Here is a 72,089-nt window from a genome sequence, read left to right as displayed (position 1 = left end):
CAAGGCAATTATATTTTTTCCATTTTAAAGATTTTATTTATTTTGAGTTTTACAATTTTCCCCTTATTCATACTTCCCTCCCTCCACAGAAGACAATTTGCCAGTCTTTACATTGTTTTCATGGTATACATTGATCCAAATTGAATGTGATAAAGAGAGAAATCTTTAAGGAAGAAACATAAAGTATAAGAGATAGCAAGATCAGACAATAAGATATCAGGTTTTTTCCCCTAAATTAAGGGTAATAGTCCTTAGTCTTTGTTTAAACTCCATAATTCTTTCTCTGGATACAGATGGTATTCTCCATCGCAGATAGCCCCAAATTGTTCCTGATTCTTGCACTGATGGAATGAGCAAGTCCATCAAGGTTGATCATCACCCCTAAGTTGCTGTTAGGGTGTACAGTGTTTTTCTGGTTCTTCTCATCTTGCTCAGCATCAATTCATGCAAATCCTTCCAGGCTTCCCTGAATTCCCATCCCTCCTGGTTTCTAAAAGAATAATAGTGTTTCATGACATACATATACCACAGTTTGTTAAGACATTCCCCAATTGAAGGACATTTACTTGATTTCCAATTCTTTGCCAGACAAACAGGGCTGCTATGAATATTTTTATACACATGTTGTTTTTACCTTTTTTCATCATATCTTCAGGGTATAGACCCAGTAGTAGTATTGCTGGATCAAAGGATATGCACATTTTTGTTGCCCTTTGGGTGTAGTTCCAAATTGCTCTCCAGAAAGGTTGGATAAGGTCACAGCTCCACCATGAATGTATTAGTGTCCTAGATTTCCCACATCCCTTCCAACATTGATCATTGTCCTTTCTGGTCATATTGGCCAGTATGAGAGGTGTGAGGTGATATCTCAGAGATGCTTAATTTGCATTTCTCTAATAAGTAATGATTTAGAGCAATTTTTCATATGATTATAGATTGCTTTGATTTCCTCATCTGTAAATTGTCTTTGCATATCTTTTGACCATTTGTCAATTGGGGAATGGCTTGGTTTTTTTTTTAAATTTGACTCAGTTTTCTGTATATTTTAGAAATGAGTCCTTTGTCAGAAATACTAATTGTAAAAATTGTTTCCCAGTTTCCTACATTTCTTTTGATCTTGGTTACAGTGGTTTTGCCTGTGTAAACAGTTAGGCAGTCGTTAAGTGTCTTAAGTCACAGTTGAATTCAGGTCCTCCTGACTCCAGGGCCAGTGCTCTATCCATTGTGCCACCTAGCTGCCCTGTTTATACATTTGGAACTTTATATTAAAACTTGGTCTCTGTTCAACTAGGGGTGAGCTGTCAATCAACAAGTGTCATTTTTTTTTAGAGCCTCAAGTATGTGGATCACATAATAGCTCAGTAAGGAAGTGAATAATGATCCTAAGATTCTAAGATATGATCCTAAAAGACAAGAAATATCCTTCACATTGCAAGGTCCAAAGTCAGGTGAGATATTTTTCAAGCTTCAAGAAACCTAAGGAGTCAGAAGGAGAGCTCTATAACACCAGAGTGGAAGCTTGTCCAGAATACAACACATACCATGCTAAAGCAGGCCTTGGAGACTACAAATGCTACAACAGCAGCAGCTTTTGGATCTCTCAGCCCAGAGACTATAATGGGATCAGACTGGTTAGACACAGATGTAAAGGATCTTTTTCTGGCACTGACTAGCAACTCTATTATTAGTTCTGGGTCACTGTTCCAAGGTGGAGAGGGCATTTGTGGTTTGTCATAAAGAATCAGGGACCCTAGTCTCAGTTCCAAGGCAAAGATGAATGCAATAGGAAAGTAGGGAATCTGCTTATAGCTCCAGAATCAATAGTGCTTGTGACTGTAAGAGAGAAGGCAGGGACCTTTCCTGGGTAAAGATCAGATGGCAGACCCAGAGACAGTTATCACACAACTCCTAGGATAATACTGTCTTGGAAGCTCAAAAAGTTGCAGTTCTGTAGAAGTAGCTCTGAAAACAGCAATATGAAAAAAAAAATCTAAAGCTTGGGGCTGAGATTCCCTACTCACAGTTGAGCAGAGTCCAATTTTAACATAAAACTAAGGAAGTCAAAGTCAAGAAATAAATTGGAAAAATGAGAAAACAACAAAAAAAGAACTTGACCTTAAGAATCTCATATCATAGACACAAGTATGAAGAAGACAACAATGTGAAAACTATACAAGTAATGCCTCAAAAAAAAATGCCTTTTCTTATCACAGAAAGTAAGAGTAAGTAAAGGTCACATTTGCTGATACTATAGAAAAACCACCTCTGAACTTTATAAACAAGAATTTGTCTTTACATAGGATTAGACTGACTGAGACTTGTTTACTCCATCTTGGTCTTGTTGATTACTTTGTAATTATATATGAAAAGTCCACAAGGCAGTTAACATATAACCTATATTCCTGTAATAACTGTATGTCATATCTTGTAAACTACCCTTCCCCTGCTTTTAGTTTGTCATGTATTTATGCCATTACCCATTTATCATCCATGCAGAAGTGTCAAGCATATATTCACCACAGTACACCTCTCTAGAGTATGATATGAACAAGATTAAAATGTAATTGGGAAATAATTAGCAAAATTAGTAAAAAAAAGTATAATAGAACATTTGAAAAACAAAATGATAAAACAAAGTCAAAAGAATGAAAAAAATAGAAAAAAATGTGAAATGTCATCAGAAAATGTGTTGACTTGGTAAATAGATTGAGGTGAGATAATATAAAAAATATTGAACTAGCTAAAAATAATGATAAAAAAATCTAGATACCATATTTCAAGAAATTATACTGAAAAACTACCCTGATATCTCAGATCTAGAGGCTAATATTGAAATGGAAAGATCCCAAAATGAAAATATTTTAGCCAATTTCCAGAACTCTCTTGTCAAGGAGAAAATAATAAAGGCAGTCAGAAAGAATCAATTCAAATATTGTAGAGCCAAGATCACACAAGATTTAGTAGGTTCCACTAAATTGAGCAGAAGGCTTGAAATATGTTTTAGAAGGTACAAAATATTTAATGAAAAATAGTCCTTTTAAGCATTCCTGATGAAAAGACCAGAGTTTTACTGGAAAATTTGACATCCAGCCACAAGATACAAGACAAACATAAAAAGGTAAGCATGAAAAAGTAATCATAAGGGACTTAATAAAGTCAGAATTGGCAATCAAAAGGATGTTTATCAATTGGTGAATATTTGAACAAGTTGTGGCATATAATTGTGATAAAGTACTATTGTGCTAGAAGAAATGATGAGGGGAGTGGTTTTGGGAAAAGACCTATTTACACTTTCATATGGGAAGATGATACATAAAACTCCTAAAAAGTTCATCAATCTTAGAGCTGTTAGGAGTTTATCTAGACAGAAGGTAAGGATGTGAGATAGTTATGATGGGATGATGTAAAAAATATGAAGGATGAGAAGAAAGGGTAAGAAAGAGGAAGAGAGAGGTAGAATGAGGAAAATTTTCTCATGTAAAAGAGGTTCAGGAGCGGCTAGGTGGCACAGTGGATAGGGCACCAGCCCTGGAGTCAGGAGTACCTGAGTTCAAATCTGGCCTCAGACACTTAATAATTACCTAGCTGTGTGGCCTCGGGCAAGCCACTAAACCCCATTGCCTTCAAAAAAAAAACCTTAAAAAAAAGAGAACTTAAAAGAGGTTCACAAGGAAAAACTTTTAAAGTATAAGGGAAATGGAGGTGAATAGGCAATGCTTGAATTGCATCCTTGTAATTGGCTCATGCGCACACGCGTGCACACACACACACACACACACACACACAGACACAGACATATAGACAAACTCAGTTGAGTATAGATATCTCTTTAACCCAATAGAGAAATAGGAGAATGATAAAAGAGAAATTGATCAGAATCAAAACGGACTTTTGAGGAAGGATGGAATAAAAAGCAAGAGTGTAGAATAAACAGAAGAAAATGAGATGAAAGAAAATATAGTTATCATAACTGTGGATGTGAATAGAATGAGCTTACCCATAAAATATAAGCAGCTTGAAGGATGAATTAGAAACCAGAATTCAGTAATATATTGTTTAGAGACACAGAAGAGTTAAAATAAAGGGCTATAGCAGAATGTATTTGCTTCACATGGAGCAAAAACATGCATAAATAGTAATTATGATCTCAGACAAAACAAAGGCAAAATCTGACTTAATTGAAAGAGATAATCAGAGAAACTACATTTTGCTAGTAAGTGCCATTAACAATGAATAAATACTAAAAAAAATTACAAGTTTCTCTAATAAAGGTCACATTTCCCAAATATAAAGAGAATTGAATCAGATTTTTTAAAACTGAAAACCATTCTTGCCCTGGGCAAGCCACTTAACCCTATTGTCTTGCAAAAACCTAAAAAAAAAGGTTATATATAGGCAATTTTGAGAAGAATTAATCAAAGCTATCTAAAGTCATTTGGAAAATGCTCTAAATCACTATTGATTAAAGACAACTTAAAACATCAGAAATGACAAAAGCTGGAAAGGATGAGGGAAAATAGCTACATTAATAATCTGTTAGTGGAATAGTTAACTAGTCCAACTATTCTGGAGAACAGTTTGGAACCTAGCCCTAAAGGGTTATAAAACTGACCATATCCTTTGAAATAATACCCCTATTAGTTCTGTACCCCAGGAGATCAAAGAAAAAAGAAAGAACTATATGAACAAAAATATTATAGCAACTCTTTTTTTTTTTTGGTGGCAAAGAATTAGAAATCAAGTGGATGCTCATTAACTGGGGAATGGTTGAACAAGATGTGACTTGTGGTTGTGATGGAGTACTATTTGTGCTATAAGAAATGATGAGGGGACTGACTTTAAGGAAAAAATCAAGACCTAAATGAACTGAGATAAAGTGAAGCTTTGTGCATTGTTAACAGTAGTGTTGTGATGAAGACCATCTGTGAAAGATTTGGCTACTCTAATCAATACAATGATTCAAGGACTCTTGATGAAAAACTACTATCTACCTCCAGAAATAGAAATGAGGAACTTGAGTGCAAATTGTAGCATAATTTTCTTGTTTTCTTTTTCTTTTACAGTAAGGTTAATATGGAAATATATCTTTGCATGATTTCACATGTATTATTGAAATCATAAAGCTTGCCTTCTCATTGGGTAGGAGAGAATTGGGAAGGAGGAAGAGAATTTGGAACTCAAAATATAAAAAAAGGAAAGAATGTCTAAAATGAATAAATATTGATTTTTTAAAAATGTGGTTAAAGATATTCCTGGGGCTTAGTGACTACTATCTCAAACTGATAAGAATTATGTCATTAACATAAAGGACCTTAAGTATTTGACCTTTAGGGCACATGGAAGAGAAGAACGGAAAGCAGAAAGGAAAACAAGGAGCAATTTGACCTGACCCGTCTGATATTGTTGAAGATTGTTGAAATGAGAAATGTCAGTAAGCCCTTAAGGATCTAGTTAGTCTCCTCATACAACAGTGTCAATCTTTACAGGTCAAAGTACCATCTTTATGTAACTCATAAACACCAGGGTTTAGGAAACAGTTTCATACTGGAAGCACAAAGACTACTAAAAATCCCTTTCATTTTCAGGTAAAGGATTCACCGATAGTGAGAAAGTCTATCCTATTAAGTTATATGGATATCCTAATTGGAGTTCTTGACTATCTTTGTCTATGGTTCTTTGGACTATCAATAGAGGTAAAAAGAAAAAGTACAAACCATCCACCAGTTGTGATGAAAAGGCTAGACTTATGGTCCAAGGAGCTACTAAATTCTTTCCCAATTAAAAAAAATGTTTCAGTTCCTACAAAGCGAAGGTTTGTTTGTCTAATATATATATATATATATATATATATATATATATATATATATTATATATATATATATATATATATACCTACTACTTACATACTATTGCTAATTTATATATATATATATATATAATTTATCAATCAATAAATATTAAGTTCTGTTCACTTCACTCTATGTATTTTTTCTTTTTGATTGCTGTTAAGAAATCAAAGATGGCCTACATAACTGGTTGGTTGTCCTTTGTTCCCAATGAGGATCAAAATGACCTCACTATGTTGGAGTCAAGGTACAGTATGTCTGATTATGGCTGATCAGACTAATACAAGGTCTGAATGCTCTACCACAGGTTAGGCATAAATAGTCAATGTGAACATTTGGAGTAGAGATGTCTCTAAACTTATGCAGCCCATATTTCTTTTGAGCTATGCAAACTATTTCACTCATAGAGCACAATGCCTTCTTTAATTTAGGTTCAATATGCTGGGTGATCTTTTGTCAATGTCTTCCATGTCATGCTATAAAATCCAAAGTTCTTCAGAGAGACCTTGAGAGTGTCCTTTTATTGCTTCTTCTGATCAACATGTGAACACCTTCCTTGTTTGAGTTCTCTGTAAAATAGTCTTTTGGATAAATATATGCTTGACATTCAAATAAAATGACCTTTCCATGTGAATTGCATTCTCTGCTATAGTTGACTGTTTAGCTTAAGAACCTCAGTATCTGGAACCTTTTCTTGTTGGGTGACCTTCAGAACCTTTTTAAGATAATTCAAAAGTAATTAATCCAATTTCCTGGCTTGGAGCTGATACACTCTCTAGTTGTCATAGGTAAATAGCATTGAAGTCAGCACCCTGAGTGAAACAAGGCTGGCAAATGAAGGTCAGCTTAGTGAAGTTGGAATTGGATACACATTTTTCTGGAATGGCTCCATCAAGAGGAGCACTGTAAAATCAAAACTAATCTTGTCAACCAGCTTGTATATATGACAAAAACAATGAATGACAGGTTCATGACAATGTTATTACCACTCTCAGCAAAGTGCCATCACCATCATTAGCAAATACTTCCACTATGATGACCCCTGATGAGGTCAAAGAAAAATTTTATGAAGACCTGAAGGTCCATGTGCCAAAGGAGGACAAGCTTAAAATTCTGGGTGATATTAATGCTAGAGTACACACAGATTACCAGACATGGCAGAGAGTCCTTAGGAGAAATGGAGTCAGAAACAGCAACAGCAAATGTCACCTACTATTGAAGACTTGAGCATCTCATCACCAGCTTTGTCTTTTATTTAATGCAGTAAATGCAATAAAATTTCATGGATACCCTCTTATTGCAAACATTGGCATTTAAAGGATTATGTCATTTCAAGGAGAAGAGACAAATAGGATGTGAGAGTGACAAAGGTAATGGTGGCACAGAGTACTGAACTGATAAACTGGTTGAGGGACAAATATTGTAACCCAATCCAGAACTTGCATGGAAATGGCATGAATTGAAGACATATGAAAAGAGACAAAGTTGAAGTATAGACAATAGGAGGTTAATGTCTTTCATGAAATCTTCAGCTTTGGGGCTATCCAGGAGTACCCTCTGGCTCCAAAGACTGAATCCAGAATTCTACCAAGGAGTCATGAGTTTGGAAGAGTCCTTCATTTTGGAAGAATCTCTCAAAATTTTTATGACCAACTTCATATATTTGCTTTTTCTCCATTAGAATAAGAGGGAAAGGACTATCTCACTCTTGTATTTGTATCCTCAGTGCCTGTTAACATGCAGTGAGGATCTGGAGCATATGTTGAATATCTGGATTAATGTTGCTCTGTGTGGAGAACCTGGGTAGGATGCTTTCAGGAAAATTGTGATGATGGAACAGGGAGGAAAGATTGTAGAGTATGTCTAGATAGTCTCCTAAGAAGGCATTCAAAAACTACAGTCTTCATTCTCTTTCTGGTTCATTTGGTGATTCCTTGACTCATAGCATCTGATAAGAGACCATACCAACCTTGAAAGTTTTGAAAGGTTAGGAAAGCAATCCAAGGTAATCTGGGAATTGGATTCCAGTCAGAGTGAACATAAGAACTCCCGTAATGCTGTAACTTAGAAGTTCATCCAGCTTTGATGCTGCATCTGGATATGAATTTGGTAAGACCAAAGTTGTATAAAAACTGAGCCAAATTTTGAACTTGTTTCCCACCCTCTCCCCCTTTAGAGACACCAGTGGTATAGTGGAGAGTATGTATTGGAGATATTGGGGAAAATGTTTGTACAATTTGTTCTTATTTACAATGTTCTTGTACAATGTCTCTTTAAAATAAATTTTTTTACTACATGTTAAGTGGTTAAATGGGTGCTAAATGGTTAATTTTTTTCATTCATTAATTTATTGTCAGTCTCTACACATTTTAACCAAGAAAGATGACACAAAGAGGGAGAAAGTCTTCTGAATAGCACTGCTATGATTGTTTCCAAGGTTTAAGAGACTTTCTCCTTTCCGAATGGCACCTACATTATGGTTTAGCACAGCCAGATAAACCAAGTCCAGGCACAAAACAGCTACTTGAGGGGAAGGAATCCAAATCTTGGCTTTACCACTATCACAACATCCCCCATGTGATGCAAAAAGTTGTTTTTGTCCTTCATTCTAGAGGAAGATCATAATTTCAAGAGGTGATGCTATGACATGCATGTGAATTGTATTTGAGTGAGGGGATAATGTTGAGAATCACCAGCCTCATTTTCTCCACTAGAGCCATCTGGATCCAGTAACAAGATATGAATCAGGATGACTGGAGATGGCCCTGAATGTGAGGCAATTGGAGTTAATTGACTTACCCAAGGTCACACAGCTAGTAACTGTCAAGTGTCAGGCCAGATTTGACTCCAGGACTGGTGGTGTATTCGCTGTAGCACCTACCTTTATTCATATATAAATAATTTATTTACATATATATATATATATACACATATACATATAAATACAAAAAGTAGAACTTACTAGTTACTTATCTCATAGTGCTATGCCAATGGGAGAGGAAGAAATAATAGTAGCTCACATTTTTTGAGAACTTTACAATTTAAAAAACCCAAAGTTTGCCACCCAAGGAATGCAAACTTTATTGTCCTTGTTTTTCTGTGGAGGAAATTGAAGTCTAAAAGAGACTTGGAAAGGGCTGGAACTCAGATCCAGATCTTTTGATAGTCTAGGGTTGGGTTGGTTTTTTTTTGGTTTTGGTGTTTTTGTTTCAATCTAACAAGTAGCAAGATATCCAATAATAATGGATCTCTATCCACTGGGCCTCAGGAAGAACCACCTTCAAGGATGGTCTTAGATATTTATTAACTATGTAACCCGGGGCAAGTGTTTTAACCACTGTATGTCTCAGTTTCCTCATTTGTAAAATAGGAATCAATGTAGAATCTTACTGCCTTGTTGTAGGGATAACATGAAATAATATTTGTGAAGTTCTCTGCTATGTAAATTATAGTTATGATGATAATGACGAAAAATACCCTAGAAGTAAAGAGAAAATAAAAAGTTATGTCTGACTTCAAATAATTTGTGCTATACTGTGATGGTATTAAACTACACCCAGTGATCCAAATATCCCCTTCAAGTATAATAGAGAATACACAAGAGTTTACTCACATTAAGTTTTGGGGTTCCCTGGGCCGGTGAAATGAATCTGAATTTTTGATGGACAAATTACTTGGGTTTAGCTTAGCTCCACAGTCAAGGTCATCAGAGTTGGAGCCTCTACAAAGCAGCTTCTTAGAAGACATGATGGCTGTGGAAATAGGATTATAATAAACATTTCTGTAGTGACTTTTGGGATACAAAGTGCTTTCCTTACAATAAACTTTGGAAGTGTTGTTCAGTCATTTCAGTCATGTTTGACTCATTGTGACCCCATTTGGGGTTTTCTTGGCAAAGATGCTGAAGAGATTTGCCATTTCCTTCTCTAGCTCATTTTGCAGATGAGGGAAATCAGATTAAGTGACCTGCCCAGAGTCACCCAGCTAGTAATTGTCTGAGGCAGGATTAGAATTCAGTTCTTCCAGATTCTAGGTCAATCACTTTATCTACTATACTACCTAGTTTTTCAACTTTAGAGGTAGACAGTATAAATATTATCTCCATTATACAGATAAAAAAAAGTGGGCCACAGAAAGGAAATGATTTGCCAAAGTCATCCATAGGTGGCAGAGCTGAAATTTAGACAAAGGATTCTGAGTCTAATATACAGTTCTCTTGCTCCTATACTCCAGGGAAAGGGCAACTAGGCAGTACAGTGGATAGAGTACTGACTTTGGAGTCAGGAGGACCTGAGTTCAAATCCAGTCTTATATACTTGACACTCACTAGCTGTGTAACCTTAGACAAGTCACTTAACCCTGATTGCCTCACATCCAGGGCCATCTCCAGTCATCCTTATTCATATCTGGCCATTGGACTCTGATGGCTCTGGAGGAGAAAGTGAGACTGGTAACATAGCACAGCCCCCCCCACACACACACACAAATCCAGTTCATGTGCTTTCCATGGCATATCTTCCTGATGTTGTGGTCTTCTTCAAAAATGAAGGACAAAGATCATAATCATTCTATACTCTATTGGCTGTACCCCAAGATTAATCATTACAGGAAATATCAAGGGTCTATAGGTTCTTCAATGTCTAATGGACTTGGTCAGGAGTACAGCTGTCATGGAATTTGGACCATAGATCTTCATCACCTAAATCCTTTATTATTTACTTGAATTCAAATTGTCAGGTAACTGGTAACATAATTTAGTGCACAAGTCTTTACAATGGCACACATGGTAAAAGGGAACATATAGCTATAAAGGAAAAGGAAGTCGGGAACTTTGGGCTCCAAAAGTCATTCTGATCTGCTGTGACAGAGTTTCATAGGATTCCTGAATCTTCTTTCTCTTTCTTTTTTCCTATGTATCAGGCCACTGATTTATTTTGGGGGGGGGGGCACTTGGGGTTAAATGACTTGTCCAGGGTCACACAGTAAGTGTCAAATGTCTGAGGCCAAATTTGAACTCAGGTCTTCCTAACTTCAGGGCCAGTGCTTTATCTACTATGTCATCTAACTGTCCCTCAAGCATCAATTCTATAGCTGTAGGTTGAGTCCCTAATAAATGGGCTCAGTCCCTAATAAATGCAACCCGGATGCTCTGGATCTCTACACTCTTATCTACTTGCTATAGGCAATCTTAGTGAAGGAAAGAATTTTTTGCCCTCCTCAAGGCAATTTGCAAGTGGGAGCTATCTTTCTTGCCCACAGCTTACCTGCCCTACTTATCTGTGATAATGAATTATTTTTTGTAACATCCAGGGAAGCTATGGCTACAGTCTCTGGATATAATTATTAAAAGGGGGAAGAAGTGGAAATGAGTGACTTACCTTGTAGAGAGTATCATGAAGCCTTGGGGGAAAGACTGAACCTACTGGGATTGACTCTTCAAAGGTTTAATAAGATTCAACTTACGTCTTATAGGCTCATTCCCTCTCTCAGACTCCTGGCTACTCCTAATACTTTCCCAGGATCTTAGCCCTGATTGGACTTGGGAGTCCTGATGCCTGGACTCTTGCCCAGACTCAGTGATCTGGAGTGAATCCCTTTTATCTGCCTCACTAGTGACAGAACTCAGAGCAACCTCACAATGGCCACTGCTAGAACCAATGGAGCTAGGACAGCCTGGGATGAAAGAGACAAACCCTAATAGGGAAAGAGGAATTTACTGTAAAATGACCAAAGCCTTTAACTTTCATTATTTGCCATTCTCCCTCCTTCAGCTTTATAGCAACATGGACTCATTGACATTAAAGGTGAAAGGGATCATTAATTCAGTTGTTTTTCACTGATGTCTGACTCTCTATAACCCCATTTGGTATTTTCTTGGCAGAGATACTGGAGTGGTTTGTTCTTTCTTTATCGAGTTCATTTTACAGAAATGAAACTGAGGCAAACATGCTAAATGACTTGCCTAGGGTCACTTAAGTAAGTATCCAAGATGAGTCTTCCTAACTCTAGGCCCAACATTCTGTGCACTATGGTGTCACCTAGCTGGTCAAAGGAACTGAGCTAGACCCTGAAATCTTATACAAGTCCTTAAACTCATAGATACGAAGACAGATATAATAGAGTCCCTGATGCCAAGATGTTAAAGTCAATGAAAGACACAGATACAATGATGCTGTAAAAGAGAGTAAATCCACAAAAGACATCCAATTTAATACAATAAACATTTTGAGAACTTAAGGAGAAATTCTAAAGAATGATCACTTTTACCTCAGTGGTCAAGGAAGGTTTCAGGCACCTGAGCTGGGCTTTGAAGGGAAAGCATGTCAATAGGTAGAGATGGGGACAAGAGTATATTTCAAATTATAGAGGAAAGTATGAGTAAAAGCCAGAAGATGGGAGAGGGCAGGACAAGAAGAGGGAACATTCCCTGTCACAACCAGGATCAAATACAAAAGTCCTCTGTATGGCATTCAGATCCCTTCCTAATCTATCCATTCCACTTTTCAATCTTTCCAGGATTCTTATACACTACTCCCCGGGAAGTTAGATGTCACAGTAGATAGAGCACTGGCCTTGGAGTCAGGAAGATAGGAGTTCAAATCCAGCCTCAGACACTTGGCACTTATTTGGGCAAATCACTTAACTTTGCCTCATCTCCAGGATCATCTCCAGTCCTCCCCATGCATATCTGGTCCTTAGACCCAGATGGCTCTGGAGGAGAAAGTGAGGCTGGTGACTTAGCACAGCATCCCTTCACTCAAATCCAATTCAAGTGCTTGTCATAGCATCACCTCCCTGATACCTGGTGTTCTTTGAGAATGAAAGACAATCATCGTCATACCTTACTCCCCAACACATCCTCTTTGATCCAATGATACTGGCCTCCTGGCTATTCCACAGACATCGGCCTTGAATCTGACTCTGGATCAAAGATTTTCTCTAGTCCATCCCATATCGAGTGTTCTCCCTCATCTTTGTCTTCTGGCTTCCTTTAAAATCCAACTAAAATTTTGTCTTTTACAGGAAGTTATTTCCTTTCATTTTTTTTCCTCCCAAGGCAATAGGGTTCAGTGACTTGCCCAAAGTCACACAGCTAGTAAGTAACAAGTGTCTGAGACTGGATTTGAACTCAGGTCCTCCTATCTCAAGGGCCAATGCTCTATCCACTGTACCACCTAAATGCCCCTTCAGGAAGCTTTCCTAACTTTTCTTAATTCTAATACCTTCTTTCTTTGAGTTTCTCATGTATAGCTTGTTGATAGATACTTGTTTGCTTGTCTCTTTAAATTGTGAGCTCCTTAAGGTCAGAGACTATCTTTTGTCTCTTCTTTTTCTCTTTTTGTATCACCAAATATTAATACTCCAAAGGATTTTAGATTTTTTAGCACAGTATCTGGTACCTAATAGGCCCTTAATAAATTTTAATCCACTTAACTGACAACTTGATTAAAATTTAAAGTGTACAAAAGGGAATATTGTGAAAGAAGTCTGGAAAGATAGGTAGGAGCCAGATTTAGAGAGCTTTGAATGTCTGGGTCAGTTGTTAGGAATGCACTTTGTCAGGGCAGCTAGGAGCATAATGGCTAGAGCATCAATGGAGGAGTCAGGAGGACTTGAGTGCAAATGCAACCTCAGGCATTTAATAATTACCTAGCTGTGTGACCTCAGGCAAGTCACTTAATCCCATTGCTTTAAATAAATTTTAAAAAAGAGATTGCACTTTGTAAGAGACAAACCACCATAAAAAGTAACATATTGGGTTTTTTTTAAGGATCTCTATGTTTAACAAATTGCAGATATTGATTCCCTCATTAGATCTGAGTTGGGGATTTCAGTCCTTCAGGAAGCAAGACCTCTTCCTTTCTTGGTTCTTTAATGCTTAATAACTTTAAAACAGCAATAAAATTACAATACTATTTCTTGGAACAGGTTTAGTATCAGACTCACCAGTCTATAAGCATGGAATCCCATGTCTTCTTTTTTTTCAAAATCAGAACACATATCTTTTTTCCCCCCAATTCTTCTTCAGCATACCAGATGGAGAGATGCTGTGGACTGTGAAAGACAGGAGATAAAATCTGTAACTTCTGTCTCACCTCAATAGGGGTTCAAGTGGTATTCCTAATAATGTGACTGCTAAAATTCCTTCAGGTTTCCTATCATAATAGTACTAAGAAATTATAGGTACAATGGTGGGATGGTAGTGTTTAACGATCAGATTAGTTTTAATTTGCATCATTAACATTTTCTCTATCATTGTCTGAACCTAAATAATCAACAAAATAATCAAGTGAATTCTGATTTGCCAATTCTGAGGTAAATGGTCACACTAAAAGTTTACAAATGATTCTTAGGGTAGATTGAGTTTACCATTGTCAGAGTTAATAAACATTTATTACGTGTCTACTATTTACCAGATTGCAATTATGTAGAGTATATGAGAGTTGAAATCTCTGATCTCCTAAGAGTTCTGGAGAAAATGAATGAATCAATGAATGAAACATTTCTTAAGAACTTAGTATGTGCCAGACACTGAACTAAATAGGAAGAGACAACACAAGTTTGGGAAGGGTGATCAGAGAAGGAAATTTCTAATCAGGAGAATGGTAGGTTGATTCAAAGGGCAGTCGATTGACATACCCTTCCTACAGAAATAAAGACACTATAGATAGTATTGATTTGATGAATAAGCACAAAACAAGATGAAATCTTTTTTTTTAAGATGAAATCTTAGGGAGTGGGGGAGGTGACTGGCTAAGGGGGAAAAGTGGGGTAAAATAAGAGGGGGAAGGGAAGGCAGAAAAAAGAGAAGAGCAGAGAGCAAAACAGAGTAAGACAGATGAAATGGACTGTTGGATGGGATACAAGACAGTCCTTCAGGGGAAAAGAGCACTGGATTTGAACCCCAAAGGTCTAAGTTTGGATCTTGATCCCAACTCCTATTAATTATGTGATCTTGGACAAGTTACCATCTGAGTTTCAGTTTCCTTGGCTATAAAATGGGCCACAAGTAAAGCAATTTAGACCTAGAAGAGATTCAGAGGTCATCTAAGGAGTTCTCTTCATTTTACAGATATAATTATTCCTCTCTTACAGATCAGAAAACTGAGGTTCAAAGTGATCATGCAATCCATTCAAAAGTATATCAAGAAGATGGCGACAAGAGTGGATAGTGTCCTAGGCGCTCTCTCATAAATCTTTGAAACTAAGGATTCTAACTAAATTTTCAAGAGACACAACCCACAGAGGGCCCCAATGAGGCAGTTCTCCTACTCAAGGTAACCTGGAAAAGAGCAGAAAGGCTCTGCTCCCCCGGATCAGGAGGGGTGGCCTGCCAGAGGGGTGGCCTGCCAGAGCGAAAGAACTTCAGCCTCCTGGAAGCAACCCCAGGGCGCTGGGAGCCATTGCTCCCAGCAGCGGGGGCAATTTCCTGACCTACACCCCAGGGAGCACTGGGCACAAATTGGAGGAAGTGGGGGGACCTCTGCCAGAGTGAGCACGTGAAGCCCAGCCCTCAGGGCACACAGTGAGCTGCTTGGCCACTGCATTCTAGATCCAGGAAACAGAAGCAGGCAGAGCCAGTAAGCAGGAGCTCCCAGGGCATGAACCCATTGAACCTAGGGAGGGGAGTGAAGAGCGACTGCCCAGCTCTATCCTCTGCCCCTGGAACAGGACTCTGGGGCTCTGACCACATTCGGATCCTGATCGCAGTCCAGGCCCCCCCCATAGAACAGCAGGGCCACCCCCCAATCTCAGCCCCATGGCAGAGGGGGGTGCAAATGGTCATTCATAGACCAGGAGGGAGGACAGAGCCTCACACACTGAGACCCTTGTGGGAGTGTCCCAAAAGCTCAGGAAGCACCCCCAAAACAGGTTTAGACTGGGAAAATGAGCAAGCAGAGAAACAAGAGAAACACCATTGAGAAATACATTATCTATGAACCCAAGAAGGATCAATACACTCAGTCTGAAGATGAGGAAGCACAAGCTCCTGCACCTAAGACTCCAAGAAAAACAGAAATTAGGCTCAGGCTATGACAGAGCTCAAAAAAGACTTTGAAAATCAAATGAGGAAGTTAGAAGAAAAACTGGGAAAAGAAAGGAGAGAGATACAGGAAAAACATGAAAATGAAGTCAGCAGCCTAGTCAAGGAAATCCAGAAAAAAATGCTGAAGAAAATAGCATGCTAAAAACCAGCTTAGGTCAAATGGATAAAACAGTTCAAAAAGTTATTGAGGAGAAGAATGCTTTAAAAAGCAAAATTGGCCAAATGGAAAAAGAGATAAGAAAACCCTCTGAGGAGAACAAATCCTTCAGACAAAGAATAGAATTCAGGGAGATTGATGAATTTACCAGAAATCAGGAATCAATACTTCAAAACCAAAAAAAAAAAAGAAAAATTAGAAGAAAATGTGAAATATCTCATTGAAAAAACAACTGATATGGAAAACAGACTTAGGAAAGATAATTTAAAAAATTATTGGAATACCTGAAAGTCATGATCAGGAAAAGAGCCTTGACATCATTTTCAAAGAATTACTACAAGAAAATTGCCCTGATATACTAGAAGCAGAGGGAAAAATAGAAATGGAGAAAATCAACCAACCCCCCCCCAAGAAAGAGATCCCAAAAAACCAACCCCCAGGAATATTATAGCCAAGTTCCAGAACTCCCAAGTCAAAGAGAAAATATTACAAGCAGCCAGAAGGACACAGTTCAAATATCGTGGAGCTGCAGTCAGGATCACACAGGACTTAGCAGCAGCTACGTTGGAAGCTTGTAGGGCTTGGAATATAATATACCAGAAGGCAAAAGAGCTTAGAATGCAACCAAGAATCAACTACCCAGCAAGGCTGAATGTCCTCTTCCAGGGAAAAAGATGGACTTTCAATTAAATGGGAATTTCAAATGTTCCTGTTGTAATGGCCAGAGCTGAAAAGAAGGTTTGATATTCAGATACAGGACTCAGGTGAAGCATAGAGATTGAAGGAGAAGGGGAAAATATGAGGGACTTAATGATGATGAACTGCATGTATTCCTGCATAGAAAAATGACACTGATAATACTCACATGAACCTTCTCAATTAATAGAGCAGGTAGAAGGAGATTTATAGATGAGGCACAGGAGAAAGCTGAATTTGAAGATAAAATATGGAGTAAAAATGGAGTCAATAGAAAAAAGGGAAATGTAATGGGAGAAAGAAAAAGGAGAGGGGGAATAGGCCAAGATATTTCATATAATAAGATTTTTCTTTATTACAATGAGCTATTGCAATGATATGGAAGGGGGGAAAGGCAAGGGGGAATGAGGGAATCTTCGCTCTCATCAGAGGTGGCTAGGAGAGGAAACAGCATATATACTCAATGGGGTATAGGCATCTGGAGTAAGAAGGGGGGGACAGGGGGAAGGAGGGGATGTGAGTGATGGAGGGGAGAATGGACCATGGGGGGAGAGTGGCCAGATATAACAAATTTTCTTTTTTACTTCTTGCAAGGGCCTGGGATTGGATGGCTTGTCTGGGACCAAAGGGCCAGGTGGATGCTGGGCCTAAGGGGTAGTATGGGGGCTCAGGGCCTCTTGGCCCCAGGGCCAAGAATCTGTCTACTGCACCACTCAGCTATGCTACAGCAGAGTCATAGTGAAAGGAGAGAGAAAAATATAGTACATGGTAGTGGAGTAAGATGAAAGGAGGGAGTTGCGATCAGCAATGGCAACAGTGGAAAAATATGGAAGTAACTTTTGCCATGGACTTATCATAAAGAATGTGACCCACTCATGACAGAGTTGTTGGTGTTGGAAAAACAACTCAAGCATATTATTATTATTATTGTTATTATTATTATTATTATTATTATTATTATTATTATTATTATTATTTTGGGGGGGATGCAGGGCAAATGGGGCTGGGTGGCCCACCTGGGGCCACATAGCAGGGTGATTGTTGGTTGTTTGAGGCTGGATTTGGACCCAGTTGCTCCTGGCTCAAGGGCCAATGCTCGGCCTACCACCTAGCCATCCCTACTATTATTAGTATTTTATTTTATTTTGGGTTTTTTCTTTTTTGCTTTTTTTGCTTTTTGCAGGGCAGTGGGGTTCAGGTGGCTTGCATGTCACACGGCTGGGTGATTGTTGGGTGTATGGGGCCGGATGTGGGCTTGGGTGCTCATGACGCCAGGGCTGGTGCTCCGTCCACTGCGCCACCTGGCCATACCTACAATTATTACTATTATTTTTTTATTTTAATTTTTTTTCTCCCCCCTTTACTTTATTGCTCAAGTGAGTCTGAATTTTTTGGGGGGGTATTTTGTTTACTCTTAAACAAGAATATTTTATTAATGTATAAAAAACATTTGTACAAAATGAGAATAAATAAATATCAAATATTAAAAAAGAAAGCTTAGGAAAGAGAAATAAAGCTTGAGTGAAAATATAGAAGGCAGAAATGATTTAGTAGGTGTTTAGTAGGTGGAGAGTTATCATGGGTGGTCTTGAGCTAGCTTCAGATGGTTTAAGTATCTTGAGAGGGGGTGAGAAAGTTTGACCTTATTTAAAGTAGAAATATTGAGAATGAGAATTTTGTAGTTTGATTTCAGCTGAAATATGTGAATCCCAAAGGAATCAATCTATAATCAGCTTTAATCTAGGAGAAAAGTTGGTCATCTTGTTAATTATGCTCCCCCAAACTTTCAGAAATAAATCTGTAAGGAAACCCTTTCAGTATTATATGTAATTTAAAATTTTTTAGACTGTTTATAAAACTATATGCATTTCAAGAATTGGAAATTAAGTGAATGCCCTTCAATTAGGGAATTGCTTAACAAACTGTGGCATATGTATGTGATGGAACACTATTGTTCTATTAGAAATCAGGAGGGATGGGAACTCAGGGAAGCCTGGAAGGTTTTGCATGATCTGATGCTGAGCAAGATGAGCAGAACCAGAAAAACATTGTACACCCTAACAGCAACATGGGCGTGATGATCAACCTTAATGGACTTACTCATTCCATCAGTACAACAATCAAGCACAATTTTGGGCTATCTGCAATAGAGAATACCATCTGTATCCAGAGAAAGAATTGTGAAGTTCAAACAAAGACCAAAGACTATTACCTTCAATTTAGGAAAAAACCCATTTTCTTATTATGTAATTTTGCTTTCTCTTACACTTTATTTTTCTTCCTTAAGAATGTGATTTCTCTCTCATCACTTTCAACTTAGATCAATGTATACCATGCATACAATGTAAAGACTAACAGACTGCCTTCTGTGGGCGGTGGGGGGAGGGAAGCAAGATTAGGAGGAAAATTGTAAAATTAAAAATAAATAAAATCTTTTAAAAATGAACTCAAAAAAATAAAGAGCACAATGATGAAAATAACCTATATCAACAGAAAGGTTCTGGGTCTGAACAAAACACTTCAGTTTTATTAGCAAATTCCTCTCTAAGTATGGAAGAAATAATTTTCAGTTTGGGTTGAGGAAACAAGATCTATTTAGTCTGGAGAAAAGGACCTGATTGCATTCTTCAATTGAGCATGGAAGCAGTAAGGTACAGTGAAAGGATCACTGGCCATTTGTTCTTAGAGGTGCAAAGTTTACATCTCTTCTCTTATGCTATCTATGCAATCTATACCTCAGACAAACCACTTTTCCTACTTGGGACTCAGTTTCCTTTCCTGTAAGATGAAGAGTTTGAGCCTGGAATGGTGGTGCACAGCAGTGATACCTGCTACTGAGGAGGTTAAGGCGGGTGGATTGATTAAGCTTAGGAGTTCTGGGCTGTAGTGGGCCCAAAAGATGAAGCCAGGTTGTGGGGAGGAGGAATCCGGTTGTCTAATGAAGAGTAAAAAAGAATTGTCAGGTCAGTTTAAAATCCCTATGATGATCAGTGATAGATCTGGGACCATGAATGATCACTGACTCCCGGTCTAGATAAGATAGGGTCTTCAAAACAACAACAACAACAACAAAAAAAAACAATAAACAAAGAAACAGTCAAATGAATGAATGAAATGAAGGAGATGGTTTAGATCAGTGTCAAATATGAGGCCAATGGGCAGTATGCACCCTACAACACTTCTAATGTGGCTTAAATCAGATTAAAAAAGTAATTGGGAAATATTTAGCAAAATATATGAAAACTACAATAGAAATAGATAACTTGGATTTTATAAGATCCTATGCTTCATGGATCCTTGAGTGTGGTAGAGTAACTTCCTTTCCATTTGGGTTTGACACACTGGTCTAGATGGCTTCTGAGTTCTCTTCCAGCTCTAAGTCTATCGGCCTAAATATCTGAGGGGGTTCTTCAGTTAGAATGCATAGCTTTGTCCTGCTTGGCTCCAAAGAGCAGCACTAGGAAGTTGTAAAGGGGCAAATTTAGGATTGATAGAAGAAAAAGTTTCTAGAGCTTTCCATGAGTTCCAGAGCTTTCTGAAAGTGGGATAACTTGACTCAAGATGTAAGCTATTCATTATTGGAAGGGTTGTGGGAAATCTGGGACACGAATACAATCTTGTGGAGCTGTGAACTTATCCAACCTTTCTGGAGAGCAGTTTGGAACTATGCCCAAAGGGCAACAAAAATGTGCATACCCTTTGATCCAGCAATACCGCTACTGAGTCTATACCCTGAAGAGATGATGAAAAAAGGTAAAAACAACATTTGTACGAAAATATTCATAGCAGCCCTGTTTGTCTGGCAAAGAATTGGAAATCAAGTGAATGTCCTTCAATTGGGGAATTTCTTAAACTGTGGTATATGTAAGTCATGGAACACTATTGTTCTTTTTGAAACTAGGAAGGATGGGAATTCCAGAAACCCTAGAGGGATTTGCATGAACTGATGCTGAGGGAGATGAGCAGAACCAGAAAAACACTGTACACCCCAACATTAACATGGGGGTGATGATCAACCTTGATGGACTTGCTCATTCCATCAGTGCAACAATCAGGGACAATTTGGGGCTATGTACTATAGAGAATACCATCTGTATCCAGAGAAAGAATTATGGCGTTTAAACGAAGACGAAGGACTATTACCTTTAATTTAGAAAAAAAAATGATATCTTATTGTCTGATCTTGCTATCACTTATACTTTGTTTCTTCCTTAAAGATTTCTCTCTCATCACATTCAATTTGGATCAATGTATACCATGGAAACAATGTAAAGATGGACAAATTGTCTTCTGTGGGGGGTGAGGGGAGGGAAGTAAGATTAGGGGAAAAATTGTAAAACTCAAAAAAACCAAAATCTTTATAATTAAAAAAAATGTAAGATAGTCTCACTCACTAGAGCAAGTTGTTGACTTGTTGAATATCATTCAGTTTTCTGTCTTCCTCCATATATTGCACTAGATAAACTTAGATGTTCCTTCCAACTTTGAAATTCTGTGACTTGGAACCAGGTCTCCTGACCTCTTTGACTGTTCTGTCTACTACACTATGTGGCCTCCTTACTCTGAATGAACTCGAGTGGCAGAGACCATGTTTTACTCTTCATTGACTTTGCATATATATTTAATAAATATCTTTTGAATTAATAATTCTATAACTAGTCTCCACAGATATCCTCTTTCCTTCCATTGTGGATTCCTCAGTCACATCCCATCCCCTTGATTCTTCATCCCCACTACTGATATCTGTCCATTTCTCCCCTCTCCTTTTTCCCTCCATCCTAATCCTGGTGCTTATCACCACAAGCCTGGATTCCTGCAACAGCTGACTAAATAGTCTCCTAACTCCTAGACAATCTCTCCTAGTCACCACACACCCTCATTTTATCATATCACTTTCCTGTTCAAATCTGTGCAAATAATGCTTCATTGCTTGTCAGATAAAGTTCAAGCTTTTCAGACTGGTACTCATAACCCCTAAGGAAACTATCTACCTTCTATCCAACTTTTCCATTCATTCATTCATTCATTCTAGTGTTTACTGAGCACTTTACAGAATCATAGAGATGGAAAATACTTTAGAAATGATGAATGAATAATGGGAGACCAGGTTCTGAATTTATTAAGCACCGAACTATATTCCAGACACTGTGATAAGAACTGAGTATCCCAAGATAAAAAACAGTCATGGTTCTCAAAGAGCTTTTTTTTTGTTTTAAAAAGGGAGATAACAAATAGGGAATTATTGGACAGTGAAAACTAAATGAGGTATAGAGCATCTTTATTTTTTTTTAGAGGAGGAAAGAGAGAAGTGACTTGCCTAGGGTTATTCCGTCAAGAGTTAATAACAGAGGGGTGGCTAGGTGGTGCAGTGGATAGAGCACTGACCCTGGAATCAGGAGTACCTGAGTTCAAATCCAGTCTCAGACACTTAATAATTACCTAGCTGTGTGGCCTTGGGCAAGTCACTTAACTCCACTTGCCTTGCAAAAACCTAAAAAAAAAGAGTTAATAACAGAGTTGGACCTAAAATTCAGGTCTCCTGATTTTAAAATCAAGTCCATCATGCTGCCTCTTACCCACCATTCCCTAACATGAGCTCTCATTTGCAGCTAGGCTGACCTTACTAAGCTTGAACATAGCATAGTGAACCTCTTAGTACTAGTCTTTGCTTCTGTTGTTTCTTTGTCTGAAATGATCTTTACCTAAACTTTGTGTCAATTTAAATACTGCTCATCCTCTGGGACTCAGCTTCAGTCTCCCTTCTTCAAGGAAACATTCTTTGACCACTCCCATTCTTTTTTTTTTAATTCTCATTTTGTACAAATAATGTTTTTTTATACATTAATAAAATATTCTTGTTTAAGAGTAAACAAAATATCCCCTCCCCCCAAAAATATAGACTCGCTTGAGCGATAAAGTAAAGGGGAGAGAAAAAAAATTAAAATTAAAAAAATAGTAATAATTGTAGGTATGGCCAGGTGGCACAATGGACAGAGCACTAGCCCTGGAGCCAGGAGCACCTGAGCCCATATCTGGCCCATACACCCAACAATCACCCAGCCGTGTGACATGAAAGCCACCCGATCCCCACTGCCCTGCAAAAACCAAAAAAAGGGAACAAATGCCAAAATAAAATAAAATAGCAATAATAGTAGGGGTGGCTGGGTGGCTGACAGACAGAGCATTGGCCCTTGAGCCAGGCGCACCAGGGTCCCAATCCGGCCTCAGAAACCCAACAATCACCCTGCTATGCAGCTCCAGGCAGGCCTCCCAGCCCCATTTGCCCTGCACCTCCCCCAAATAATAATAATAAAAAATGTGCTTCAGTCTGTGTTCCAACAACAACAACTCTGTTGCGGGTGGATCATATTCTTTATTTTTTTTTAATTTATTTTTTATTCTCATTTTGTACAAATGTTTTTCTTTACATTAATAACATATACTTGTTTACAAGTAAACAAAATACCCCTCCCCCCATGAATATAGATACACTTGCTTGGGCAAAAAAGTAAAGGGGGGAGAAAAAAATTAAAATTAAAAAATAATAGTAATAATTGTAGCTATGGCCAGGTGGCTCAATGGACGAAGCACCAGCCCTGGAGCCACGAGCACCCGAGTCCATATCCAGCCTCGTAAACCCAATAATCACCCAGCCATGTGACATGCAAGCCACCTGATCCCCACTGCCCTGCAAAAGCCAAAAAGAAGGGAAAAAAAGACCCAAAATAAAATAAAATAGTAATAATAGTAGGGGTGGCTGGGTGAAAGACAGAGCATTGGCCCTTGAGCCAGGAGCACCTGGGTCCGAATCCGGCCCCAGACACCCAATGATCACCCTGCTATGTGGCCCCAGGCAGGCCACCCAGCCCCACTTGCCCTGCACCCTCCCCCAAATAATAATAACAAAAAATGTGTTCCAGTCTTTGTTCCAACACCATCAACTCTGTCGTGAGTGGATCACATTCTTTATGGTAAGTCCATCACAAAAGTTACTTCCATATTTTTCCAAAGTTGCCATTGCTGATCGCAACTCTCTCCTTTCGTATTTTTCCACTACCATGTACTATATTTTCTTTCTCCTTTCACTCTGACTCTGCTGTAGGGTTGCTGAGTGGCACAGCAGACAGATCCCTGGTCCTGGGGCCAAGAAGCCCTGAGCCCCCATACCACCCCTTAGGCCCAGAATCCACCTGGCCCTATGGTCCTGGGCAAACCATCCAATCCCAGCCCCTTGCAAGAAGTAAAAAAAGAAAATGTGTTATATCTGACCACTGTCCCCCCCATGGTCCATCCTCTCCTCCTTTATTCACATCCCCACCCCTTCCCCCTGCTCCCCCCTCCTGCTCCCACCTCCTTCTTACTCCAGTTGTCTATACCCCATTGAGTATATTTGCTGTTTCCTCTCCTAGCCATCTCTGATGAGGGCAAAGGTTCCCTCATTCCCCCTTGCCTCCCCCTTTCCATATCATTGCAATAGCTCATTGTAATAAAAAAAATCTTATGTGAAATAGCTTGGAGTGTTCCCCCTCTCCTTTTTCTTTCTCCCATTCCATTTCCCTTTTTTTCCTATTGACTCCATTTTTATACCATATTTTATCTTCGAATTCAGCTTTCTCCTGTGCTTCAACTATAAAAGCTCCCTCTACCTGCTCTATTAACTGAGATGGTTCATATGAATATTATCAGTATCATTTTTCTATACATGCAGTTCATCCTCATTAAGTCCCTCATATTTCCCCCCTCTCCTCCAATCTCCATGCTTCACCTGAGTCCTGTATCTGAAGATCAAACCTTCTGTTCAGCTCTGGCCATTCCAAAAGGAACTTTTGAAATTCCCCTGGTTCATTGAAAGTCCATCTTTTTCCCTGGAAGAGGACATTCAGCCTTGCTGGGTAGTTCATCCTTGGCTGCATTCTAAGCTCTTTTGCCTTCCGGTATATTGTATTCCAAGCCCTATGAGCTTCCAATGTAGCTGCTGCTAAGTCCTGTGTGATCCTGACTGCAGCTCCACAATATTTGAACTGTGTCCTTCTGGCTGCTTGTAATATTTTCTCTTTGACTTGGGAGTTCTGGAACTTGGCTATAATATTCCTGGGGGTTGGTTTTTTGGGATCTCTTTCTCAGGGGGATCAGTGGATTCTCTCCATTTCTATTTTGCCCTCTGCTTCTAGAATATCAGGGCAATTTTCCTGTAGTAATTCTTTGAAAATGATGTCAAGGCTCTTTTCCTGATCATGACTTTCAGGTATTCCAATAATTTTCAAATTATCTTTCCTAAGTCTGTTTTCCATATCAGTTGTTTTTTCAATGAGATATTTCACATTTTCTTCTAATTTTTCATTTTTTTTTTTGGTTTTGAAGTATTGATTCCTGATTTCTGGTAAATTCATCAATCTCCCTGAATTCTGTTCTTTGTCTGAAGGATTTGTTCTCCTCAGAGAGTTTTCTTATCTCTTTTTCCATCTGGCCAATTTTGCTTTTTAAAGCATTCTTCTCCTCAATAACTTTTTGAACTGTTTTATCCATTTGACCTAAGCTATTTTTTAGCATGCTATTTTCTTCAGTATTTTTTTGGATTTCCTTGACTAAGCTGCTGACTTCATTTTCATGTTTTTCCTGCATCTCTCTCCTTTCTTTCCCCAGTTTTTCTTCCAACTCCCTCATTTGATTTTCAAAGTCTTTTTTGAGATCTATCATAGCCTGAGCCCAATTTCTGTTTTTCTTGGAGTCTTTAGATGCGGGAGCTTGTGCTTCCTCATCTTCAGACTGAGTATTTTGATCCTTCTTGGGCTCATTTGCAAAATATTTCTCAAAGGTCTTCTTCTTGTTTCTTTGCTTGTTCATTTTCCCAGCCTAAGCCTGTTTTTTGGGGTGCTTCCTGAGCTTTTGGGACACTCCCACAAGGGTCTCAGTGTGTGAGGTTCTGTCCTCCCTCCTGGTCTGTGAATGACCATAAGCGCCCCCCTCTGCCACGGGGCTGAGGTAGAGGGAGTTCTGCTGTTCTATGGGGGGGCCTAGACTGCAATCAGTATCTGAATGTGTTCAGAGCCCCAGAGTCCTGTTCCAGAGGCAGAGGACAGAGATAGGCAGTCTCTCTCTCTTCAATCCCCTCCCTCAGCTCAATGGGCTCATGCCCTGGGTGCTCCTGCTTACTGGCTTCACCTGCTTCTGTTTCTGGGTCTAGGCTGCAGAAAGACCAAGCTGCTTGCTGTGTGCCCTCGGGGCTGGGCTCCACGTGCTCGCTCTGGCAGAGATCCCCTGCTGTTCCCCCACTTTGTGCTCGGTGCTCCCCAGGGTGCAGCTCAGGAGACTCCCCCACTGCTGTGAGCCACTGCTTCCAGTGCCCTGGGGCTGCCTCCGGGAGGCTGAAGTTCTTTGGCTCTGGTGGGCCACCCCTCTGGCGGGCACCCCTCCGACCCCTGGGAGCAGAGCCTTTCTGCTCTTTTCCAGGTTTCCTTGAGTAGGAGAACTGCCTCACTGGGTCCCTTTGTGGGTTCTGTCTCTCGAAAGTTTAGTTAGAGTCCTTAGTTTATGAGTTTTTATCAGAGAGCTCCTAAAACTCGATCCCTTCATGTTGTCATCTTGGCTCCACCCCCCCAATTTTACTTTTTAAAGCATTCTTCTCCTCAATAACGTTTTGGGTTGTTTATTTTTTTTGCAAGGCAAATGAGGTTAAGTGGCTTGCCCAAGGCCACACAGCTAGATAATTATTAAGTGTCTGAGGCGGGATTTGAACTCAGGCCCTCCTGACTCCAGGGCCAGTGCTCTATCCACTGTGCAGCCTAGCTGCCCCCTCAATAACTTTTTGAATTGTTTTATTCATTTGACCTAAGCTGGTTTATAGCATGCTGTTTTCTTCACCATTTTTTTGGATTTCTTTGACTAAGCTGCTGACTTCATTTTCATGGTTTTCCTGCATCTCATTTCTTTTCCCAGTTTTTCTTCTAACTCCCTCATTTGATTTTCAAAGTCTTTTTTGAGCTCTGTCATAGCCTGAGCCCAATTTCTGTTTTTCTTGGAGTCTTTAGATGCAGGAGCTTGTGCTCCCTCATCTTCAGACTGAGTGTTTTGATCCTTCTTGGGCTCATATGTGAAATATTTCTTAATGGTGTTCCTCTTGTTTCTCTGCTTGCTCATTTTCCCAGCCTAAGCCTGTTTTGGGGGGGTGCTTCTTGAGCTTTTGGGACACTCCCACAAGGATCTCAGTGTGTGAGGCTCTGTCCTCCCTCCTAGTCTGTGAATGACCATATGTACCCCCCTCTGCCATGGGGCTGAAGTGGGGGGTGGCCCTGCTGTTCTATGGGGGTGCCTAGACTGGGATCAGGATCTGAATGTGGTCAGAGCCCCAGATTCTTGTTCCAGGGGCAGATCTCTGCAGTCTCTCTCTCTTCATTCCCCTCCCTCAGCTCAATGGGCTCATGCCCTGGGGGCTCCTGCTTACCGGCTCCACCTGCTTCTATTCCTGGAACTCTGCTGAGCTGGCCATGCTGCTCTCTGTGTGCCCTGAGCTGCTCTCTGTGTGCCCTGAGGGCTGGGCTTCATGTACTTGCTCTAGCACAGGTCCCCCAGCTGTTCCCCCAAGTTGTGCCCGCTGCTCCCCAGGGCATAGCTCAGGAAACTCCCCTGCTACTGTGAGCCACAGTTCCCAGTGCACTGGGGCTGCCTCTGGGAGGCTGAAGTTCTTTCCCTCTGGCAGGCCACCCCTCTGGCGGGCCACCCCTCCAGCCCTGGGGAGCAGAGCCTTTCTGCTCTTTTCCAGGTTACCTTGAGTAGAAGAACTGCCTCCCTGGGTCCCTCTGTGGGTTCTGTCTTTCAAAAACTTAGTCAGAGTCCTTAGTTTTGAAGTTTTATGAGAGAGCACCTAAGAGACTTTCTTCTCTTGTCACCATCTTGGTTCCACCCCCAACCATTCCCATTCTTTACCATTTTCCCTATCTTTGAAATTTTAGCACCCACCATCCTTTTAAATTTTACTTGCTAAGAACAGGGCAAAACAAAAAGAAGAGGAAGGAGAAGCAATTCTCTCTCTGGATGTTTAAGTTCATCAATGTGGGGGGGAAAATCTCAGAATGGACCCTTGTTATCATAGATCTTATCCCTAATATATCAACTTGTGGAGTTTCTTAGAAGCTCTGAGGGATTAAGTTATTGTCTCATTGTCATTGCTAGTGTCAGAGGCAGAGCTTGAGTATTATTGATTCCAAGATCAGCTTTCTATCTCCCAAACAGCAAAGACTCTCATTTTCTAATTATGCATATAGTCTATTCTCCTCCTCCTTTCCTCCTTCCCCCCCTCCCCCATGCCAGAAAATTGGACAATAAACTCCTGGAACTAGACTATAAAATCCATGACCTGGATTTCTTTGCCTCTGATTAGGTTACTAGGTAGATAAGAAAAAGTTAGGCACATAGTATATCTTGCTTCTAGTAAATCCTGGGATAAAGTCTCCATGTCTATTTTTTTCTTCCTTGGAAACTGAATTGACTTCCCATCTCATCTGCTCAGTGGTTTCTTCTTTTACTTTCAGCTAAATACCTAGTCACTATCTCCACACAGTTCCAGATATTAGGAATCCTACTGACATCTCTTAAAACCCATCTGCAATGCCACCTTTTCAATGAGTCTTCCCATCCCTCTTGATTCCATCTACATCTGATTTCATGACATTTTATATATCTCTTGGGCACTTAACTTCTTGTTTCTGTAATTATGGAACCTCAGAGCTATCAGGGACCTCATAGGGCATCTACACCACACCTGAGCTTGGTATAGTGGATCAAGTTTTGGAGTTGAAGTTGGAAAACTTAAATTGCACTGAATACACTTAGTACTTATGTGACTGTGCTCAAGTAAAATCTTTCAGAGATTAATTTCCAAAGTAGAGATCATTGCACTAGTGTATTGGAGATTGAATTGGAGCACAACTCAAGGAGCATACATGGGAATGAGTTTGCAGGGCCTGATAGCTTCCAGTGACATCTATGATTCAGAGCTGAAGGGCTTGTCACTTTGGAAAGATGAAACAAACCAGGGGTTGTCCTTGAAATAGGAGAGGTTAAATCAAAGATGCATCAGAATGATCAGAGTGACCTTTTTAAATATTTGTATTCATTTGATTTTTAATTTATATAATTAAATAAACATTTCCATAACACAGTATAATTTTTAAAATGATTATGCATGAAACTTCATGAACCTATTATGTGGATCTTATCATTATTAATTTTGGGGGAGATGAGGCAATGAGGTTAAATGACTTGCCCAAGGTCATGTAGCTACTAAGTATCAAGTGTCTGAGACTGGATTTGAATTCAAATCTCTCTCTCTCCCTCCCCCTCCATTTCACTTCCCTCCCCACTCCTGTCCTTTCCATCTCCCTCTTCCTCTCCCTCTTCCCATCTTCCCCTCTCCTCTCCTCTATCTAGGGAATAGAGGCAGAACTCTATCTCTTATACCCTAGCAACATGATGACTGAAAAGTACATGGCAGAAGGCACATGGTGTACTTTAGCCTGGGTCTGAGGCTACCTCTTGTTTCTTTCCTGAGTATAGGTGACTAAGCAATAATCCCAACCTCGAAGGTAGACTTTGAGTACGAAAAATTGAGAGTACTACAATGCTCAGATGGTGCCAGCTGCACTTCAGTAACACCCTGTCAACTGCTTCAGTATTTTTTGGATATCATCTCCAATAGAAAAATGTGCTCAACCCTGGTTGGACTTGACATAAGACATGGACCTTGAGGCTGTTGCTTAGACAATACAGATAAAAGGTAAAATGTGAAATGTTGATTTAGTACTCCCACAATCTGTTTCATGTTTTGACATTTTAAATCTCAGCATCTTGGGAGAGTATTAACAGTAGTTAGTTATTGCTGATTGCTTAAGTCTTTGTTTGCGAACACTTGTGAGTTTCTTGTGTTAATCAGTTCTTACTCTTGGAGAAAATGCATAGCTGTCCTTCAACATGATTTTCTTTCTATGCCAAGTACTTTTCCACTCTGACCTTTGGTAAAGGCCCTAGACCCACAGAAGTCAAAACTAAGTTTTAAGTGATTATTTCCAGGGCTCTGAGGTGAATGTATAAAGAGTCAGAGTTCTAGTACCTGATTTTTCTCTTCAGTCACCCCCAAGACTCAATTTGATCAATAAGCATGAATCCAGAGCAGAGCCCCATAGAAGGAAGAGGGAATAAGAGTACCTCTGCCTCTCCCCCCAAAGCTAATTTATTTCTCTACTATCACACTTGCAGGGAAAAATCTTTTTAAGTCTTAAAGTGCTTTGCAATTGGAAGTTATTATTAATTCTCCTCTGCAGTATGTATCCCTCACCAATGACCATCCCATTTCTCCTTAAAGATCTCTTATGAAGCAGCCCACTCCTCTTTTTCAATTGCTGAAGTTCCAAGGAAATTTTTCCTCCTATTGTGACCAAACATTGATTCTTCTTTTTTTTTCTCTGAGCCCAAGCAGAATCAATATAATCCCTTTCAGAAATGAGTCCTTCAGATAACTGAAGACAATAATTAGGTGACCCCCCCTCCCAACTACTAGTTTTATCAGTTCATGCTCAATCAGTTATCATGTTCAACTATTAGATTAACTCTAAAAGTGCCATGTCTTATTTTAATTTTTTTCCCAGTGATTACATGCTATATTGTACATAATAAATGTTAAATGATATTGCTGAATTTGAGCCTGCTCCCAGAGGTTCACAGTAACTAGTGGACCTTTTCCTTGTCCTTTGTACCTGCCCACTTGAAGATGCTTCTTTTGTCTACCAAGAGTCACTAAAGAACTCTGACCCACACTGGGGATGACTGAGTCAATCCCTCAACCTATAAGCCTCCTTCTATGAAAAAAGGAAAAGAAAAATCCAAAAACAAAGCAAATGTTAAGAATTATTAGTCTTTAATGTTGATAATTTACATATAATGAAGAAATGATCAAAGGGTCCTTCTTTATAAGGGAAAAAGACAAGAACACTATCCTATCTAAATCCTTCCCTGATGCCTAAAAGAAAACTCTCTACACAAAAGGTAACTAATAAATGTTTGCTGAATGAATTCTGAACTTTTCTGTCTTGAGCTATTTCAGATTCTAACCCCTTCTCCCCAACCACTAACTAGCATTAACTTGAGCCACGTATCTCTTAATTCTTGGTAAGGTTAACTTGTTTATCTTCCAAAAATAAGAATTTTCACTTAGAGACTGGCTAATAATAGCCAGGGGATATAAAGGGAGGTGACTCCCCAAATGTACATCATTTGTCTATGAACCCTTAAATCATTTTGTTGTTTGGCACCATTTCTGTTTTCCTTCTCCAGAGTCCTTTGCAGTTGCAGGGAACCCCTCTTGGAATGTACTGGGAAAAAAAAAACACTGGATGGAGGTGTTTGGAATTCTGGGTTATAGTTTCCATCTCTACATCTGTACATTCCTCTTTTGAAAAATGAGTTTTAGACTGGATAGTCTCTAAGATCTCTTCCAGCTCTGATAGCCTATCATTGTAATGCTTAGAGCAGCATGTTTTCATGGGAAAGAGCTCAGCTCTGTATGGCCAGAGACCTGACTTCTAGCCTCAGTCAAACCTTTAGATCATGGTACAGTTGTGAGCAAACCTCTTGTTCTTTCTGAGCTTCATTCTCTTTCCCTGGAGCATGAGAGGTTGAACAATCCTTAAGATTCTTTGAACCTTAGTTCCCTTCATGATTTCAAGGTGATTTCTCACACATGTACCCACTTCTTAAAAATGCATCTTTTCTGATACAAGGCCAAACTATACTTTAGAGTCTAGAATTTTTGGTTGAATATAAATAAATATTCCACAGATCAGTTTGTCTTTGAGGAACAAGGTAGAGGTTCAGGGACAAGGAGTCAGTAAAGGAGTCAAACTCCAGATAGAATATATTTAAAGTTTCAGTATTGTTATTCAGACAGTTCATGGATAGCAAACGGGCTACACCTTGTTAGGTCATTTTTATATGAAATGCAATCTAGTAAAAACTTTTAGCTGAAGTTTTCCAACAAGTCAGAAGCAAAGCCAAGAGAGAACCACTCATCCCTTGAGGCAGTACTTTGGAGAGTTCCCAAAGTAAGAGAATGCTGAGGGGGGAAGGGGGACAGTAACAGTCACATTTTTATAGCACCATACAATTGACAAATTGTCAATTCAATGCATCCCTCATTCATGCTTCCAACAATCCAGTAAGGAGAAGCAGTATCCTCATTTTATAGTTGAGAAAACTGAGGCTCACAGAGTTTCAGTGACTTGTCTGTAGTCGTATCACAGAGCTGGGATCTTCCTTTCCAGACCAGGTACTCTTTTTTAATATAGCACAGATGATCAAGTCCTGGAAACAGGAAGCTAACCTTCCACAGAAAGTGGAAGGATGAGGAGAGGCAGGGAAGGTGTTTCACTTGGAAGTAGATCACTGTACAAAGGCGCTGGTGAAGTTGGTATAGGTGGGAGAAACAGGTGGCTGAATCAGATCATGGATTGCTTGGTAGGTACCCACCACAAACCCAAGGAAGCCCAGCACACTGATCAGGACATCCTTAATGATGATGATAGGGTTCAAGCCCTCCGAGTAATAGGTGATTATCTCCAAGAGTGGAGGTATAATCAGAGCCAGGGCACTGCTGGTCATGGAGCCCACCAGGGCTATTACCAGGTCCAACTTGGGAATCAGTATGGCCAAGGCACCTTGGAAGGAAAAGACACATATTCATGATCAGTTTGAAATGAATGGTGCAACAAGTATTATCATGCCCATTGTTCAAGGGTGGAAGCAACATTCTTTAAAAGGTCACCTAGTAAAGGAGTGACAGAGCTAAACCTGAAAGTAGGGTCCTTGGAATCAAAGTCCTGGATTCTTACCATTGCATTGTAAGGTCTTTTCTTAATAGATAATTCAGTAGAGACTACCTTTTAATGGAAGCTAATTTCAATACTTCAAAAAATTTGTGCCTCTGTAAGGATAATTATAAATTCCACAATTGCAAATCTCAATTGTTCTCTGCTTTAGGGGAAAAGTAGATGTTTTCATGAGTTGCAGTAGTTGAACCCCACCCTCCCTAACATCTGACCACTTAACTTACTCGACTTAGCTAGATTGTTATCATGAACCCTCCCCTGAGAACATGCTCAAAATCTTTTGAGTTGTTGACACATGTGTAAACACACAAGGTAAGTTTTCTGAAATAACACTGTTCAAAATGACTGTGAGCTGGAGTTCTTGCTCTCTAGCCTTTGGATGGGCTCAATATGGAGTCCCTCTCTAAGGGGGAGGAAAATCACAGGTCCCAGCCTTAGGGGAGATCTCTCTTCCAGTCAGGGCTCTTCTCTTGAATCATCATCCCATGGAGGGAGACTTATACCAAAGAGCTACCTTGGCCAAGGTGACAATCTTCCTATGCTTCTGGATGATCAGATTGAGGAACCTTGGTCAGATTAAAAGGACTGGGTGCCCTCCAGAGACCTGTCCAGCTTGGCAGGTGTCACCAGAGTCAGCTCTGTTGTCCTAATTTTGGAGAATACAGGGTCATCTTCAAATTCAGATAAAACCCTAGGGAAGGACTTGAGTGGAAAATTATATTGAAAAGTCTTTGTAAACCAGCAAGTTCCAACTAAGCACTAGGGATTATCAAAATATACTTGGTGAATCTCTTTTGCAACCTAATCATGAGATGCCATAGGAGAGGGCATTCTCTAGCTCTTTCTTTTGTGAAATAATCTGAATATTGGTGGCTAGGGGAAATAGAGATGCTTATATCTCACAATAAGAGAGAGAGCAGAATTGTGAGCAACTGCTTTTAATAAGCAAAACTCAAATGACCATTAAGAAAAGAGAGAAAAGGAAAAGAGGCTTTATGAAGTACCTATTATATATTTTTGGAAGTACTCAAAACACCTTGTGGTATGAGTACTATTATTGTGCCCGATCCCTGCCCCATTTTACAGGTAAGAAAACTGAAGTAGGTTGTTTAGGTTTTTTTGTTTTTTAGTTTTTTGTAAGGCAAATGGGGTTAAGTGGCTTGCCCAAGGCCACACAGCTAGGTAATTATTAAGTGTCTGAGACCAGATTTGAACCCAGGTACTCCTGACTCCAGGGCCAGTGCTTTACCCACTGCACCACCTAGCCGCCCCTGAAGTAGGTTGTTTAAATGACTCACCCAGGTTCACACAGGACTTAAGTGTCTGAGGTTGAATTTGAACTCAGGTCTTCCAGACTTTGATTTCACTTCACTGCCATCATGTGGCTAGGTGGTGCTGTGGATAGTTCACTGAGTTTGGAGGAAGATTTGCATTCAAATCTAAACTCAGACACTTCCTAGCAGTGTGACACTAGGCAAATCACTTAACCTCTTTGTCTGTTTCCTCATCTAAAATGAACAGGAGAAAGAAACTGCAAACCACTCCAGCATCTTTGACCCCAAGAAGCATCAAAAAAAATTGGACATAATTGAAAACAATTAAGCAACACCAAGAAAACTATCATAGAGATGAAATGACCCACCTAAGTTCATAGTAAGTAGCAAAGTCAGCAATAAAACCTAATTGTCCTGCTGCTTTTTATTTAAGACAGTGAATTTAGGTATCCTGACCCCCCCCCATCATGGTTTGGACCCCCCCCAACCAGTTCCCAGATTGTAAATATCCAAATATCACATCAAAATCAAGTCATTCTGCTTCCTACTCACATGTCATACAGACCAGGCTTGTGCGGACAAATAAGTCTACCACCAAATTCCAGTTTTTTGGCACATGGGAGACAACATAAGGGATGATAATCTCAGCTGGGACATAGAATTGTAGGGCATAGGTGAAGAAAATTCCAAGCGAGTAGAGCAGTTTCACGGACTGATATAACCTGTATAGATAGAACACAGGTGAAAAATCATCTTGTTTTGGAAAGTCCACCCAAGATCTTAGCTCTTAGGAAATGCAAAGTAAATGCAAAGGATCACATGGCAAGAAGAGCTGAACTCAAAATGACTGTCTGAGAAAGCTTTTGTACACTTTCTTTGTCAAACCTCCCATTTCCTTAGGGCCAAATATTGAATCACACTGGATCAAGCAGTGAGAAGTTTATGTAGCATTACTGCAATAGTGGTCAGTGAAACAAAAAAGAAGGCATTACAGGTATCATCACCCCCATTTTATAGAAGTGGAAACTGGGACTTGGGGAGGTTGACTGGCTTGTCTATCTGACTGGCTTGTCCTGTAGTGTAGAGGCAAGATTTGATTCCAGGCTAAAGAGCTATAACTGGAAGAGATCTTGGAAACTGCTTAATTCATTCCCTTCATTTTATAGCAGAAGAAACTGAGGCTTAAAAAGTTTAAGTGACTTGGACTTGACACAGGTAGTGTCAGGGCTCCATAGTGGTAGAGAAGTAGATATAGGCCCTGAGCTGATCACATTGTGAACATTGGTGGTCATTGTTAATAACTTTGGGCTAATCCCCAGGGATGAGTATGTTCTGAACGTCCTTATGTCCATCCATAGAAGGAACAACTGTGGATTTATATAAGTGAGTTAAAAACAGTAGAATATTAGAGTTAGACTTCTAAACCTGGGGTTTGTAGCATGGTTTTTGAAATATTTTGATAACTGTATTTCAGTATAATTGCTTCCCTTTTTCATCTTATGTATTTAATAACTATTCCAAAAAAGAGGTTCAAAGGCTATATCATACTGCCATGCGATCTATGACATTAAAAAAAAAAGATTTAAGATTCTCTTCTTCAACCTATTTAGACCAACCCCTACCCCCACTCCATCCCCATCTGATTTTTACTGAGGAAGAAACTGAGGAAGCGATTTGCCTAAGATGATGCAATCAATAGAGACCAAAGCTGGGTCTAGAATCTAGGAAACTCTAGCTGCATCATAGACAACAGTCCTGGTGGGATCAGAGCAAAGATCAGGAGAACTACCAATAAAAAAGGACCCAGTCACACAGGGCAGCCAGTTGGGCTTCCATCTCATTCCTTTCTACCAACACTGTCATATTTACCCCCAATTGAACTATCTTCTCCAAAGCTGTATAGTTTTAGATATCATACTTATGCCTTAATAATAGTGGCATCCAACACATTTAGGTAGGAGCCTTGAAGAAAAAAGAACAATTCTCTTGGACCCCAAAGGCTTAGTTTTGATTCCTGATTTGTTATTCATTGTATGACCTTGGGAAAGTCACTCTTTTTCTGAGTCTCAGAGATTTTATGAAGTGTTTCATATACATTATCTCATTTTATCTTAAAAATCCTAAAAAGAATAGTTGAGGAAATTAAGGCCCTGGAAGAGGACTTTCCCAAAGCAAAACAGATAGAAATGACTTTCAATTAGCAGTGGATCCAGGAAGAATACATGCATGGATTGCTACTTCCCCAAACCATGAATGTACCAGCAATTGGGTAAGTTGAGAGTTATACTGGCTTGTATGGCATCTCCAAACTTCAAGTAACCCAGGCATGCCAGACTGACATAGAGAAGGAAAACAATGATCATCCCTCCATACAAGATGACTGGGAAATGCTCAGGCTTCTTCATTTTATTTTCTAAGGGAAGAACCTATTAGAAAGGAAGCAAGGAGAAAACAGTCACCAACAAAGGAGATACACCTTCTTACCCAAGAGGATTTCTATTCTGCTTCCAGGACCATGAAAAAGGATTCTCCCTTTTTCTCCTTGCAACTTTCATTTCTGAGCAAACTCATTTTCTTGTTCTGTGAGCCTTTAATGGGTATTAACATATACAAACACTTTTCAATGCATTTGTTATTTGATCACAGTGGTTGGTTGTTCCCTCTATTCCAGCAGATCACAAGAGCTCTAGTCTTTATTGACTAGTCTTCATGAATTGCTGTAAACACAAAACAAATCCTCCTCAGTGGGTAGCTAGGTCTCTGCTGGTGAGCCTTTCTGTAAAGAAGGCCCACAGAAGGACCTTTCTGCAAAAAAGGACCACAAGCCTCAGGGTCCATCTCCAGCTCATACTCAAAACTTTCCCAGCATGGTGTGAACTGTCAGAGTTTGTGTTTCACTGACGGGGAAGCCAACCTCTTCCACATGTGTCACATTCTTTCGCTAATCAAAATCTTGGACTGACAATGTGATAATGACTGGTAAAAAAACGTAGAACCCTGTCTCAGCATCAGAAAATTTTGCTAATAGGTTACAGGAAGGGGAAATAAGCATTTTATTATGCACCTCTTATGTTCTAAGCACTGTGTTAAGCACTTTATAAATATTATCACATTGTAATCTCATGACAACTCTGAGAGGTAGGTACAATTATTATCCCCAATTTATAGTTGAGGAAACTAAGACAAACAGAGGTTAAATGACTTGTCCAAGGTCACACAGCTAGCAAGTGTCTGAGGTGGAAGTTGAACTCTGACTAGGTTTAGTGCTCTATCTACTGTGTCACCAACTGCCTCTTTTATAATGGTTAGGATTTATATAGAGCTTTTTAAGGTTTGCAAAGATCATTTCATTTGATCTCACAACAATCCTGGGAGGTAAGTGATATTTTTATCCTTAGCTTACAGTTTAGAAAACTGAAGCAAACAGAGGTTAAATAATTTGTCCCACAGATAATATTTGTGGCAGGATTTGAACTCTGACTCCAGGTCCAATTCTCTATCTACTTTGCACCAAGTTTGTAAGTAAACCTACACTCTGACTCCTCTTTTTGGAATCTCCTCACCTTCGGGGGCTATCCATGTCTACATGGCCCTTGATCCCCTCAGAGATTTCAAACCCAACAATTCTCCTACTTAGCCAGATCATTCAATGTAAGTTCCTATCTGTCAGGTCTGTGACAATGGCAAGTTAAGACTTCATCATCAAATATTAGACCTCTTGGAATACAAGTGTTCCCCATCCTTCATTTGATTGACAAGGAACCTGATACTGCTTCTGATATGGGTCTGGAAATCAAAGAAATCAAAAGAAAGGTCAAGGCTGAAGATACAGATTTGGGAGCTCTAATTGTACTCCAAAAAAGGTGCTCTGCAGCCTCTATTTGCTTTAAACTACTGGAGAAGGAAATGGCAAACCACTTCAGTGGTTTGGGATGCTATGCTCCATGGGGTCATTCAGTCATAGCTGAATGTCTGAACATGTTGAAGTGCTTTGTAAAATACTATTATAGCATCATGAACCACTGCATGAGAACTCTGCTGCTCACAAAATGCTTCATGCTTTTTTCCCACAGTCTTCTTCCCAAGGCTACTATGGAAATTCCTGCTTAGTCATTTTGGAAGATGTCATCCAAACTCATAGACTATCTTGAGGGTTTCATGACCAGTCAGAAGTGAGGTAATATGGAAAGGGAACTGGACCTGGAGTCAGAGGACCATGATGTTGGGACCAAGGGGCACATATCTTCTGCCTTTTGGGGGGATCAATTTCCCTTTTTATGTGAAATGAGGGCTTTGAAGGAGAGAGCCTACAGGGTACCTTTCAGATCCAAGATAATACTAGTTGTAGAATAATTTTACACCTGTGGTTGGTATATGGATGAAGGATTGAACTTAAGCTGCTTCTTTCTACACAGTGGAGTTGAAAAATTAAGTCGAAGTTGTAGAGTGGCTCCAAGGACAAGGATTTAAATCTTGCCTTTGATGTGAACTTGGGGCAAGTCACTTAGCCTCTGGAGACCTCAGTTATTTTGTAGGTAAAATAAGGAGGTTGGACAGAATGGCTTTTACTATCCCTTTCAGTTCAAAATTTGAGATCATACTATCAGTTGAAACTATCAAAAGGAAGAGAATGGGCTATGAGGAGGTAATGGTTCTCAGGGATCATGTCCTGTCCAGGAAGGAGTTAAAATTAGATAACCAAATTTCTAGTTCTGTGATCCAGGTTGAAATCCTTATTCTACTCTACTTATGTAACTTTGGACAAACCACTTAACTTATCTGGGTGTCCATTTCCTATAAACCAAGAGGGCTGAATAAGATAACGCTCAAGACAGGGTTTCTGACCTGTGAAGCAATAATATTTTTAAAAACATAAAATAAAATATATAATATTACAAAGGAAACTAACACGATGAAATACAATTATCAAGATATTAAAAATCAAGTTCATGAATTCCTAGTTAGGAACTCTTTATCTAAGGTCTCTTCTGGTTCTAAATTTTTGAAACTAGCATATTTGACACACTCCAGCCCCCTTCCCAGCCCCTACCTCAGTTTTTCAAAAAGGTCAGAATTTTGGTCTCATGACTGCCTTATTCTAGCATTCACCAATAGACCCAGTCAGGATAAAAAGTATAGTGGGCCCCAAGTTCCTCCCCAAGAGTCCATTAATGGTTCCAGGAATTTCCTAGTCACTTCAAACCTTACCACACCAATGCTCTCAAATGCAAAAACAGCAGTTCCAAAGAACAAAGGGTAGGTCTTCCAATCAGCTAAAAGAGGTAGGTTTTTGGGATCTGGAATATCCTGAAAGATAAATACATAAGACTTGGATAAGAAGAAGTCTATGACTCTCAAAGCAGACAAGCCCTGTGAATAGTCCTGTAAACTCTAAAAGAAAATGGCACAGGTTAAGTTGACCTCTGTATTGTTCTCAAACAGTTGGTGATGGTCTCCACCCTCCCAAAATCATTCTATATTTGCTTATCTGTACACATGTGCATCACCCCAATAGGTTAGGGATTATGTATTAATTTATTTTTTTCTGTGTCTTGGACATAGTGGTTTGTATGTAGAAGGCATTTAACTAAATAGAAGAATAGAAGAATGTGTTGAACTATATAAAATTATGAATTTACTGGCCATAATTCTTTACTGATTTTTGAAGGAAAGGTCAACAGATTCATTTAGAGAGGAAAGAAATAGACAGATGTAAATTAGGACTACAAGGATAGTCCTAAACAACAGTACTGACAGAGGGGGAGATCCAAGAAGTTCTGGAATCAAGTGATCTTGAGGCAATCCCAGAGGGCCATGAAGGAGCCTTCCTCTGCTTTAAGGAGTTTTAAGTGTTATATAAGTGTCACTGAACTAGGGTTCAATAAATATGGATTCAAACCCCATCTCTATCATTTTCTACCTATGGGCCTCTAGGCAAACTTCTTGGCCAGTTCGAACACTGGTTTCTACCTTCACAAATGAAAATGAAGATATTACTTATACTCTACAAACTATAGAACACTATGGATAGTTATTATGTTTTATGTATTATCATTTCCTCCAGAAAGAGTGCTGTATGTAACTTACATAGAGGAAAGAGATCAAGACTATATATATCATTTTATTGGATTGGCTGCCTATGAAATTGATGCACAGATGAATGTGAATAACTATTTCATTTCCAAATTTGTTTTGTGGGAAATTTTAATGCCTGCTATCTCTAAATTCACTTCAATCAGACATTCATTAATGTTCAGGGCATTATAAAACAGTCCTTATCCTCAAATAAATTACATTCTATAGGGGGTTTTAATCTGTACAAGTTAGTAAATATACTCTATATGGAAATAAATTTATAAAATTATTTTTAAAAGAAAGTTATTTGAAGAGGGAAAAATATTAAATATTGTGTGTGAGTTGAACATATTAGGAATAAATTTTAAAAGGTTTGTGTAGGATATGATACCTGATCTGTGCTTTGAAAGAAGTTAGGAATATTATGAGGTACAGGAAATACATTCTAAATATAGGCTTCCCTATGCAGGAGATTATATTACCTACAGGTAATAGTTAACAGGTCAGTTTGACTAGAACAGTGACAGAAGTGTTTAATATGAAAAAAAGACTGGAGGTAGATGGGAGAGAATAGCCAGTTTAAAATGCCAAATTGAGGAGTCTGTATTTTATTTTTAGAAATGATTAGGAGATAATGAAGATTTGATTAGGGGAGTGATATGGATAGATGTGTTAGTAATATTGGTGGTTTTGAGAAAGATAAATTGGAGAAGTGAAATGCCAGAATCAAAGAGTCCAACTGGGAATAAATTGCAATCGTCCAGGTATACAATAATGAGGGCCTGAATTTGATAAACTGTGTGGGTGGCAAGAAGGGAATGGTTGGAAGAGATATTGTGAAGATAGAATCAATAAGATTTGGAAATGGATTGGATAGGTGGAGTGACTGAAAGGATGACTCCAGGGGTAAAAACTTAGGTGGGCTGATAAAAATGGGGTCCAGTTGGAAGAGGGAGATTGGGGAGAGGTATGAATTTTGAGGAAAGTATGTGTTTTGTTTTGGACATGCTGTGTTAGAGTGGAAATGTCCAAGAGGCAGTTGTTTATCTTGGATTGGAATTCAAGTGAGAATGGCACTCTACATATAGATCTATATGTGAAGTGATCTATATAGAGATAAATCAATCTGCAGTATCTGATAGATGACTAGAGGGCATATATAGATAGTTTAGCTTTAAGGAATATCCACATTAGTGGGAAGAAGGATGATCCAATACAGAAAAGTGAGAAGAAACAGAAGGAAGAAAAATCAAGCCATCAATGTTACAGAAACCCAGGAAGAATCATTGACCAGGAGGAGGGGTGATCAATACTGTGAAAAGCTGCGGAGAGATTAGGAAGAGTAAAGTCAAAGAAAAAAACCATTGAATCTAGCAATTAAGAGATCATTGAAGAAAACAGAAAGCAGTTTCACTTAACTGGTAAAGTCAGAAACCAATTCACTGAGAAGTGAGTGAGAGAAGGAAATGAAGGGATGAAGTTAGTCAATTTTAAGAAGTTTAGCTATGAAAGGAAGAAGAAAGATGAGATGATAGCTTGAGGTAGTTTTTTTGTTTTGAGTTTTTTTTTTAATGATGGGGGAAGAGACCTTGGCATGTTTGTTGGTGGCAGAGGATAAGAACTTGAATATAAGAAAAGAAATAATTGAGGGAACGAGGATTATAAGTGGAAGGATTTGCATGAACAAAAGTCACCTGCTCAAAGACTGAACAAATAAAGAGGAGGTTCGGACTGATGAAGAGGGGGTGAAATAGAGAGAAAGTTTAGGACAAATAACCTCAATTTCCTCAATAAAATAGGAGGCAAGATCTTTTGTTCAGAGGGGGGAAGAAATATGCAAAGTTTGATGAGAAAGTTTGGAGCTATTGTGGAGGATATTAGAGATGCAATCAAGGAAAACTTAGGGCATTACTGTACAGCAGTGAGGGTGAGATTAGATGACAAATTTTTGTGCAGTTATGTGGCATAGTTGCATGATTTCCTCTCTTGCATCTTCAGCAAGATGAATAGGGAAAGCAGATGGTAGGGGTAACTCAAGGTGAAGACTAGAACAAAGGGGCAAAGGATTTAATGGTAGTTGGTACATAATATAATATAATGGTATATAATAGTATGTGGCTGAATTGGTCTGTAATAGAGTTAAGAGTGACAAAACAGAGGCAATAGAAATTAGGGTGAGATCAAAGATTTGAGTTGGGTGAAATAAAAGAAAGAAATTGAAAAAAAGAAGGGCTTTCAGAGAGAGAATTTCAGAATTCTGGATCATGGGAGTAGAATCCTAATGGGTATCAGTCAGTTTAAAGATATTATCATCTCTGTGCATGTCTGTGGTACAGGGAAGATATTGGTCATATGAGTTGAGGTTAATGAAGTTGGAAGCCAAGATATTCAATGAGTCATTGATGAATATATCTAATTCCTAGTGTTGAGTGTTGAGACTACAGTTTGGGACAGATTCAGTTAATGAACTCCTTGAGAAAGGAACAAGACTTTAAGAAGGATTGGGATTGAACAATTGTGATGCAGTAAAATAAACTAAGGCTAATGAATGATGATGGCTGCATGTCTTCTGGAGAAAACCAGGTTTCCATTGGTGCAAGAAGAAAGAGTGAAACAAAGAGGATAGAATTTATCAAGAAAAGAATCTCAGAGGATTTAATGTTCCATTCACATAAAATATTTCAAATTCACCCTCATAATCATTTCAGCTAATTGCCCTAAAAGTTATTAAACTAAATAAAAAGACATCTAAAGAGGGGGGCAAAGAAGAGATTCCTATTAATATTTTACCCACCTTAGAGCCTAAACTTCAAGACCAAGTCTCTCAAACTAGAGATCCAGGGAAGACTATGATTTTTCTTTGTGAGAGACATATCAAAGAAATATTCATTCACTCAGCAATTTCTGAGTTATGGGAGAGACCAGCTGGGAAATATGGACTGTTCTCATACTCCCATAACTCACCTCTTTTCTAATAATAGGTCATGACTTCTTACCAAGAATCTCCATTCATTGTGGTACTGAATCTGAGCCATATCTCTGTGTTCAGGAATGTTATGCTAAAAGGGTAACTTGATATAGATATAGAAAGCACAAAATTGCAACTCTAAGACTTAAGGGTGGTTACCTGCATTCTATAATGAGACACTTAAGTATGATCCTCAAACTATTTCAGAAGAAATGGATGCAGAACTTTTGTTTTGGTTCATTTTAATGAAATCCTGCATGACAAAGTCAAGAGAGTTAGGGGGATAAGTAAAATGAGAGTAGGAAGGAGAAAACTACAGTTTCTTTCTCTCAAGTCATATTAGACTAGGTGGCATGGTATACTACCCCAAGAAAGCTGGAATAACACTCAATTGAAGCTGGTACTAACTGATCTGATACTGATTGACTGCTCAGGAATTTCAAAAGATAACCTATCCTTCTACTCTTCTTTCTTTGATCAACAAATAAAAAGAGGTTGCATTCATCTGAAGAAACCAAGATATGTTGTTTTTCCTGAAGTTCCAGATACTACCAAAATCCTTGGAGGTCTCGTTTATCAATTTATAAATAATTGAGTTGGTGACAGTGGAAGGGGATTTCTATTTGGAAGTCTAGGTGTTAAAGGCCCCAGTGAGGTAATGACCATGACATACCTGAACAACATATTGGTAGATCACAACCAGACTGACAGCCATACTTATGTTGGCTAACATGGAGAAGATGGACAAGACTCTGAGGTTCCGGATAAATACCAGCAGTATTAAGAAGGGCAGGAAACTGAGCATGTAGAGTCGTGAGTCAATAGTAGGTGTCAAGGTCACAGTCTCATTGGTATAGCAGTTAGTGGTAGTTGTATTGGCTGCTTCTATCACCTGATAAGAGGAATATGTAGTTATTCATCTCCCCCAAATAATTCTTTGACCAAGTCAAAAACTGGCTTTCTTTCTTGACTCTTCATTATTTACAGGACGAAGTCCAAACTCCTCAGCCTGGTATTCAGGATCTTCCATTATCTGGTTCCAACCTACACTTCCACATTTGCTACAGTCAAACTAGTATATCCACTATTCTCCAACAGTGACTCATGCTTTCCTACCTTCCTATTCTTGTTGCTGTGAATTCTTGTCACCTCAAATACTCTACCTACTTTTTCTGTCCCTTCCTAACTCAATCCTGCCTTCCCAAATTTCAAAGTCTAGCCCAAGTACCATCTACTGACTTATTCTAGGAAGACTTCTCTAATCTTTCTAGTGCATAGGGGTCTTCTGAACTTCCTTACTATCTATCCTATTAATTGGGCAGTTAATTACATAGCACCTAATAATACCTTGAACTATTTCTGAACCTATGTTCCTATTCAACTTTTCATATTAATATCAACTCAATTGCAGGCTCCTTCAAGTCAGGAATTGTATATTATACTTCTTAGTGTTGCCCACAGCTATTAAGGAAGGGCTGATTAAGGAGATACTTAACATTTTAAGTAGAAGTACATGCACAACATATGTGCTAGACAGACAAAGGCAAAAATCAAACTATCCCTGCTCTCAGAAGTTTACTGCATAGAAATTATAGTCTGTCCAATTTATATTCTCAATAAATTTGTTGTTTGGATTAAGTGTCAGGAACTCTGGATTTGAAGCCAAAACTTCTAGATTTAATTCTACCTCTCCTAGCACAATAAGCAGTACCTTTGAAGCCAGAGAACCTAGGTTTAAATTTTTTTCTAATACCTTCATGGACTTCAGTTTTCCTATTCACAAATTGAAATCAGAGATCTAGAATTGGAAGGGGTCTTAGAATTCACCTTGTTCAACCTCTCATTTTATACTTAAGGAACTGAGGTCTGTTAAGCTTAAAGTCAAGGCTCATCTAATTACTTGACCAAAGTCAATGTCAGAAGGGATTTGAATCAGGCCCTCTGATTCCAATGTCAGTGCTAAACCACTGTACTATATAGCCTCCCTCAAACTATAGACCAAATAATTGCTAAGGTTCTTTTCAGTTAAAAAAAAAATTGTCAAGAAATCAAGTACAACTTAGTTATTTTTTTATGTGTCTACTTATTCAAAGGATTATAGGATTTAAAAGATGGAAAGACACTTAAAGGTCATCTGGCCTGACCCGTCTTTTTGTTGATAAGAATCAGATGTCTAGAAAGGTTCAATGATTCATCCAAGGAAATGCAGGTATTTTGGCAAATCAAGAACATGATTCGTGATCCCAGCATCACTGTCATTATATAATTTTAGTCTTGCAGGTAAGTATCTGTCATCTGGGATCCACAAGTAGCAGAATTTGGAGTGGGAGGAATAAGAAACACAATTATTTTGCAATTTCTTATGAATTAACAGTATAGAAATTCCTCAACTATATGATGGACTAATATTGGAAAATTCCCAAGTCCTATGCAAGAATCTTGTCTTCTGTTGTAACAACTAATTGATGACCTTGGATGAGAGACTCTACAGTTTTATTTTAAAAGAATCTTTTCACAATTGTAAAAATATTTAGTCTCTTTGCCTTTTTTCCCTATCCAAACAAAGTTTTCTTAGTCTGATAATAATTCCTATCACTTATATTCCAAATACTTCCCTTTTCTTCCTTCCCAGATTCCCTTCTTTCTCTACCCTTTCTTCTCCTGTCACCTAATGCTCATTGGCTGTAACTGGAACTGGAAGGTTAACAGAAACCATATCTGTACTCTAGGATTTGTCATCAGCTAGAGCAAGTTCCTTAGCTAATAAATCTCTTTTCTTTCAGTTTGGCCTCTTACTTTTGACCTACTAATCCAACTCCCACTGATGCATATGTTTGTCCTAAGAGGTCAAGAGAATTCTCCCAGAGTGACAAAAATGTTGAGAGCCTGTATTTCAAAAGATTATCTTTGGGTAACTGTTTTAAAAATGAATACTCATGATTGTCAAAAGATATAGGGCTAAGTGTCAGCTTCATACCACTTAGAGTCCCTGTTTCTTTACTTAAGAGGTAGGAATAATAATATTTGTACCATTTCATAGGTTAGTTGTTAGGATCAAATGTAATAAAGTATGCAAAGTGATTTATTTCCAAAAAAGTTACATAAAATGTGAGCTATTTTTGTTAATTATCAGTGAAATAGTTTGGTTTAACTACTTTCAAAGTAGTGACTAATGTAAGTTTCAAGTTATAAAAAAAATCCTAGAAAAATCAGAACTATTCATTCTAAATTCAAAGAGTTCCTAAACTTGCATCCTAATTTGTATTTGTTTTGGTAAATATGTCAAAATACTTCAGTTAATAGCTGCACATGGCCTGAAGGTTATAAGATTCATTCATCCCAACTCTTAAGCTCAGGGCCCCAACCCAACCTAGTATTAAGTTTGACATAGGGCCATATACCAAGATTAGATAAGTGCTCTGGATAGATGCATGATTCAGAGACCTTTCATTTGGCAAGAAGTTTGAATTTAAGTAACTCTGTCTCTGTTTCATAAAAACAAATACAAGAAAATTCCTACCTGTTTTATATTATCAGCCAGAAAAACAAAATATACACAGCAGAATCCCAACTGAGTGATAATCAGGAAAAAACTTATAAGATGCCTAGGAAGGAGAGAGAAAAAAACACATATGCTTTTGAAAGCTATAGTGTACATTTGGATTTTTCAATATAAATTTCATCCCCAAATTCTCCACTAAAGCCCCCACCACTCCAGCCTCCATGATAATGCCATTTTAAGCTTCTTTAGGTATCATTAGTAATGAAAACATTTCAACAAGGAAAGGCCAGTCAAAAGTACACTCTTTTTTTTTTTTTTGCAAGGCAAATGGAGTTAAGTGGCTTGCCCAAGACCACACAGGTAATTATTAAGTGTCTGAGACTGGATCTGAACCCAGGTACTCCTGACTCCAAGGCCAGTGCTTTATCCACTATGCCACCTAGCTGCCCCGCAAAAGTACACTCTTAAGAAGGTTGATAACAATACATTTTCATCTTTAAGTGAGAGTCCTCTACTTTTTGTACCCAACCCTTCCCTAAACAAATGATCAGCAAGGGCAGTATTGATGTGCTCAGTATGGTATCTGTCAGATGGCAACAGCCATGCCCTGCCAAGCATCAACTGTTAGCAGCACTAGCTATCAATCCAAGGAAGGAAAGGTAAAGATGTGGGACAGGAAAGCAGTGTCTCAAACCCAAGAAGTCAATTAATCACCATGTCTTTCCTGAAAACAGGCCAAGTCCAACCTAATCAACTTTAAGGGAGACCCTAATGTTGGACTGATTTCCAAGTTTTCTGATGGGGATTGAGTCATCAGGAATACCATGGAATTCTGGAGGCAAGATTATCATACCATAGGAAGCCCTATCACTACAGTATTTGGTATTCTTGCTTTAACTGGTTTTCTGAATCTTCTATAACTTAGGACAGCAAAGAACAGAGACCTTACTAGTGGGACCTACAAGTTTGTGGTCAACTAGGAGAGGTTAGATTGTTGAATGGAGCAGCCAGATGTGTGAAGAGTGATGGCAGCCACTGAGACCAGGTCTCAGGGTGTGCTAATTAGGTTCTAAACCAATAGTTTGCTCTTAAAATTTCCCTAGGCTCTACTCTTAAGGAATGACACCTAAGAAAGACAATAGGTTTACTGGGTTTCTATTGCCAAATAATTCATCACTTAGCGGCTAACCTATTATTAATATGCTACTTTGTTACCTATACTGTGTCTGCTACCTGAGGAAGAACCCAGCATCATCCCTTAGGATATCAGTAACCCTTTATGTGCTCAGTCATGCCCTAAATCCACATTGTCTGTAGGACCTGCCACAAGTGGCACATCATTGGCAATGTGAACCTTTGAGAACATAGGCTGACTTTCTACCACACTGAGGCACTCGAGTATGATCCTCATGATTTGTGTCAGAAGAAATGGCTAGAGAATCTCTGTCCCTAGCTAATTCTGCAGGGACCCTGCATTAGGAGAGTTCAGGAACTCTATGTCCCCATTGTGGCTTGAGGCCAGCGGAAACACTCTCAGGATTCTGAGATTCCACTTCTCTATGCTTGACCCTAGAGTGAGAATATGGTACCAGGAACTGTCTTCCTTAATTCAGAGTTCTGGGAGTATATATCAGGGAGGATCCTGGTTTTGACAGGGCAACAATCCTTTGGCTAATGATTTGTTAAGAGATATTTCATTACTGACATCATAGGGAGATGAATTTGAGCAAGACTACAGGGCAGGGTGGGGAAAAGAGCCAAATTTAAGAATTACCAGTAGCTTGGGTTTGAATCCCTCTCTAGATAGATAAATGTGACCAAGCTACCTAACCTTTCTGAGTCTCCCATCTGTATCACCAACCTCCACATTATATTGGAAGATAAAAGAGAGATACACGAAAAATGCATGGTCATAAATGGCTTAGAACCTGATTTTAAGAGTATGGCTCAATGGATAGAGTTAATGGCTCTGAAGTCAGAATTACCTGTATTTTAATCAAGCCTCAGACACTTAATAGCTATATGATTCTAGGCAAATTGCTTGACATCTGATTGCCTCATTTTCTTTACCTACAAAATAAAAATACCTTCCATAGTACTTCCCAGGGTTGTTGTGGAGATCAATCAGATAATATTTGCAAAGCACTCTTCTAAATATAAATCACATATGTAAATGCTAGCAATTATTATTTTTTTATCATAGTTATTCCTCCACTGGAGTTCTAAATTACAACCTCACAAAAATAGAATAACAAATTATTTATTGACTCTAATAATACTTTTATACTTCCAAAAGATAGAAGAATCAGGGGCGGCTAGGTGGCGTAGTGGATAGAGCACTGGCCCTGGAGTCAGGAGTACCTGGGTTCAAATCTGATCTCAGACACTTAATAATTACCTAGCTGTGTGGCCTTGGACAAGCCACTTAACCCTGTTTGCCTTGCAACCCCCCCCCCAAAAAAGATAGAAGAATCAAAGGGGGAGGAAGACTCTCTTTTATCTGATTCTCACTAACAGTAAAGAACCGGTTGTTGGAGTAAAAAGAAAGTTTGGAAACTTAAAAAGGGGGAAGTCACTTCTATCTTAGTTTGTGACAGAAGAAAGAAAAATCTATAGTTTCACATGCACCCCAGAATTTGAAAGAACAGATTTCAAAGGGTTCAAAGGAAGGATTGTATGTCATTGGCTAAAATCTTAAAGGATAAATAAGCCAAAGAGGGAATGGAAGTTCTTAAGAATGAAATTCTGAGGACACAAAGAGAAACAGTTCCAATGAAGGAGAAGGCAAGCTTTATAAAATGATCACTATGGGATGCAGGAGAAACTCTCTAACCAACTTTAATTTTAAAGACATATTAAGAAGATGGAAGCAAAAGCAAGTGATCAGTCAGCAAGAATTTATTAAGCACTTACTCAATGTCAAATACAAATACAGGATACAAATACAAAGAATAAAATAATTACTACTTAAGGGGCTTATATTCTAACAAGTAACAGGATGAAGATAAAAACAAAACCTAGTCTTATAAAAACTGTAATGAGTGCTAATATTCAGAATGAGCTGATACTGGTGAAGAAGACATATACAACAAAAACTAAAAGAAAATTGCTTTTTATTTTATTAGATCACTGCTCAGTATGGATACATCTATGATAAAGAGTGATAGAGAGAAAGCAAAGCTACTCCTGAGAAGGAGAAAGATCTTTGAACTGAAAAGAATAAATGTGACTACACATAATTGACCCCAAAATAGGTGATACCCAAAAGAGCATATAGTTGATGAATTCAAGTCACCTGGTCCAAGTTAACTACATATTCTGATACTGAAAACAAGATAATAAATAAAAACTGGTGAATTTGATTATTGAGCTATTATTAGTCATCACTGAAAGGTTGCAGAGAAATAGAATGATATCATTGGCAACTGTTGTTTTGATTTTTCAAGAAAAAAAAGAAGAAAGAAGAAGTAGAAGAGGAAGATGAAGAATAAAAAAGAAAATGCAATCTCCATAAATTAGAGGTCAGTAAGACTGACTTAGCATTCTTGCAAAAATCTAGTGAATATCTTGAAAGGAAAGCATTATTTTTATATAGTGCATAATTTTATCCAAAACAAGTCATTCTAGTCAAGCTTTATTTCTTTTTTGACAGGAATAATACACTAGTAGAAAAGAGTAATGTTGTAAAAAGAGTTTTACCTAATTTTAAAATAAATTCTTTTATTCTTCTCATATGGCAAAGATGGGAAGATGGAAATTAGGCCTTTAGATGGATTGTTTAATGGGAAGGGGCTATCATTAATAGTTCAATTTCAATTTAGAAAGAGGTCTCCAGTGGAGCATAGAAATTTGACCCTGTGTTGTTTGATATTATTAGTCAGTGACTTGGATAAAGGCATAGATGCTTACTAGATTTTCAGATGAACCAAAGTTGGTAGGGAGAGCAAATACATTGGTGACAGTCAGGATTTTTAAAAATTTGAATAGGTTAGCATCTGGGTTGGATCAAATAGGATTAAATTTCAGTTTTCTACTTGGTTGAAAAATAAATCAATCTCACAAAAGAAAACTGTACATGCAGCTCATCTCATAAAGAACTGGGAGGAGGGTGTTAGTTTAGTCAGCTGTAAACTCAAGAGCAGTCAAGCATGATATGGCAAGAAAGGAACTTTATGTGATCTAAGGTGACAATGAAAGACAAAGTTTCTAGGAATAAAGAAGAAACATTCCTCTATACTCTCCCCTTATCAGATTACATCTGGACTACTGCATTCAGTTCTGGCACCAGAGTATAATATAGACCAAAATTTCTTAATTCAGTCTGTATGAATTTTTTGAAAAACAATTTTGATAATTTTAACTGATCTCCTATTTTGTCCTATATATTTTATTTTGTGCACTTAAAAGTATTGTTCTGAGAAGGGATTTGTAGAATTCATCAGATTGTCAAAGGGGTCTAGGACACAAAAAAAGGTTAAGAAGGTCCAATCTAGACTTTTAGTTCCCTGGGGATGGAGCAGAAAGATTACTGAAATTTTCTTTTTAGTAAAATAGCAAGCATATATATAGTATTTGTAGGTCCACAAGGCTATTTACATGTTATCTCACTTAGTCTTCACAATAGCCCTGCATAATAAGTGCTATTATTATTTGTATTTGACAGATACAAAAAAAACAAGTGACAGGAGTAAAGTGATACTAGGAAGTATCTGAGGCAGGATTCAAACTCAGGTCTTCCTGATTCCAAATATAATGTTCAATTTACTATGCCACCTCTATGTATACATTTAAATATAGCAGAGTGTGTGGGAGAAAAATTGGAATTTCTAAAATTTGAATGAAGATTAGTAAAGACACTTGTCTCTATAAATTAATTCTCTTTCAGAAAGGATACGGGCAAGCTAGGGATAAAATGACAAACTACTCCAATATTTTTGCCAAGAAAACCCTAAATGAGGTTATGAAAGGAATAAATTGATAAGTTGGAAAAAATGAGCTGGAAGGTAACCAGAATGACCTTGGGATCATGCTATGTGGATCTTGAAGGAATTGAAGATTTAGCCTTACAAAGAGAAGTCATAGTCAAAAAGATACTCCCTACCCTTAAATTTTTGAAGGGAAGATGTGGAAGATGTATTAGATGTCTTTTCCTTGCTCCCAAAGGGCAGTACTTGGAATCATCAAAAGAAATTTCAGAGGGATAAATATTGGTATGTTGTAAAAGAAAAAGTCTCCTGATAATTAGAGTGATCGAAAACAGAATAAACTGCTGGGGATAAACAGTCTGGCAAGAAATGTCTCTAAAAATCTTTATTCAAAGTTCCCGTATTATGCACTGTTTGAGTAGGTACCCAAAAAGCAAATGTCAAAAGTTCTTTCCATGGAGCTGAAAGTCTTTAGAGAGCAGCTAGGTGGCACATCTAGTAGAGGACTGGGCCTGGATTCAGAAAACAATCTGAATTCAAATCTGGTCTCAGACACTGACTATGTGACCCTAAGAAAGTCACTAAAAAAATACTATTTGTCTCAGTTTCCAATCTGTAAAATGGAGATATTAACTCTCAGAGCTGTTGTGAAGATTAAATGAAATAATAATTATAAAATACTTAGCACAATACCTAGTATTTAGTAAGCACTATATACATGTTAGCTATCATTGTTGTTATTGTTAGAGAACAAGGGCAGACAGAGCCTGGGAAAATTTGGTTTCCTAAGGAACCATATGTAATTGGCATAAAAAATTTTCATAAATTAAGTGTCCACTATTTATAAAATTCAAAGTTGGATGTCAAGAATTTTATGGTTTAAAGTCATGGTCTCTTCCCTCAAGGAGCTTACAGTCTAGGAGACAGAAAACTCCAGTGCAATTCTTTGTGTTACCAATATTTTCTCTTTTCAGGTCAAGAGGCTTCCCAAAGAACTTAATGGAACACCAAGATATTTGATCCCCTTCCCGGTAAGAGAACTGTGCCTATTGTTACCTTCCCCATATGGCATGCTTCTGGAGCCAAGAGCTAGGGCTGACCTTTAGCCCATACATTACTGCATCACCATAGTCCAAAAAGGGCTTCTGTAACCTGGGGGAAAAGGATAATACAAAATATTAGTTGTCACCCAACATTTCCTTGTTTTTTATAACAAGCCTGAGGTAGATAGTAGACATACAATTGGTCATAGATTACAGATTATCTCTGAGTCTCAGTTTCTTGAAGTAACTTAGTCCTGGGTCACAGAATCAAAACCATTAGCAGTCAAAATACATTATCCGTGAACAGTCAAACCCCTATGATGTAAGTGTTATTGAATTAGGGGATTTTGAAATAATATGTGATTATAAAGGCAGTTAGATGGTCAGGCTGCTAGGTGGTACAGTGGACAGAGGATCAGGCTTTGAGACAGGAAAACCTGAGCTCAAATGTGAAGTCAAATATTTATTAGCTGGGGGACCCTGGGCAAGTCATCTAACCATGCTTGCCTCATGTTTTTCATCTGTAAAATGAACTGGAGAAGGAAATGGCAAACTACTCCAGCATCTTTGCCAAGAAAACCCCAAATGGAGTCAGAAAGAATTGAATTTGACTGAAATGATTGAACAGTATAAATACTTATTATGAATTGGGGGGGGGGGTTAAGAAAAATAAAAATCTGTAGCTATACACTTTAAGATATCATCAATTGCAGGCCATATTTAGGTTGACCCAAACTCAATTTGGGGAAATAGTATGACCTAGATTCATATCATTAAGGATGATGACAGTCTAAAATTTAAACTCTAATTTTCTGAGCCCAAATTCAGTTCTCTTTCCACTTTATTATCTGCCTCTGAAAAATGGAGTCAACAATACTTTCATTCTCTATTTGTGGTAAGGAAAGGCCTTTGAAAACTAATGTACTAATGGAAATCAGGAATGAGAGAACAGAAAAAACCTTTTCTATAATTAACTAAGCAATTGAACAGATATGTATTAAACACTTATTATGTGTATCTTTGTTATCTAGGAAGCATAAAAAAAAAAAAGAGTCCCTATCTTCAAGGGTTTACTATCCTATGAGGCAGGCAGGGCACGATATATTCTCTAGTAAGTATCATGCAGAGCAAAATCTCATAAAGGCAAAGTCAAAATCCAGTCAAAATATTTTAGGAAAATTAGAGAACATAATTACTTTCAGTTAATTATAGTCAGCTCTAGATAGTGGATAGAGCCCTACACCTAGAGTCAGGAAGACCTGAATTCAAATACTCCTCTCAGTTACTTATATTGGTAAATTTGGAGAGTGAAGTTTCATTTGAGTGATGAAGTTGCAAGGATTTTGGGTGGAAAGAGAGGAAGTGGAGGTAGTAGAAACAGAGGAAGAGGAGTGAGGATAACCTTTTTTTCTTGGAGTTTGGCAGAGAAAGGGAGAAACTTCAAAGACATTGATGAATCATAGTAGCAGAGAGATCTTCTGGAGTTGGCAAAAGGGAGCCAGGATAATTCCAATTCTCCTGGAGTACTGTGTTGAAGAGTGTGAGAGAAAAAACAGCTGATATTGAAGAGGATAGCTACTGATACAGCATTCTCTGGAGAACTCTAGGTCTCAATGAAGAATAATGGATGGATGGAACATGAGAAAAAGACATCTAAGATGAAGCTGTTTGTTCATTATAATATGTGAATTCCAGAGGACACAGCGGAAAGGGTGGGCAGGATTATTTTGGGATGTGGGTAGAGTTTGGAGATAGTTCACTTCTAGTAGGGCTGATAATTGAGGAATATGCTTCATGGCAGCATACTAGCCATAGGAATGAATGACAGATGAATAATAATGCTCACTATAATTGAGACATTATTGTCAAGAAAAAGTGAGTTGTGTAGGGCACTATTCTCCCTACCTTTGGGACCTCTGGGCAGGATCCTTATGGATCAAATCTCATGTGGTTCTACTAGAGGAATCATATACTATAGTAGCTGAAAGACTCCTTGTATATTCTATTTATTCCAACCCCTCACTGTAGAAATAAGAAATAGGCCCAAAGAAGACAAGCAATTTACTTAAAGTCACACAGTCAATTAGTGGTAATTTTGGGATTAGAGCTCAGTCTTTTGGTCCCTGAGTCAGGACTCTTTTTAATTACTAAATTCTAGACTGAACAGATCACTAGTCTGGCACATTCTTAATACCAATAGCTGGCATTTATAAAGCGTTTTTAAAGTTTGAAAAAATACCAAATCTCATGAGATAGGCATTATCCTCATTTTTCAGATAAAAATAATAGAGACCCAATTATTTAGGGTCAGAGGCAGAATTTAAACTTGGGTCTTCTTAGGTCAAGCTCAATAAGAAAGAGTAGAATTTTTTTTACAGAAGATAGAAGTGAGGTAAAGGCAGTTTAGAGAGGGTAGGATAGTTGGTGACTAGATAGGGATCTATTGCGGGTTTTGCAAAATTTTTCAAGTAGGAGTGACTCAACAACTTTTATTCTTTTGAAAAACAGATAGTAATTAGATAGTTTCATTTAAACTCTGAAAAAAATCATCCATTTGTTACATTAAGACCAGATAAACAAATGAAACATGGCCACATCAATATACACAGGGAACATAAATCTAAGTACAGAACCTTTTATTCAAGAGTAGTGAGGGAAGTAAATGTATCTTACCTGTGGCACAAGTGGTGAGAACACTTCACCAAGAGGCCCATGCAGTGCACAGCCACGATGCCCAGCAGTAGCAAACTAAGAGAACCCATCTTTAGAGAAGGGTTTGTGGTGAAAGGGGAAAGAAAAGAAGACATAGCTATGAAAAGCATAAGAGCTAGCAACGGCTGAGCAAAGACAACATTGTTAAAGTTTATCCTTAGGAAACAACCATCAGAATGTTCAAAAAAAAGTGATATATTTATCATATTAGTGGTGTAGTAAAGACTAACTATTCCTGGAAAAGACACAGATCTAGCTCAAATTCTTCTAACTTCCTGTGATCTTCCCTGATCACAGCCTTAACTCCATCTGATTTTTTAAAAAAAAATGGGGCAGGGGAGGAGAAAGTAGACTAGATAATCATGATTTCTTCAGTTCTGACAGTATGATTCTAAATGTATCACTTCAGGATATAACTTCAGAATTCAGCCATATATATACATTGTGATTTTTTTAAAAATCAGTTTAATAAAGATTTAGTGTTCTGTCTACCTTCTAAGGCACTCAGTGTCAGAAGGATCTTATCTTTTGGAAATTCAATTAAAGAATAAGCCTTCCTATTTCATTATCATAAATGAATGAATGAACGAACAAACAAATGAAAGTGATATCACCCCACCAACTCTTTCCCAGAGTAACCTCTTACCAAGAGCCCTGCATTCTTTACAGCTAGAGGTAGTCCCAGGAGTCCTGTGCCAATATTCCCTTTCAATAGGTGAATCAAAGTTTGAAATAATCTGTAGAGAAGTAGACAAGAGAGGGTCAGTGTGGAGGGAGTGGTGCCCCATATTCACCTCCCTGGCTGCAGTTCCAGCACCTGGTAGGACAAAGCAACAGAACTGGTTTAGGTAGTAACTACTGGTGCAATCTATGAGCTCCATTATCCTCTACAATAATATCTGGAATTAATGCCAATTACTCCATTAACTACCAGAGCACAGGAATCCAAAGACCTGTGGAAGGAATGTCCTATTTGCATTTCATGTGGAGACACCATGAAGAGGGAGAATCATTCAGGATAAAGGTTCTGTGGGGATCACCTGACCATGGAACTGATCACAGGTGAATATCCTAGAAAATCAATTCCTTGGGAGGTTGAAGAGGACAGAAACATGCACCTGAGTGACTGCAGTCTGACTACTAGACCTGTTGTGTTGACCAAAGGCAAAACAAACATCCCAGGACTGCAAATATTCTGGAAGAGCAAGACATCTTTCCCTGCCCCTTCTGCACCCATAAGCAAATTCATCTTTCTAATGCAAAACCCATATTATTCTCTTGTTCAAATTTTTCAATGGCATAGCAATGACTAAGGATAAAGTCCAGTTTCCTTAGTTTGATATTCTAGGCCAATATAGTACTAAGCAACCTCTTCATTCTTTGTGTCATACCCCCACCCCCGCCTTCATGTCTCTCTCTCTCTTCTCTCTCTCTCTCTCTCTCTCTCTCTCTCACACACACACACACACACACACACTCACACAAATACACTTTAAACTCCAGCTAAAATAAAGAACTCAGTTTCCTCCAGAAGCATCATATGCTTTGCCTTCTCTATTCCCAGGATTCTTCATCCTTGGTATGTTCTCCCTATCTTATGTCTCTGTTTGCCCCATCAAGGTGCACTTCAAAAGCTGTCTAGTCTATGAAGCCTTCTCTGATTATTTTTTCTACTTCACCTGAATGCAACTGGAAGTTATTTCTCCCTTCCTTGAGACCTCAAACCACTTAAGTGCATGACAGGAGCAGAATGTGCTATTCTTCATTGTGTGTGTGTGTGTGATCTCACCTGGTATAAGCTCCTTGAGTAAAAAAACTGTATAAATGAATTAACCCATACTGAATGTAAGGAAGGGTGAAAAAGAGAACAAGAGAACAGCAAACAAAAGATTACTGGAGTAAGAAGACTTGCATGCTGGTTCTGTCACTTAACTGGCAGTGTACCTTAGGCAAATCATTTCATTTTTATGAGCCTTAGCTTTCTCTTTTGTAAAGAGAAAGATTTGTATTACTTGCCTCATGGGTTTAAATGAGAAAAGGCCTATGATGCTCTTTGCAAACCTTAAAAACAGTATCCACTATTACCAAAAACAATAACAAAAGAAATTTCTTTTTTTTAATTTCTTTTATTAAGTTTTTTCAAGGCAAATGGGGTTAAGTGGCTTGCCCAAGGCCACACAGCTAGGTAATTATTAAGTGTCTGAGGTCAGATTTGAACTCAGGTACTCCTGACTCCAGGGCCAGTGCTCTATCCATTTCACCACCTAGCCGCCCCAACAAAAGAAATTTCTAATAATTTTAAAACAATTGTGAAAAAAAAAGCAACAATATCTCTATAAAGTGGGAGAAACAGGGTTCCTGAGTCCAAATGGTGCAGAGTTCCAGAATCCTAGGATTGGCAGTGATCTCAGGAGGTCATACAGTAAATTTCCAATTTCTGAGAACAAGACTAACAGAAATAACTCCCTATGGGGAAGGAGGCAGGAGGACCCAGTATTTATAAATAACTAAGAAAAGGGCCTACAGCCTCCTTTCTTAAGTCAGTCCAGAGTGGGTAATTGAGAAATACCAGCGATAGTTCAACTTAATAGCTGCTTCTGGCCTTAAGGTTCCCCACAATTCTCTACAGTGAAAAGTCAAAACCCAACCTCCTACCCAAGAGTGATCCTAGTGCTTTTGAGTGGGTAGGAGTTTCTTTTGTTTCACTTCAATTCATGTATAATAGGTTGAAATGACAAAATAACAGGAGCCCTGAGACTATACTAGAGGACAAGAGAACTCAACTGGTTCTTAAAGCAAGCAATATCAAGGTTGAAATGGACCTTAAAGGTCAAACCTCAAAGGTGAGAAAACTGAATGGTCTCCCAGGTAGTAAGAAGGAGTATAGCAATTGAATTTTCAATATTCTTTCCTCTATGATCCATTAAGCTGTCCTCCAAAGAGACAAGAACTGAATTGTGGAAAGTTACAGTTTTGTTCCCCCACATATACTTGGTCGCAGAGATGGTAGAAAATTGGTGGTATTCCTGGAAAATCTATAATATGCACTAAGGACTAAAACAAAATTCCCACAAGTGTACCCTTACCCTGTGTTAGTGGAAAGATAAATATCCAGCATGTCCCTCCTCCTTTGCCTCCTTACACTTGGACAAAATTAAACAGAAGTGGACTTTAGTTCATGTGTAAAAATAGTGTTTTTGAAGACATGGTAGAGAACTGTGATCATGGACTAAGAAAACATTTGTTTTGTCAGTAATAATTCCCTTTATCCTAGCAACCCAGACCCTCTCTTTATACATCTAAAACCTCTACTGTCTGATGAGCAATTATTCAGCTTGCTAAGTGTTAAGGAGAGCAATGAACACAGATCACAACCAAGCAGATGCTCTTTTTTTATTTCCATAAGCAAAAATATCACCCTATATAAGCCCTGCATTACCAAATGCTGGAGACAGGTTTCTTTTGCAACTAAGAAAGGGTAAATGGTTTACTTTTGAAATGTTTACTTAGCTTGGGAGCTCAAAATGAGCTAATATGTTTCTCTTGGGAATACTTAATCTTAAACACTCATTCCACCCCTCTCCAGAAACAATTAGAAAAAACCCTGGACTAGCAATCGGGAAACCCAAGGTTTAATCCTGGATGGATCACACACTTTCTGTGTGTCCTGAGGTAAATTTCTTTCTCCTCCCCAGTTCTGTTAATTGAAGAGGACTCCAATAGGTGATCTCTGTGGGGCATAGCAGTGCTCCCAATCTGTGATTTAGGTCATCTCTGCTTTAAGCACACTTGCAGCCAAGTGTCACTTTTGCATCACTTTGGAAATACTTCTCCAGGACAGGGAACTAAATTATAACTCAAGTTGGAGTTTGGGGAGTGTGCCCTCTGTCCCTGAATTCTCCACAACCCTAGGGGTTTTCCTTACAGGTAACCTACATAAAACAGATGTTGAAGACACAAACTTCTGTCCATTGGGCATCAATTCAAACAGATTAGTTGCAAAGAAACCCACATTGGACAATCCCTGGATAAGAAACAAAAACCATTACCCCAAGGAAAACCTTATCCTTCTGTTTATAATAGATCCAAGACAGTGTCTGAAAGAAAATCCAGAATGTTGTGCCCCAAATGCTTCTGAGGGGAAGCCTGCTCACTGACATTTGGTGGCGTTTCTACAATTTTTAACTGATGGGAAGGAAATTGGTAAGTCCAGTCTCACTGTCGTCATCTGCAAAAAGGAAATCATAATACTATTTATTCTCCCTTCCTCCTGGGATTATTAAGGTATTAGCATAAATACCACAAATTCCAAGGTTCTCCCAATGCTCTGATCCTAAATTTAGATATCATTTTTCTCTAGTTCAGGAATTTAACCTGGGGTACATGAACTCATTTTAAAAGTCAAGCCAACAAGCATCTATTAAACATCTACTAAACATTGGGGATACAAACAAAGGGAAATAACAAAAGTGGTCCCATTCTTGAGGAAGCACAATGTGTAAAGAATTACAAATAAGATATATGCAGTGTAAATTAGAGACCCTTTGACAGAGGAAGCAATAAAATGAAGGACAAGTTTCTTATAGCATAGGGAATTTTAAGACTTGAAGGAAGTCAGGAAAACTTTCCCCAATTAGGTTCTCCCAGGATGCCAAAAGTGTCTATACCACAAAAAAAAGGTCAAAGACCCCTGGCTGGCCTAGATGCATTCTTAGAGCAGTCCCAGGTTCTGCTCTGCATTCAGCCTTCTTTATAGATACAGCACAGTCAAGTAGAACTGAGTCTATAAAGTAGACCAACCTTCAGTGGCAAGAAGTTCTTATTTTAACTTTACAATGAACTTAATCTTCCCACATTTCAGTTTCTCCATTTGTCAGATGTCTCATCTCTCATCACAATCTACAAAGAACCAGAGGACAATCAAAGAATATTACAAACACAAGATAGAAGTAATCAGACCAAAAATGAAAATGACAGAATAAGTCACTCACGTTATTCCCTTGACCTTCTGGTTAGAATTTGGGTCAGAGCCATTGCTCCCACCCTCAGGGGTGCTCCCATCCCTTGAGTCGTTGTTACATTTGTTCTGGAGCTTCCAGGAGTTGTCTGGTAAGTTGACTGGACTAGAACTGAAGGTCTTAATCTTGAGCTCCAGGTCCCCATTTGGATTTTTATTTGGAGTAGCCATGGCTGTAGTCTCCAAAAGTGACTCAAAGTATTGTTAAAGTATGGGAAAGGTGCCCAATATAGAGGCAAACAGGTGCTTAGTACTAATGGACAATCACTGCTCAACTGACTGTGCCCTCACAGGCTGTCTTCAGAAGCTTAAATAAGGCTCCGCCCAACTCTCTTGGGCTAACACCTACTCTCCTTCCCTGAAGGGACCCAATGGAAGTGCCTTTTGGTTTCAAACTCTCCTAGAGCGCCAAAGAAGAGAAACCTGAAGTCTCTAATCAAACTAAAGTCCCTCAGCCCCCATGGCCAGCTTCTCTCTCTTATCCACATCCCACAGTGAATGATCTCCTGAAACAATCAACAGCTATTTATTAATTACCTATTATGTCCTGTATATTTTATTGATTGCCTACTATGAGTTATACACATTTATTGATTGCTAACTATATACTGTGCACTTTTCTAGGGGATACAAATAGAGTAAACATTTTTATATAGGCATATACAAAGTAATTGGGAGAGGTTGACCTAGACACTTCCTAGCTGTATAACCATAGGCAAATCACTTCACTCAGTTTGCCTCAATTTCCTCATCTGGAAAAATAAGTTAGAGAAGGGAATGGCAAATCACTCTGGTATCTCTGCCATGAAAACTCCAAAAGGGGTCATGGAGCAGGGAGACAACTGAAATGACTCAACAACAGCAAAAAAACTATAGCAGGTTCAGGAAAGATTTCATGCAGAAGTTGGTTCTTGAAAGAAGAGATTCCAAGAACATCGAGGTTTTTTTTCAAGAGACCTTTCCTGACTCCCTCAGTTATTAGTGTACCCACTCCTAGCAATCATTTTGTGTCTATTTCACAAGCATCCCATGCTGATATATCTCTGGACATGTCCTTCCTACCTACCAGGAGAAGTAAGGTTCATAAAATCAGAAACTTCTTCCTTTTTTATCTTTAGCTTCTCTCTTGTGCCCAACTAGTTAGGTACTTTAAAAATGCTAATTGGTTGATTGAATAGTACCCCCAAGGCCTGGGTGTGATCCCAGAACCACTAAACAATCTTTAAAGAGATATTTTAGCTTTGTACCTACGGGAAATCAGATTAGGACATTGGAGAGCTGCAGGATATGAGAATTTAAAGTAGATCTTGATGGGAAAAGTGAAGAGATTCTTCAGCATCTTAATGTAAACCCTGTTATCTTTTCCACTCATCCCATATTATATACAAATCTCTTTCTTCCAGGTAATTCTTAGATCCTTGCCTTATTTGTATTGTCTTTGCCCCCCAAAACTCAAAAGTCTTTATGCCAGTGATGAGGAAGGATAGTCATTCAAGCTTCTTATTTCTGTACCATCAAAAAAACATAAGTGAATCTAATGCTGGAAAGGAATATCATATTTAGAACCAACAGAGTTCTTCGAAGAAAACTTAGTTCAACCCTTCATTTTATAAATGAGGAAATGAGACCAAGAAAAATTAAGTGACTAGGTTAAATTTACACATATAGTAAGTAGCGGATTTGGGTCTGTAACCTTAGTGTTCTGACTCCAAATTCAATATTGTTTCTGTTCTACTACACTGCCTCCAAATAAAAATGGAATGTCAGAACTATAATAGAACAGCGAGATGGTGTCCAATAGCCTCATTTTACAAATGGAGAGACTGAGTCCCAGAAAAATATTGTGGTAGAGTGAAAAGGAATGCCCAATTTGAAATCAGAGGAATTGGATTCAATCTCTTGTACTTATTTTCTTGGGCAAATCGCTTAACCTTTCTAGATGTTAAGTGTAAAATGAAGGAGTTGGAATGATACTAAGATCTTTTTTTAGCTCTACAGCCTGTGGCCCTTTAAAATGATTTATTCAAGATCATGTAGCTCCTTAATGGCAAAAACTGGGATTAGAAACTCAGTTGTTAAATTCTCAGTCTGTCTACAAGAGGAATTAAGGGAGTGTGGGTAGGGTAAAAAAGAGGCATTCATGGAGTTGGAGACATTGCTTGTTAGGTCTAACAATAATAACCTATCATGCAAATTCCCCTTAGCAAATATCTACATGTCCTCAAAGCAGTTTAGGGGAGCAGTTATTACCTGGTGTCTATCCCAGTAGTGGTGAGGAAACAGGACCAGCCTCACAGAGGAAGGGTCCTTCAGAGATACCAGGTTACAGTGGAAGAAATATTAAATTGGGAATCAGAAAGCCAGGTCAATTTTGACTTTGAAATGTGCTGTGTGGCATTCAGCAAATTATGCAGGTAAAGTATGAAAAGGGTGTTTTAGAAAGCTACATAAACAGGAGCATTTAATCTTAAAGAATAGATAGATTTTGTTTTAGTAGTGAGGAGAAAGCAAATGAAACACATGTAGGCCTCTGGTCAAACCAAGATAAAATTGTTTCTCAAATACATTCCTGGATTCACCACACCCAGAGATTTACTACTGGCATTTTCAACACTAATTGCTATCCTCTGGAATTCACCAAGTGAGTGTATGATTTTTTTTCAACAGTTTCAACATACTGACACACTTAAGAGTTCTATAGGACTGATTGGAAATCTTTTTATTTCCTGGGTTTCCTCCCTTCCTCGATAAAAAGCATAACAACATAAGGGCCATTGTTTAGGAAAATATAGGATAAGAAAGAGCTCATATTACTAGACCCACTGGACCCAGAACTACTAATTTCATTAGGATTCCTCAGTTATTCTTTGATTTCTCTTCTGGCTCCACTCTTGGTTCTCTGGACTTCACCACCATGTCTCATTCATGTTCTCACCCTGGAAGACCTCTCTGATCTTGTAGTGCCCACCTCTGATTGAATTCCTCCATGAATTTCCACTGGATGATGGGCCTAGGCCAGCCATGTTCCCTCCACTCTTCAGAGTAGACTCTTCAGACTTTCCTTCCATGTTGTTCTTTTCTCTCCCTCTCTCCTCCTCTGCTTCTTAGCTGTCTTTTAATTGAAAGAAAAATTGAAAAATTGAAAGAAAAGCTACTTAAGGCAGGGACTAGCTTTCTTTTTGCTTATATTTGAATTTCCGATGCTTAGCACAGTGCCAGCACATAGTAGTAAATGCTTGTTGACTTACCTTGAATTGCTCCAGTCATCTTTCACTCACTCCTTAAACTCTTTGGAGTCCTGAGAACCCAATTGTTCCCAAGTCTGCCTGGATCTGTTTACCTCTTACTGAAGTCCAGTACCCAACCTGGGGCCTAGAATAGAGCTTCTACTTTAATTTCATTTACACCTTCTTTTCTGCCTCAGATTGTCCTACTTCTTCAGGTCCTCTCAGTTGTTTCCAGGAGTCTCAGGAGCTAGAGAGTCAAAGGATCTGGGCTCTAGAAACAAAAGCAGGGTTTCTTCAGCACTTGGCTCATCATTATGGCCTTGAAGTTGTTTGGTCTCTCTGGACCAAGCCAAAAGGACTTCTGACAACCAAACCTGGAAGCTGTTTCCTTTTTCTTGAAGCCAACTCATCTTGCTGCCTCAGTTGTCCACCCTTCAGGGAGATCTTTCAAAATAAAGCTCCAAATGCCAGATTAGGACTCATCAGTCCTTGTGCCCTGCTAGTATAGTCTCCAAGAACCCAAGTCCTCCTGCATGTCATAATATTAACAGCCCTTTTCTATTAAAACTGACCTTGAAAATAAGCAACTCAGTCAATTAAATCCTTGGAGGGCAGGGCCTTGTATAAATACATTATGAATGGTATAGTGAGCAAAGTTTGACTATTAAATCTGAACAATGGGACTGGGACAGGAAGGAGCTCTTGGACAGTCCTCTCTGTGAGACTGAGCTTATAGAATTGGATGGAAACCATATTACATAGTAAATTATCCCTACTCATCTGAGCAAAACCACCTACTGATACCAATAGATATCATCTGAAATGGATAGGTTTGACAATAGTGAATATTGAATCAAATGTCAAGACAAGATCCTTCCATCTACAGGGTTCTGATAACTCATTTCCAGGCTTGGATAGCTGTTATTGCTAATAATTGCCTACCTCTGCTGAAGATAAATTTATAGCCCTGAACATTCTTCCTTTAGGTCCCAGCTTTTCTTGGGTCCAGTAAAATAAGTCTAATCCCTTTCCCATATGAAAACCTTTCAGATATCAGAAGATATGGATCACACAACCTTAGAATCTTTTCTCTTTCAGTGCTCTCACCCAAATTTCCTGGTCAATCTTCTTTGAATGTATTTCAGAACATACCTGATGTGGTGTGTTGTTCAGTTGCATCTGATTCTTCATCACCTTATTTTGGAATTTTCTGGGAAACGACATGGAAGTCTCTTGACATTTACTTCTCCAGTTCATTTTAAAGATGAGGAAACTGAGGCAAACAGGGTTAAGTAACTTGCCCAGGATCACTCAGTGAGTGTCTGAGGCTGGCTTTGAGCTCAAGTATTCCTGACTCCATGCCTAGAGCTCTATCTACTCCTCCACCTAGTGGAAGTGATAAACTGTAGTGGAAATAACCATGGACTTGGAGTCAGGAGCCTGGATTTAAATAATGGTACTAGCAACTATTAGAATCAGCCTCAACATAGTGAATGAACATAGAAAGAAAGAATGGTCTCCCATGTACATTTGTTCACTAAGGGTAGCAACTGGAACTATCCTTAATGATTAAGGTTCTGAACTTGGAGTTAGGGATATTTGAGTTCAATTCCTATCTCCCCACTTACTAGCTGTGTAACTCTATGCAAGTCACTTAACTTCTTTGTGTTTCAGTTTCCTCACATGTAAAATAAGGTTGGTTGAGGTGACTAGGTGGCACAATGGCAAATGGATTTGGAATCAGTTCAACTCTGATCTCAGATACTTACAACCTGTATGACCCTAAATTTAACCCTGTTTGCCTCAGTTTCCTCATCTGTAAAATGAGCTGGGGAAGAAAATGGCAAAACCACTCCAGTATCTTGGCCAAGAAAACTCTAAATGGGGTCATGAAGACAGAACTGAAAATGACTGAAGAACAAAATTTTCTAAGCTATGAATAATAATTTGCTAACTGTGGAGCTACTGACCAGAAAGTCTGGTCAGTTCAATTACTCATGAGTTCTTGAAAATGTGATTTGCAGTATAATGTCAGCACACAAGTAAAAATATGGAGATATTTTATTTCTAAGTTACTTTCCAATACTTTGCAGATTTCAGGACAACTGGCTGAGACACAGGGACCTAAGAGGTAAATGAAGACCTCTAAAATATTTCTTAATTTTATCATAAATTAGATAACTAATTAAAATCATAGATCTTGGAACCACAAGGGTGTGGAATAATATTTTTGGTTCTAGTCCTACTTTTAGAAAAATAAAGCATTATTCCTATTTTGCAGATGAGACAGCTAAGATACATGAAATGTACATGAGGTCACATGGCCACTAGGGGGGAAGAGAGGTGGTTGAATTAAAATTTAGATTTCTTTAGCTCTAGCTCAGGATCTAGCTTCCTATTCAGATTCAGATTCCATATTCATAACTCCATATTCCATATTTATAATCCCATATTTTATTTCATATTCCATATTCAACTCTCTCAAATCTTTTCCATCCACTGTGGGGGGACACTGAGAAAAGGTCAGAAAGTCACAGAAGTCAAGGGGTTCTCTCCTGTGCTAATTTTTGAATTTTCAGATTCTTGAATTAGGGTTTCCCTACACTCTCCCCACCCTCAAACAAATGTTTTCCCTAATTTGATACTTTGTAAAATGTCTCCCTAAGTGTTACTATTCTCTTATGGGGAAATCCATAGTTAGAAATGGCAGAATGAAGGTGAGAACTCCTGCAACCTTTCCCCAAACCACTCCAAATACCTTTAAATAATGACTCTAATTAAACTCTAGAGTGGCAGAACTTTCAAAAAGACTGGGTGAAACAATTTGACTGCCCAAGACAATTTGGAAGATCCAGAGGAAAGGTCTGTTACACTGGAGTTAGAAAGGGCCTACAGCACAGCACAGCCCTGCTGGAGCAAACCAGCTCCAACTATGCAGGAACAGCCCACAGGGCACCTGCATCTCTGTGGGGAGCCTGGGTCCCACAGCAGGGATTGCCAACAACAAGGAAAATTCTGCACCAGAGTGAGAGCAGAACCCAGTCCAACTGAAGCCTCAGTGACAATCTGGCCCCAGAAACCAAGAGCAGACCTAGGGAGCCACCCAGCAGCTGCTTCCAGAGTGCTCAGTCCATGGACAGGGGAGATTGCAGAGGTCTCTTTACTATCTCTGAGGTAAGACTGTTGCTTTGCCCATACTCAGATCCAGGTCACAGTCTGGGGCCCCATTCTCAGGAAAAGGAGCTTCACTGCCATAGCAGAGCAAGGACTCTCCTCTACAGGGAGGAAGTGACTGCCTGTGGTCGTCATCATCTACAGACCAGAACACAGGCTAGGAGAACAGTCAGAGCCTCTCATAAGACCTTGGAGGAATTGAAGTCCCTGAATTTGTCCCTAAAACAGTTACACAAACCCTCAAAAGCTTGGGACAGAGCCTGGGAGCTCTGGAAGATCCTGGGAGCAGAGCCTCCACTTTAACAAAGAGTTAAAATCAAGTCATAGGTGGAGAAAATAAGCAAACAACAGAAAAAAAAATCTGACCATAGACAATTACTTTGGTCCTATGGAAGATCAAAATATATATTCAGAAGATAATAAAGTCAAAGCTTCTGTACTCAAAGCTCCCAAGAAAAATAGGAATTGGTCTCAGGCTATGGAAGAGCTCAAAAAAATTTGAAAATCCAGTAAAGGAGGTAGAGGAAAAAATTGGGAAGAGAAAAGAGAGTGATGTAGAAAAACATGAAAATCAAGTCAGCAGCTTGGTGAAGGAGTTATAAAAAATACTGAAGAAAATAACATCCTAAAAACTAGTTTGGGTCAAATGGAAAAAGCAGTCCCAAAGGCCAATGAGGAGAAGAATGCCTTAAAAGGCAGAATTGGCCAGATGGAAAAAGAGATACAAAATCTCTCTAGAGAAAATAATTCCTTCGAATGTAGAAGGGAGCTAAGGGAAGCTGATAAATTTGTGAGAAATCAAGAAACAATAAAACAAAACCGAAAGGATGAAAAACTAGAAGAAAATGTGAAATATCTCTTTGGAAAAAGTTACCTGGAAAACAGATCCAGAAGAGATAATTTAAAAATTATTAGTCTACCTGAAAGTCATGGCCAGGAAAAGAGCCTAGACTTTATTTTTCTTTTTCTTTTTTAAATATTTTATTTGTTTACCAATTATATACAATAGTAGTTTCTACCTATTATTTTTGTAAGGTTTTGAATTTTACATTATTTCCCCCACCCTCCCTTCCCTCCCCTTACCCTCCCAAAGAAGGCAGTCTGATAATCTTTACATTGTTTCCATGCTATATATTAATCTAAAGTAAATGTGTTGAGAGAAAAAAAAAACATATCCTTGAAGAAAAAATAAAATCTTAGAGATAGCAAAATTATGTAGTATATAAGACAACTTTTTTTTAAAATTGAAGGTAGTATTTGGTCTATGTTTTTACTCCACAAATGGTATTCTCTGTTGCGAATACCCTAAAATTGCACTAATGGAATGAACAAGTCCATCAAGGCTGATCATCACCCCCATATTTCTGTTAACATGTACAATGTTCTTCTGGTTCTGCTCATCTCACTCAGCATCAGTTCATGCAAGTCTTTCCAGGCTTCTCTGAATTCCCATCCCTCCTTGCTTCTAATAGAACAATAGTGTTCCATGACATACATATAACCACAGTTTGTTAAATCATTCCCCAATTGATGGACATTCACTCAATTTCCAATTCTTTTCTACCACAAATAGAGCTGTTATGAATACTTTTGTACAAGTGATGTTTTTACTCTTTTTTTTCATGATCTCTTCAGGGTATAGACCCAGTAGTGGTATTGTTGGATCAAAGGGTATGCACATTTTTATTGCCCTTTAGGCATAATTCCAAATTGCTCTCCAGAAAGGTTGGATGAGTTCACAGCTCCATCAACAATGCATTAGTGTCCCCCATTTCCCACATCCCTTCCAATTGCTCATTGTCCTTTCTGGTCATATTGGCCAACTGAGAGGTATGAGGTGGTACCTCAGAGATGCTTTAATTTGCATTTCTCTAATCAGTAATGATTTGGAGCAATTTTTCATGTGACTGTGGATTGCTTTGCTTTCCTCATCTGTAAATTGCCTTTGCATATCCTTTGACCATTTTAGATTTCATTTTTCAAGAAGTAATCCTGGAAAACTGTCCTGATATCTGAGAAGCAGTGGGTAAAATGAAATTGAGGGACTCCACCAATCACCTCCTGAAAGAGATCCCAAAATGAAAATTCCCAGGAATATTATAGCCAAATTTCAGAGCTCTCAAGTTAAGGAGAAAATATTACAAGCAGCCAGAAAGAAATAATTCAAATATCATGGAGTTACAGTCAGGATTACACAAGATTTAGCAGCTTCTACATTAAGAGTTCTTAGGGCTTGGATTACACCCAAGAATCAACTACCCAGCAAAACTAAACATGCTCTTTCAGGGGAAAAGATGGACATTCAATGAAATAGGAGACTTCCAAACTTTCCTGATAAAATGACCAGAGGTGAACAGAAAGTTTGATCTTCAAGTACAGGACTCAGGTAAAGCATAGAGACGGTGGACAGGAAGGGCAAATGATGAAGGTTTTAATGATGTTTAACTGCATGTATTCCTTCATGGGAAGATGATACTGATAGCTCATATGAACCTTCTCATTTATTAGAGCAGTTAGAATGAGCAGATATAGACCAGCACAGAAGGGAGTTGAATTTAAAGGTATAATATATTAAAAAGATGGAGTTAATGGGCGAGAAAGGAATGTACTGGGAGATAGGGAAAGGAGAGGTAGAATAAGGTAAGTTATTTTATATAAAAGAGGCAAAAAAAGCTTTTGCAATGGGGTGGAAGTGGGGGGGGGAGTTGAGGGGGACTGAGTGAGCCTTTACTCTCATTGGAAGTGGCTCAGAGAGGAAGTAACATAAACACTCAATTGGGTATAGAAATCTATAACACCTTAGATGAAAATAGGAAAGGAAAGGAAATGGGACAGAGGAGAGAAGGGGTGTTTAGGTGCTAGAAGAGAATGGAAATTGTGGGAGAGGGTACAACACCCTTTTGAGGAGGAAAGGGTGAAAGGTAAGAGAGAACAGAATAAATAAGGATGGGGAATAGGATGGAGGGAAATACAACTAACAATGGCAACTGTGGGAAAAAATATTGAAGAAATTTCTCTGAAGGACTTATGATAAAGAATGTTATCCACCTAGGTGGCATAGTGGATAGAGCAACAGCCCTGGAGTCAGGAGAACCTGAATTCAAATATTGCCTCAGACACTTAATAATTGCCCAGCTGTGTGACCTTGGGCAAATCACTTAACCTCATTGCCTTAAATAAAAAAAGTTTTTTAAAAAGAATATTAGAGATTGATATAACAAATAATCACTTATTGGATAGCTGATCAGGATAGATTACACTTAAAAGTCATTTAACTCTAAGGTTCTATGATTTTAGTAAAAAGATGACTAGATTGGAAGTCAGAAGACTGGATTCTAGTTTACCTGCTTGTATGTAGTCTTATAGTTTTCAACTTCTCAATTTACTCATCTGGAAAATGGGGATAATGATCTACCTCATGTTGTGAAAGTAAAATGAGATGATGTGAAAATGATTTCTTGACTATAAATTAATATAGAAATAAAAGGGTGATTAATAACTTCAAAAAAAAAGAATGCTATCTACTCCAAAGAAAGAACTGATGGTGTCTGAATACAGACTGAAGCACACTTCCCCCCCCACTTTATTTTTCTTGATGTTTCTCTTTCTTTGTAGGGGGAGTAGATTATGTTTATTTTTCCAACATGAATACTATAGTAATGTTTCATGGCTACATATTTTTATCTTTTTATTTTTATTTTTAATTTTTTTAGGTTTTTGCAAAGCAGTGAGTTTAAGTGGCCACATCTAGGTAATTATTAAGTGTCTGAGGCCCAATTTGAACTCAGGTACTCCTGACTCCAGGGCCGGTGCTCTATCCACTGTGCCATCTAGCTGCCCCTAGCTACATATTTTTAACTCACACCAAGTAAGTGACTTGTTAAATGGGGAGTGTGGGGTGGGAAGGAGAGAATTTGGAACTCAAGGTTTGGAAATAAATGTTGAGACTTGCTTTTGAATGTAGTTGGGGTCAAAAAAATATGAAAATAAAAAATAAATTAAAATAATAATAATAATAATAATAATAATAATAATAATAATAAAAAGAAACAAAGAAAGAAATGAGAACCCAGGCCTCACACAGTTTCTCTGGGATGTGAGGAATAGCTACAGGTTTTGAATCACAACTCTGTTATTTACTATTTATTTAACTTTAACCAAGTCACTTCCTCTATTAGGACCTCAGTTTTGGCATGTATAAAATGATGGCATTAAATAAAATGGCTTTGTAGATCCCTTTCAGTACTTATTCTTTTTTAACTTTGCTAATATTTTATTTAAAATTTTTGCACCTTTTTTATTTTAGAAAGATTTTATTTATTTTGAGTTTTACAATTTTTCCCCTAATCTTGCTTCTCTGCCCCCAAACCCCACAGAAGGCAGTCTGTTAGTCTTTACAGTGGTTCCATGGTATACATTGATCTAAGTTGAATGTGATGAGAGAGAAATCATATCCTTAAGGAAGAAACCATATAAAGTATAAGAGATAGCAAAATTACATAATAAGATATCAGGTTTTTTTTTAATTAAAGGTAATAGTCTTTGGTCTTCATTCAAACTCCACAGCTCTTTCTCTGGATACAGATGGTATTCTCCATTGCAGATAGTCCAAAATTGTCCCTGATTGTTACATTGATGATGTGAGCAAGTCCATCAAGGTTGATCATCACCATGTTGTTGTTAGGGTGTACAATGTTTTTCTGGTTCTGCTCATCTTGCTCAACATCAGTTCATGCAAATCCTTCCAGGCTTTCCTGAATTCCCATCCCTCCTTGCTTCTAATAGAACGATAGTGTTCCATGACATACATATACCACAGTTTGTTAAGTCATTCCCCAATTGAAGGACATTTATTCAATTTTTAATTCTTTGCCACCAAAACAGGGTCACTATGAATATTTTTGCACAAGTGATGTTTTTACCCTTTTTCATAATCTTTTCAGGGTGTAGACCCAGTAGTGATATTGCTGGGTCAAAGGGTATGCACATTTTTGTTGGCCTTTGGGCATAGTTCCAAATTTCTCTCCAGAAAGGTTGGATAAATTCACAACTCCACCAGAAATGTATTAGTGTCCCAGATTTCCCACATCCCTTCCAACATTGATCATTGTCCTTTCTGGTCATATTGATCAGTCTGAGACATGTGAGGTGGTACCTCAGAGATGCTTTAATTTGAATTTCTCTAATAAATAGTGATTTGGATCAAATTTTCATATCACTATGGATTGCTTTGCCTTCCTCATCTATAAATTGCCTTGGCATATCCCTTGACCATTTGTCAATTGGGGAATGACTTGTTTTTTTTTCATTTGACTCAGTTCTCTGTATATTTTAGAAATGAATCCTTTTGTCAGAAATACTATTTGTAAAAATTGTTTCCCAATATACTACATTTCCTTTGATTTTATTTACAGTGGTTTTGTCTGTGCAAAAGTTTTTAATTTAATGTAATCAGAATTATCTAGTTCATTTTTAATGAAGTTCTCCATCTCTTCCTTGGTTATAAACTCCTTCCTTTTCCATAGATCTGACAGGTAAACTATTCCTTGA

General features: G+C 38.4%; 2 protein-coding genes across 3 annotated transcripts in view; both read right to left on the bottom strand.

The window, feature by feature from the left end:
- Window positions 1-11,441, bottom strand: part of LOC141518388 (proton-coupled amino acid transporter 3-like) — a 73,708-nt gene extending 62,267 nt beyond the window's left edge. The window contains exons 1-2 of one of the 2 annotated variants that reach the window (XM_074230375.1): window positions 11,310-11,441; window positions 9,460-9,598 (exon numbers count right to left, since the gene is read on the bottom strand). In XM_074230375.1, the coding sequence (XP_074086476.1) occupies window positions 9,460-9,593 (134 nt within the window). In that variant the 5' untranslated portion in view covers window positions 9,594-9,598; window positions 11,310-11,441. Of the gene's footprint in view, window positions 1-9,459; window positions 9,599-11,224 lie in introns of both variants that reach the window. The other variant, XM_074230381.1, reaches the window with a different exon arrangement.
- Window positions 11,442-30,704: 19,263 nt separating this feature from the next.
- LOC141518385 (proton-coupled amino acid transporter 1-like) lies at window positions 30,705-60,400 on the bottom strand. The gene is made up of 10 exons (XM_074230363.1): window positions 60,113-60,400; window positions 55,768-55,858; window positions 55,083-55,171; window positions 52,423-52,518; window positions 46,460-46,544; window positions 43,613-43,831; window positions 39,105-39,203; window positions 36,156-36,322; window positions 34,449-34,618; window positions 30,705-32,451 (listed from the first exon to the last, which is right to left on the bottom strand). Exons 1-10 carry the CDS (start codon window positions 60,307-60,309, stop codon window positions 32,177-32,179), a joined length of 1,488 nt encoding a protein of 495 aa, XP_074086464.1. The 5' UTR covers window positions 60,310-60,400; the 3' UTR covers window positions 30,705-32,176.
- Between the last annotated feature and the right edge of the window lie 11,689 nt (window positions 60,401-72,089).

Source organism: Macrotis lagotis, chromosome 1 (genome assembly GCF_037893015.1).
Source record: "Macrotis lagotis isolate mMagLag1 chromosome 1, bilby.v1.9.chrom.fasta, whole genome shotgun sequence".
Taxonomy (NCBI): domain Eukaryota; kingdom Metazoa; phylum Chordata; class Mammalia; order Peramelemorphia; family Peramelidae; genus Macrotis; species Macrotis lagotis.
Note: the sequence above shows the minus strand (reverse complement) of the source record. Positions and strands in the feature narration are given on the sequence as shown.

Bases quoted from the DNA above. Each gene is read 5' to 3' on its own strand.
- LOC141518385 (XM_074230363.1), bottom strand. From the start codon at position 60,309: ATGGCTACTCCAAATAAAAATCCAAATGGGGACCTGGAGCTCAAGATT. The intron at 55,172-55,767 runs GTAAGAGGTTAC...CCTTCTCTAAAG, and splicing joins TAAAGAATGCAGGGCTCTTG to ATGGGTTCTCTTAGTTTGCT. The intron at 36,323-39,104 runs GTAAGGTTTGAA...CCTTTCTAATAG, and splicing joins CATTTGAGAGCATTGGTGTG to GTTCTTCCCTTAGAAAATAA.